This window comes from Dipodomys ordii, unplaced genomic scaffold (genome assembly GCF_000151885.1).
Source record: "Dipodomys ordii isolate 6190 unplaced genomic scaffold, Dord_2.0 Scaffold25, whole genome shotgun sequence".
NCBI lineage: Eukaryota > Metazoa > Chordata > Mammalia > Rodentia > Heteromyidae > Dipodomys > Dipodomys ordii.
In genome coordinates, this window is record NW_012267241.1 from 14,687,377 (window position 1) to 14,759,465 (window position 72,089).

The following is a 72,089-nucleotide window of genomic DNA, read 5'->3' on the forward strand; positions in this document are numbered from 1 at the left end:
CTTCCCCATTGACTCCTAACCCAACCCTCTCAACTGTTTGGGGTGAGCACAATATCTCCGTTTTACAGTTAATAGAAAAGTCAAGGGTAATGTCACCATCCAGGATGCTTCAGATGGAACTTGGTAGAGCCAGGGATCAATGATCCTAGTAATTTAGCTTGACTAAAGTTTTGATTTTTGTAGCACTTTAGTAGCAATGCTGTAGTTACTAATCACCTGTGGCTAGTGAGCACTTGAAATGAGACTAGATCAAACTGAGTTGAGCTATAAAAATCTATATTATAAATATATGCATTCATATACAGGGTCATGTGTACATATTCACAAATGTATTAACTAAAATGTGTTATAGGAAGGGGAGGATTACAATGGTGTAACTACCTTCAAAGAATAACCTAAAAATCTAACAAAATGAATACCAGAAACTTGGAGGGTGTATTGATGGTAAGGAGGGTGAAGTCAAGTGATACTTTTATATACATATATATATATATTTGCTATTGTAAAGATTTTGTACAGAGGGGTTACAGTTACATGAGTAAGGAACTGAGTACATTTCCTATCAAGCATTGTTACCTCCTCCTTTGTTTCTCCCCTATTATCCTTTCTCTCCACACCTCCCCTATCCCCCACCACAAAGTTGTAAAGTTTGTTTTCAGCATAGTGTCTTCTACATCTTATTGTTACAATGGGTCAACCTGTATCTTTGTTTCAGCATTTTGTTATTTTCTTCCCCTCCCCAAATTAGAAAAATGTATATACATGATGCAGGGCACTGGAATAAAATACAATGAAAACAGGGGTTATACCATGGGGGAAGAACATACAAAAGAAACAAAAAAAATCACATAGTACATTATAATTACATTAAAAAACAACAGCAAGAAAGATAAAACACTTTGTGTTCCTATCTTGGGGATCATTTTGCTTAGCATCATCTTATATGGTCATATGTAAATAGCTTTTGACTTTTTCTGCTCGTCCTAGACATATACTAATTATTGTAAATAAGGGAAAAAATGAGACCCATGTTTCTTTGGGCCTGGCTTACTTCACTTAATATAATTTTTTAACAAGTCTTTCCATTTCCTAACAAATGGAATGGTGTCATTCTTTCTGACAGAGACATATGTATATACATAGGTGAATGGAAATATAGATTGATAACTATTGATCAATCATCCATCTATCCATTTATCTATATTTTTTTCTTGATCCATTCATCTACTGAGGGGCATCTGGGTTGGTTCCACATCTCAGCTATGGTGAATAATGCTGTGCTTAACATAGTTGTGCTGGTAGCTTTAGTATGGCCTTGTTTGTGGTCATTTGGGTAAATGTCCAAAAGTGGGATTGCTGGGTCATAGGGGAGCTCTATGTGGAGTCATTTGAGGAAACTCCATACTGTTTCCAGAAGTGGTTGAACAAGTTTACACTCCCACCAACAATGCAGTAAGGTTCCATTTTGGCCATATCCCCTCCAGCATCTGTTGTTATTAGTTTTCTTGATTATAGCCATTCTAACTGGGGTGAGGTGGAATCTCAATGTTGTTTTGATTTGCATTTCTTTTATGGCTAGAGAAGTTGAGCATTTCTTCATGTGTCCCTTGGTCATTGTTATTTCCTCTTCAGAGAAGTCTATCTTTTAAGTCTTTAGCCAACTTATTAATGCGGTGGTTTCTTTGAGGATTTGTTTTTGAGGGATTTAATTTTTTGAATTCCAGGTATATTTTAGCTATGAGGCCCTTGTCTGTTGTCTAACTAGTGAAGATTGTTTCCCAATCCATGGCTTTCTACTGATCTTGATAACTATGTCCTTTGCCATGCAGAAGCTCTGCAGTTTCATGCAATCCCATTTGTCCAACCTTTCTTTGATTTGTTGTGTTTCTGGGTCTTTATTAAGAAAATTTTGGCCTGTGCCAAGGAGCCCCAGAGTTTCTCCTATTCCATCCTGTAATGTTTTCAGGGTGCCTGCTTTGGCATCGAGGTTTTAGAATCATTTGGAGTTGATTCTGGTGCAGAGTGATATATAAGGATCTAGCTGTAGTTATCTACAGGCGTTTAACTAATTTTGCCAGCACCAGTTACTGAAGAGGCTGTCTTTCTTCTGTTCTATTTTTTTAAGCTCCCTCATCTAAGAGTGGGTGGCTATAGGTCTGTGGGTTCATTTCTGGGTGTTCAGTTCTATTTCATTGGTCCTCAGGTCTGTTCTTGTGAATAGATGAATGGAGAAAGGAAGAGTGGGAGCATGCAGTCAAAATATTCAATGTGTGTATGTGATAATGGAACTGGGTAAATAGAGGAGATAGATAGGGATGGGAAAGATGGGGGAGAATACTGAAAGCTGGGACATTGATCAAGATGCACTGTGTTCACAATCTTGCATGTTGAATCAAAGCACTTCTGTACAATTTCTCTAAGATAATCATAATTTTTAAAAATTTCAGCAAAAAAGCTCAAGGACAGTGCTCAGGCCATGAGTTCAAGACTGAGGAATGGAAAAAAGTATAGAGGGTCCTCAAAAGACTACATAGAACTCCTCTATGACCCAGCAATCCTACTTTTAGCTATTTACCCAAACGATCACAAACAAGGCCATACCAAAGCTACCAGCATAACTATGTTTATGGCAGAATTATTTACAATAGCTAAGATATGGAACTAACTCAGATGCCCCTCAGTAGATGTCTGTATATATGTAGGGCATATATATATATATATATATATATATGTATATATATATATATATATATATATATATATATGTAGGGCACATGGACAGCAAAGATGGCGCTGAGAGGAAGTTGAGTGGGCAGAGCCGAGTTGTTTATGTTAAAATCTGACTGGATACCACAATCAGGTGAAGTGATGTCAGTGTGTGAACAGCTCGTGGACAGCAGGGAAAGAATAGAAAGCTTAGGCATATCATAGGGTGACCTCTACAGTAATTGGTTGGTTCCTTTTCCTCCCTTTCCATGCCACGCGGTTTTTTGCTTTTAAAATGCTTGCTGTGTGATAATAAACAAGTTCCTGCTTGACTTGATGCCCCGCTGTGTCTGACTGTCTCCTAGGCAAAGGGATGCTGGGGAACTGGCCAGCAGTGTACTTACCTTTCCTCCGACCCTGTCCTCCATCTTCCGTGGAATGGTTGAAGACCCAATATGTGTGTGTGTGTGTGTGTGTGTGTGTGTGTATACATATATATGTATATATATATATATATACGTACATATACATGTACACATACATACATATATAAATATTTTCTTGCTCCATATATAATATGTATATATATAATTGAAATCTATGCCTCCATCAGAAAGAATGATATGTCCCATTTGTTAGGAAATGGAAAGACTTGTTAAAAATTATGTTAAGTGAAGTAAGCGAGGCCCAAAGAAACATCAGTCCCATGGTTTCTCTTATTTTCAATAACTAGTTTATGTCTAGGACAAGCAGAAAAGGTCAAAAGCTATGTACATATGACCATATAAGTAGATGCTAAGTGAAATGATCCCCAAGATAGGGACAAAAGATGGTATATCTTTCTTTTTTTTGGGGGGGGTCTGGTCATGGGGCCTGAAATCTGGGCCTGGGCACTGTCCTTTAGCTCTTCAGCTCAAAGCTAGCACTCTACCACTTGAGCCACAGCACCACTTCCGGCTTTTTTTTTCTTTTTGTTTATGTGGTGCTGGAGAATGGAACCCAGGGCCTCATGCATGGAAGGCAAGCACTCTACCACTGAGCCACCTTCCCAGCCCCAAAAGATGGTATATCTTTCTCGTTGTTGTTTTTAATGTAGTATGTGATTTTTTTGTTTCTTTTGCATGTTCTTCCACCATGGTATAACCCCTGTTTTCACTGTATTTTATTCCAGTGCCCTGCATCTTATATATACATTTTTCTAATTTGGGGAGGGGAAGAGAAATAACAAAATGCTGAAATAAGGTTACAGCTTGACCCATTGTAACAATAACATGTACAAGACACTGTTGAAAATAAGCTTTTCAAGTTGAAGTGTAAGGGAGTAGTTGGGGAGGTGAGGAAGAAAAGGAAGGTAGAGGAAAAACAAAGGAGGGGTAGCAATGCTCGATAGGAAATGTATTCAGTTCCTTACTCATGTAACTGTAACCCCTCTGTAAAGTACCTTTACAATAAAAATATATAGAAAAGAATCAAAAGCAAACAGAATTTAAAAGAATTAAGTAAGAAAAACAAAGGAGGATCTTCTTAGGAGAGGATCAAAAAGGCTCAATCACTAATGGGCTTATGATCATATAAAATGCAATATATTGAAATGGACTCCAAGGAATAGAAACAAGACATTTTCTTTCCCGTAAGTTTTGTCTTGTATGTGAGTTTATCTGTTTTGTGGAGGGTTAAGGGGAGCACGGAAATGGTGGGATGAAGGGTGAACAAATGTTGCAGTCCTACTCACTAGACACTATGTTAAAAATGAACTATACAACTTTGGTGGGGATATTGCGAGGGAAAACCTCTGAGAAAATGCAAGGCAAGTGCTCTACCATTGAGCCAACTTCCCAGCCTCCTCTGAGAAAATGAAGGAAGGGAGTGACATTGTTCAAAAAACAAATGTATACATTACCTGAATTATGTAGTTGTGCGCACTGTGTACATCACCTTTACAGTTACAATACAAATGAAAAAGAAAAAGAAAATGGCTGGATGCTGGTGGCTCATGCCTGTAATCCTAGCTACTCAGGATGCTGAGATCTGAGATCATGGTTCAAAACAAGCCCAGGCAGAAAAGACTGTGCAACTCTTATCTCCAATAAACTACCAGAAAGCCAGAAGTGGCACAGTGGCTCAAATGGTAGAGTGCTAGCATTGAGTTGAGGAGCTGAGGGACAGTGCCCAGGCCCAGAGTTCAAGCCCCATGACCAACAAAAGAAAAAGAAAAGAAAAGGAAAGGAAAGAAAAAAATAAACCTGAATGATAAATTTCATAGATTGCAAATAGATATTCCTCAAAATGATACATTTAGTAAGTTACTCTTAATTTGAATATTAAGTTCATGAGTGTCTTTTAGTATTAAAGCTATCAAACTTATTTTAATTTCTGCATATTAAATTATATAAAATGAGATGTTTCATTTTGACATTTCCACACTTGTACTTTGATTAATCATATGGCCATTTTTGTTGCTTTCTCTTATTCTCCATTTTTATAAATCTCCCTGATTTTTTTACTCTTTTGCAAATGTTTGTTTCATTATGAAGCATGAAAGTTCCATTGTGACCATATTAATACTTACATTTTTTAATTTGATTATTAGAAAATCAAACATGTCACTTTGAAGAGACACTTGTGACCCTTTTTGGCCCTTAGGCAAAATCTTAAGCCATTTGTGTTTCCTCATCTAAGATGTATAGATAATAACTTGTACTTGACATTAGGGCTAGAGACAACATATGTAAGACATTTTCCAAGTATCTAGAACACTTGGGTCCTTGGGGATAAGGTAATTGTATTAATCTATATGACACTTTAAATACTGTATGTTGAAGCCTATTGATTATTGAAATATCTATACCTTTTCTAATACCTCATGCAATTCTAAATAAACAGTCAATAATACCATCAGCATCAGGACATCTCAAGAAGAAGAGAACAGAGGAGAATATTAAGACTCAAATACGTATATTATTGTATAACATAAACACTCAAAAATGAAAAATAACACTGTATTTGCTCTCAATATGTTGTTATAGTTTCCTTAAAGCATTAATAATTGCTTGCCATAGAACATCTGTGGCTAGGTAATCATTATTTACCATACTTCTATAGTTCTGCTTATCTATTTGATCATATGCAAAGCCATTCAAATATTTAGCTTTTAATTGCTATGGAAAGTCATACACCCTTTTAGAGTCCAATCAATAAGGAGAACTCCACAAACTACTTGGTTGTAACTATCAATTTTATCTATAGGGGTCCTTGAAGATTCTGATTTGTTGTAGAAATTTGAACCTTCATTTATGTATGTGGTATATACCATTACAGTAAATGATTTATAAAGACTATACTGTGGATTCTGATAAAAATATATTTCCACGAAGAAGTTTGTGATAACATTAAATTAATACAGCTGATCCACTTTTGCGATCGCTTGTTTTTATCTTAGTGTACAGAAATCTTACTTTGAATCCTTCAATTGCCTGCAGGCTAACTGTATATGAGGTGACAATCATTAAGTAAAAAGCAACAGTTGATTGCTGCCATAGAAGGCTTTGCTTCCTACAAACTCCACTGCACCTCATTTCTTGATTTTCTTATTATCCAAAACACTGCATGGATTTCCAAGACATCTTTTCTAGCCTAGCCATTTGTATCTTATGCTTTCTGGGAACAAGTCAGTATAGAATGTATTACTATGGTCATGGGGAGTCATTTTCTGGATCTAAGTCTAAATTGAGATACACCATTGCACAAATGGGACCCTGGAATGTTTGTTGTTCTGCCACAGTAAGTATATGTTCTATAACTGCTCAGAGATATGTGCTTCTAGTTACTTCTTGACCACATCTGTGATGATTACATTTGCAAAGTTATGTTGTTAATTTTATTATCGAGTAGCTGAACAAAGAGGTTAAAATTCCATGTGTCAGGATATGTACACAATGCATCTTGATTAATGTCACCTCTGCCACCATAAATAGCTTCCAACAACTATTTTTACTGATAGAAATTTGCAATGCACATAATCATCTGTACATGCTTTATTTTCTACAGGCTTATTATAGGAGAGTCATCTTCCAGATCTTGATCAATTTGGTGTATACAAAAATGAAAAATAAAATTGTTAAAGAAACTAGCAATGAACTGATGTTGTCCCTTGGTTAGATTTTTTCTCATTAAAAATGGACAAGTTATATGCATGCATGTATTTAATATACACAACACAGGTATATGAAAATATATATATAAACATATAAATTGACAGGTGTGTGTTTATAATACATATATCCTGAAAAAATGTTCAATTCTTCAAGAAACTCTCATGACAACAGATGCTTCAGCCTTTCTTACCTCTCTTTCCTCCCTTAAAGATGATTCTCTGATTTGGCATGAAATCCTAAGACTAATACTACTCTGCTTCCTGTCTGTGAATGCAATGTTCCATTGCAGAGCACCAAGAGTGTAACAATGGTTTATAGCTTAAAAGAAGCAGGTGGTCATTTGCCACTAGGACTCCTATTATTGTCTGACTTTTCCTCCCTGTCTCTGACAGTTGTGTGCCTGTCAGATTTGGCAAAAGCCCAGAGTTTGACTGACTTTACTGTAACCCTCTTGTGATTCTTGTTATTGCCCATCTTTTTTTTCCTTGTTGGTTTTTGTTGTAAGAATCCAGAAAAACCCTTGAATGTCAGTTCCGTTTTGAAAAGCATATATCTTATGGCTTTTTTCACTAGAGCAATTCAGTGCTCAAATTTCCCATCTCTCACATGCAATTAAAAATACTAGCATGAAAGGAAAGACAAGATAGCAACACTCCCAGATTTGCATTTATCCACTTACTAATGTGGGTTTATCCACATGGAAAATCAATCTACACAATGACCATGCCATGCAAAATCTACCATTTTTTATTTTCATTTAAGATGAAAATTATTGTGAAGAGAAAGTATACTTATTCAATTTTAATGTTTAAGGAATTGTATTTTTGTGTGATTTCTTTTCAAACCATGCATATTCTCAAAGTATCTAAATTTGATGCAACCAATATGCCTTGATGATTTTTAAAATATAGACAAATTGTCATTTATTCTGCCTTCTGCTTCAAGTCCTAGTTGTAAACTTAACTTGAAAACCTACCACCATTATCTATAGTTTTCTTGCAGAGACTGTTAGAGCCACAAGAAAATTCTCTACAAGGAGAATACTCTATAAGAAACAAACCTCCTTTTTCATCAATTCTAGAAGTATCTACCCAAGATCTATCAGAATTTGATTCAGTCCTTTAAGAATAAGTAGAAATTAAATGGATCATCTCATACCCATTTATATTTGGAAGATATATAAATGTCAATTCACTGATCAGATTTTTTAAGTCAAAGCAATTGTAATTTTATAAACTAAAACAATACTAATATTAGACTATGATATAACTACTACCTTGTGTCAACGTCCATGTGATCCAACTGAGGCATGATGACATTGAACCATTATGTAAAATTAGGTCCCTAAAGTGTTTTACTGCTTTATTCATTTTTAACATAAAAATATATAGCCTTACAGTTTTTTTTGTTGTTGTTGTGAAAATACAGTACAGAGGCGTTACAATTACATGAGCAAGGTAATGAGTACATTTCTTATCAAGCATTGATGCCTCCTCCCCTTTGTTTCCCCTTACCATCCCTTCCCATCTCCCCCCTCTCCCACCCCGGCCCTCCCTACCTCCCACCCCCCCAACCCCCATGCGCCAAAGTTGTAAAGTTCATTTTTCAATATAACGTCTTGTACATCTCATTGGTGCAATGGGTCTATCTGTATCCCTATTTAAACGATTTGTTTTTGCCCTTCCCCTCCACAAATTATACCGACATCAAATACAGTGAAAACAGGGGTTATACCGTGGGGGAGGGACATACAAAGCAACAAAGAAATCATCTTATAAATATGTTAGATGCAATCGCAAGAAAGAAAAACCATTTGAGTCCTTATCTTGGGGTTCATTTCGCCTAACATCAACTTATCTGGCTGTTTCTGCTTGGCTCAGACATATACTAGTTAAGCCTTACAGTTTTGAACTAAAAAAGAGCCACTGGTGATTTCAAAAAGTCAACTCTTTCATTTGTATAATGAAGGTCAGCTGGCAATCCAATATCTAGCATAACTCAGGCACAGCAGGGGCAGAGAGGCAGATGTTCATGGTAAAGAATAAGTGATTCTGCATATGTCTTTTATCCCTCCCATTTGTGAGTGTAGTCACCAATATCTAAATTTATTTAAGTAAAGCATTTTTAAATGCACAAATAATTTACACTAGAACCTGTGTCCTCCTGCTAAACAAAAGGAAATAAAAGGGGAAGGCTTATCATGATGAATTTAAAAGGAGGTAATTGATTCTTCGGTCTGAATTTTCTTCTCGCTTAATAAATTTCTGCTTTCGCAACAAGAAGGCAAAATAATCAGGAAGCAGACAAGATAAGTTAGGCACAGCCAGCCCTGGTGTGCCCGTCGCTAAAAGCTTATCTAGCATTTCCAGCACTCTTCACCAGTGCTCTTTCTGCTGTGTTTAGAATACAACATCCTCATAGCGCCACAAATGTTAAACTTTGTCTTCCAGGAAAAATAAATAAATGAATGTAATTTTGCCATAATGCAGGACTCTCTGTTTGGCTTCTTCTCATTTGTGAGAATTGTTGTAAGTGCAGACATTCTGAACCAGGATACTTTCTCCTAAGTTGTGAGAATATTCATATCAAATGAAATACCTTGTCTATAATGAGTTTTAAAATATACATCATATAATTGTGATGATTTCACCAACCTTGACATTAATGTCAAAGTGCTTAGACATTCTCAAAAATGCTCCAAGATGACATCACAATATTTTATGGGTAAATGTATTGCATATTTTGGAAGTTATTTTTACTATCCCAAGGCTGTAGATAAATGAACATGTATATGAATATATTGACATCCTAACAAAAGTCTGAATGTAACTGAATTCAAATATAAGATAAGTCCATCAGACAAAACAACATGCACCGGCCCCCCTCTATTTGCAACCTCGTACATAAATGTCATTCATCTTGTCACATCAGCAATGAATCAGGATAGAAATCCAGGCCCACTGTATTACTGGTATGAAAATTAGTCAACACAAGATGAATTTCCAACTTACTTTCATTTTCTTAAATATTTCAGTGACAATTGTTTCCTGCTTCTCCATCGTTTTTATAAAAATACAATGATTATTTAACTTACCAAATATCTGTATCTCTATTCACACTCATTTGTGCACCTAATAGATTTAAAATAGAAGAATGATAACCTCAAACAAGTGATAGATTTCATTACATAATATTAATACAAATGGTATACTCATATATTAAAGGTATGTGACGGAACCCTGAATTAATGAATACACATACACATTTACAAAATAAGTATATGTATATTCACTATATTGGAGTTTTAGAAATGTGTATCTTTTTAGTATATGTATATTAGTTATACTGGAATTTTAGCAAATTCAAAGAATCTATCAAACCATCAACAGGATATCTTGCCAAATGCCCTGGGTACTGAGACCTTAGAAAAGCCACACTTTTAGAAAAACTAAACCAAGTGTTGTAATCACTCGTGCCTATAATCCTAGATACTCAAGAGACTAAGACCTATAGGATTAAAGTTCAGAGCAAGCATGACAGAAAAGTCTGAAAAACTCCACCTCTAGTTATTCACCAAAATACTAGACTGGAGTCATGTCCCTAGTGGTAGACCCAACTATGATCAACCAACCTGAGCAAGAACACAAGGCCCTGAGTTCAAGCCCAACTACCAATACACACATATACATTAAATACATGCATAAATACATACTGATTATTCTAGCCTGCAAAAAAACATTAATGTTGACTTCCCCACCACTCCATGGAATTTTTAAACATCTTCAAAACTTTAAAAAAGAGAAGAATGTCTAGAAAAACACAGTTCAAAAGTGTCTAAATAAAGTAAGACCTGACAACAAAACATGATAAAACCCATCATACTTACAAGAATCACAAGATATGTACATAGCTTCCAGGAAATCCCTAGGGATCTCCCCGTTCTGGTATTCATACACATAAGTGTTGTCTGAATTTAGGCATTTGCCTTTAGCAAATACAACATGACAAATTACAAATGGTATGTCACAGCTAAAAATGTTATTTTAAAAAACTGCAGTTTCTACCTTGGACATGTACGTACACACACACACACACACACACACACACACACACACTTTCTCCCAAGTCACTGAGTCATGGGTCATCAGCACTCATGTAAAATTAGAAAATATAAAGTGGCTTATTGTTAGCAATTGGAACCTCCTGTTAACAACCAAGCAAGGGAGCTTGGAAGTGGCTCTCTTACCAGGTGAGATGACTGCCACCTTTTCTGACAACTTAACTAAACCCATATGAAACACATTGAGCCTCAATCACCCAGATGAACCACAGTCAGGTTCCTGACCCTCAGAAATTACATGAGCTCATAACTATTCACAGTTTGAAGATACTAAGTTTTGAAGTGAATGTTTATAGAATGAAGACTATTAAGGTGACACATATGAAAGCAATAATATATAGTCAATAACTGAAAGTCAATTAGCAGAGATTTAAGGGCAACACAGATTTTGGAATTAGTAAACAAGTTTCATGAGTGTGCAAACTTTTTCCATTTCCAGTTTCTTTTTTATTTCTTCAGATTTTCATAGTTTCCTCTGAACAACTAAAGTACTATGTGTCAAAATGAATACCAAGAAATGGAAACGTGTTTGGGGATCTGGGCTAAGGGGAAGACACAGAAATGGGGGGAAAGAGGTGAGCCAATGAAGTCATTATATTCAATGTACATTATGTACAAATTGAACTACGTAAATAGTGGGTAGGGAGCGAGGAATGGGACCATCAAAGGAAGTAGTGACATCGACTGCTCTGATTGGCTGACTCAGGTTCACAATATGCACACAGCCAGTTTGATGAGGTAGAATGGCTTCATTATCCATACCCTCTGCTACTTTCTGGGATAACCTAAGCTGTGTCTTAATTCCTCTCATCCTGTGTTACTATTTTTATTTGCTGATACTGTCTTAGCAGAATAACCAGCACGAGTCAAGCCACCAAGCCAAAGCAGTAACTTGTAAACAACCCACTTTATAGAAAAGATAATTCTTCTCCCAACAAGAAGCATTGTACTCACAGCCTGTCTTATGGAACTGCAATCCCTTTGTACAATTCCTTAATATCAATTTAAAACAAAAACCAAGTTAGCAAATTTCTGAAGTGGCCATTGTGAATGCCTGGAGCATTTAAAATAATTTAATGGATATACTTAATTATTGAGAGGATAGAAATGGATCTTATACCATGACATAATAAAAGAATTTTAGCAGAAAATGGACATTATAAATATAATACAGAGTTGTTTATAAATCAACTTTTTAGATTGCTATTCCTGTGTATGTCCATGTATATATAGAGAGAGGACTATTCACATTAGTTATGCTCTTTATGGATAGCAAAATATTGGTGATATCTTTTTCTTTGGACTTTTTTGTAACTGATAGTACTATGTAGTAATTTGATGTAGAATTTTATTTGAACAGTTCCTTGATGCATGAAAGTAAGATGGTAGTTTCTGAGTAGTACGTGAATATGAGTGGGTGAAGTCAAAAGCATTTCTCTTGCAAGGTGCTGGTGGCTCATGCCTGTAACCCTAGCTACTCAGGAGGCTGAGACCTGAGGATCTTGGTTCAAAGCCAACCCCAGGTAGGAAAGTCCAGGAGACTCTTATCTCCAAAAAAAAAACACTAGAAAACCAGAAGTGGTGCTGGGGCTCAAGGGGTAGAGTGCTCGCCTTGAGCTGAAGAGCTGAGGGACAGCGCCCAGGCCCAGAGTTCAAGCCCCATGACCAAATAAATAAATAAAATTCCCTTTATGACAGAGATCATAGAACTTGCTTAGTTAAGTACCAAGTATGGTCAAGTATCAAGAACTATAGCATGTGTTCAAGTAGGTAAAGAAGAGCAATTGCTATTATAGAAAAAATAGGAGTGTTCTAGTCATTTACTGCTATAATATTTTATATAACTCCAAGTTACACCTTGTAAGACATACATCTACACCAAACGTCTATGTCACATTCACTTGAAATTCATCTGTGACATATTCAGGGATACATTTTTTTAATGATTTATATTCTATGTTTCTTGGCAGGCAGAGCAAGCTCAGAAATGTGGAGGAGTCATTTGATCTCTGCTGAGCACAGCCTGCCTGTACTCATTCACTTGCACTTCCTCCCACGCCTTCATAGACTCCCCTACTGAATGACTAAGACGTTCATCTGTTGTGCATCACCCCCAAATATGTATTCACAATGTGATCAACGAAGACGGCATTATGACATGTTGTAGAATAATAAATGGAATCTTCATGTCTTTACAAATATTTTCACAATGTTAGACTGATGAATGTAATTTCTTTACCACAAGTGAAAATTACACAATATTCTAGTGAATTACCTTAGGAGAAAACCAATGACTGATAACTCACTGGCAGAACTCTCGGATTAAAGGTTACAGAAGAATAGAAAACACAAGGCCTATTCCCTCTCCCCCCTCCCCCCTTCCCCACTCATTTCCATAAACTGTTTTACTAAGAAATCTGGCAAGCTTCTTCCTTCCAACTACATAAGACTTGGGGAGAGGTCATGTTCTTTTCAAAAATCAGGACAAACATTATGTCTACTCAACATTTCTCTAAAGTCACATTTTTGTGCCATTTTAATTTCTCCACGGTAATTAACAAAAACAAAAAATGCGTTTTGTTTTTAAATGAAAATTGTCACAGTTGTAATCTCTGTACTATTAGCAGTAGGAGAAAATTTTAAGGGAGGCATGTCAAATGGTAAAGCAAATCTATTTAGTGGCATCTATTTCATAATTACACAATTTGAAATTCAGAATTAGCGCTAATACATTTTTATAAATGCAACTACTTTAGAAATTTTGAATAGTAAAAGTCAATAAGTCATATGATACATCCAGATAAACAAAATGTTCTGAAATATTTCATCTTAGTAGCCCAGTATACCTGATAAAACAATGTTAGAATGAGAATGAGGGGGATACATAGGTAAGGGGGAATGGATGTGCAGTTCAGTACTAGGGTATGAGTTTATCCTGTGTAAGATCTTAGTTTCCAATTTCAGGATAATAAATAAATAAGTAAATGAATAGGAAGAAGAGATACTATATCTTTTTTGAAAGCCGTGCTAAGAGGTATTCACACATGTTGGTAAGTGAGAAATTTCCTCATTCCTTGCTTCATTCATGGTTGGAATTTTTGTTTCTATTTTTTAAATTTTATTTCATTGTAAAGATGCTGTACAGAGGGGTTACTCATGTAGGTAAGGTAATGAGTACCAGTACATTTCTTGTGGAGCATCGTTACCCCTCCTTTGTTGTTTTCCCACTATTCCTTCCTTCTCCTTACACACCTTACACACTCCTCCTCCCTGCCGGAAGTTGTATAAGTTTACTTTCAATATAGTGTCTTGTGGGTATCATTGTTTCAATGGGTCATCCTGTGTCCTTGTTCGACAGAGTACCAAAATCATGTACAGTGATAACAGGGGATACACCATAAGGTGAAGAGCATACAAAGGAAACAAAAAGTCACATTGTACATTAGAAAAAACTACAACAGACCAAGACCTCTGGTGTCCATATCTTGGGGTTCTTTTCACTTAACATCATCTTATATGATCATATGTGCATAGCTTTTGGCCTTTTCTGCTCATCTGATAAAATTATCCTCTACGTATATTAATTATTGCAAATGAGGGAAACCATGGGACCTATATTGCTTTGGGTCTGGCTGACTTCCCTTAATTATGAGATTTTTCCAACTCTTTCCATTTCCTCTCAAACAGGGCAGTGTCATCCTTCTGATGGAAGCACACAATTTCATTGTATATGTGTTTGTGTGTGTGTGTGTGTGTGTGTGTGTATATATATATATATATATATATATATATATATCGCATTTTCTTGATCCATTCATCTACTGAGAGGCATGCTTGGAAATTTGAACAGTCAAAACTCTGTAGTTCCCTTGACTTTGTAAGTGTACTTGCCAAATAATACATACTCAATCAACTTCATTATTGAATGGTATAGAATTTTAGAAAGGCCATTGGCTTCAAAGTCAGACAGCTTACTTTGTACTATACATCTTTAAAGTTAGTATATTACAATTTTCTCTCCATAACACAAATTCCCCAGATGTTTGCTTTAAAATAATATTTATAAACTACATAATTCTGTGCTTAATACAAGGAAAGCTCTCAAGTAAGGATCTCTATCACTGCTGACTTTACAGAGTATATATCTGATTCTCCTTATTAATGGTATATATATGTATATATACATACATATATATGTATATATACACATGTATACACATATATATGTATATATGCATATGTATGTATATATGTATATGTATACATATACATATATGTATACATATGCATATATACATATATATGTGTATACATGTATATATATATATATATACACATATATATGGTAAACACTGAAATAATGATTACTTTTTGTTCCAAGAGGAAATAACAGGTTCCTATAAGACTGTGGTCATAACATGTTTTGTTAACCAAAACATCATTTTCATATGACTCGATTATTTTATAATATGATGTGTTATTATCATTGTGATAGTCCTGCTTTTCTATATTATCCCTTTCCCATATAACAGTTCACAGAATGTTTGTAGCCTCACTATTTAAAGATTACATATTTGTAAATTCAACTACTTATTAGAATTTATCATAACCCCATTATACCACATATTAGGACTGAAAATTTGAATTGAAAGCTTGGCTTTAAGCTTCATCCCTACAACAGATTTATGAGTTTATCTTATCTCTGTATTTCGTGCTATTTTTCTGTGCTGTAAACATAGTATTCACAAACTTCCACACATTAGTAAAAGAAAATTGAGATGATGCTGATGTACTTTGTAAATTTAAAATGATATGAAAATATAAGGTGTTATCTTATATATTCTGATCTTTCAAATTACTGGTTATTCTAAGATAAAACCATAATCAGCTAAAGCAAACTGTCTGATTTTATCCTCCACTGGGTTCACACATTAGTCAATTACTGTTCTTGAGTAATTCTAACTTTGAAGAAGCAGAGGACTCTATAATTTAATGAAGCTTAAAAGCATATGGGCACAGTCTTATTTTTGCAAAATAAATTTGCACTATATGGATTATCTTTGTAATTTATCTAAAAGATGAATATCTTTGTTTTAGTAAATAACAAATTTGAAGGATATCATATACAACTTATGTTTAGTTTTCAGCATACCTTAATAAAGGAAAGTATTTTTTTTTCCAGTCCTGGGGCTTGAACTCAGGGCCTGGACACTGTCCCTGAGCTTCTTTTTGCTCAAGGCTAGCACTCTACCACCTGAGCCACAGTGTCATTCTGACTTTTCTTTTTATATGATACTGAGGAATCAAACCCAGGGCTTCATGCATGCTAGACAAGCACTCCACCACTAAGCCACACATTTGTTGAATGAAATAACTAAGAAGAGCATGTTGCCTTACATTACATTTTCTTTTTCTTTCTTTCTTTTTGTTGGTTGTGGGGCTTGAACTCTGGGCCTGAGCACTGTCCCTCAGCTCTTAAGCTCAAGGCTAGTGCTCTACCACTTGAGCTACAGTGCCACTTCCGATTTTCTGGTGGTTTATTGGAGATAAGAGTTTCACAGACGTTCCTGCCCGGGTTGGCTTTAAACCATGATCCTCAGATCTCAGCCTCCTGAGTAGGATTAGCCACTGGCACCCGGCTTACATTTTCATAAATTAAAATATGAGTATAATCAAAACTCTTTTGCAATGTTATTCACAATGTCTCTAATAATGAATTGTTGGAAAGAATAAGAGTGTTGACAAGTGCCAGTGGCTCATGTCTGTAATCCTAGCTACTCAGGAAGATGAGAACTGAGAACCATGGGTTGAAGCCAGCCTAGGGAGATGGGTGGGAAGAAGTCCCCAAAAGACTCTTATTTCCAATTAACCATTCAAAAACCAGAGTGCATTGTGGCTCAAATGGTAGAGCATTAGCCTTCAGCGCAGAGAGGCTCAGAGACAGTGTTCCAGGCTCTGAGTTCAAACCCTACATTCAAATGTGTGTGTGTGTGTGTTGGATAAATTATATTACATCAGTAATATAATTGTATACATATATTTGTATAGCCATCCATAAGACAAAAAGAATGTTGTCATTACAGTACATTATATTACATTAATTACATTAGGCACATTATGTATATATATATATATATATATATATATATATATATGGAATAATCATGCACATGGGTTTAATGATCACTGTGATCATCTCTAGAGAAAAAATATAAATACAAATGAGAGAGTTTTAAAAGGCTACAAAAATGAATATTTCTGCTTTTTCTTCTTTCATTTTTCCATTACATAGTACTACTGAGGCAAGAGCCTTATATCTATCAGTTTGCAAATTAGATTGTTTTTCAGAAGTGTCTATTCTTAGCTCTCTTTACATTTTAATACATAAGCAATCTAACTGTTCCACCTGGAGTTTGCGTTTAGAGAAACCATCCTTTGCAGAAGAACCCTTATAACAAATATTTCTTCTTCAAGATAGTACAGCTCCTCACAGACTGACCTTCAGTTAATCCTCAGAGAAAAATGTATATAGAAAGATATTATTAGAGAAGAAATCCTCTTTATGGTTAATCAAGTTGTTTCAATAGCTGAGCCCAATCCATAGTTCACTGAAGCAATTTAAAATCTTGGGTTTAAACATCTATCAATGGATCTTTAGATCTTTATTTTCTTTGGGAAAGGTATTCTCTTAACAACCAGATACAGTGCAGAGTATGTCTAATTAACACCCATCTCTTGTTGGCTCCTTTGTCATCCTGAGTGAGTTTTTCCCCACCTGGAACTTTATTGTCGTACACAGAGCTGATAACCTGAACATTGGCTTGATGAATGCAATGAATCTCTAGATGACAAAAAGTCTTTTGAGTAAGTGGAGAAAATTTCTCGCTGCATGGCATATGTGAGAAGTTCATGTCATCATAGTTCATTGGCTTTTAAAACATCTAACTTGGGATAAGGATGAGCCAAAACTAGGAAAGAAACAGCGCAGATAGCTTCATAAGCCTTTGAAATAGATACTAGATTATTTGCTGCTCAAGACATAAGAGATAGTGCAGAACAGTCTGTTTTTTTTAATTAAAATTTAAAAAGATAAAGCCAGTCATTTTTAAAACTTCTGAATATGAACTGTTCACCCAATTAAAAAAGTGCATTCACTTTCAGTTGCTGATGGAGAAAAGGACAGATAATTGCAGCTGTCTATGTTAGCCTTGCAACGAGCCATCCAGAATCATTAAGCATTTGGAAATTTTATTCAGCCTGCAACATTTTCCTGAGCTGCACTCACACTTATTAATACCACTCCCTGGCCATTTTCACCTACTCTTACAGCCCTCCATATCATTAAGTTAACTCCTGGTAACCATTTCCCTGCCACAGATAATATTTTTTTTCTCACCAACATAAATTTTCATCAGTATCAAAATGAATGACACTAGAAAGTTGTCCTAGAGAATGGCAAATTTCCCTCAGGATGGTACCAAGATGATATTAAAATCTCCACCCTTTTCATTTTTCTTCTTATTCAGTACACATAGCACATAACTGATTTTATATAAGTTTTCACATAAATGATTTGCTTTGATGTCATATGGACACACAAGACATTTAATACCATGTTTTTAAAATTTCTTACTCCTCATTGACATTACTTTCACATGTAGTCGACAGCTTTTTTCCCATGGTTAAGCTGTATGAGAACATACTGGACAGAAATCATAAATAAATAGAGAAAGAAATAGCATTCTCTGTTGCCTGACATATTCTTGTCTCTCCACCTGGATATCTCATCCTACCTGGAGGGCTTCTGTAGGGGTAGACTTTGTCACCAGGGACCATTTTTGTTTATTCCATGTTAGTTATACTGAGCCAAGGGCATGGGGCATTTTCATCATGAGAGTTTCATGGATTTGCTCCTTCTGGCAATGATTCTATACTGGAGCTAACAAAACATCTATTGATAAAATCTGGAGTTGCAAAGCTCCACTCAATACCAGTTGTTATTTTGAAAGATACTTCTCTCCTAATACTAGTATCCTGATTTGTATTCTCACATTGATTTGGTAATTAAACGGAACTAGCACACAGCCAAATTCTCTTACTGAGAAGTCATGAAGTGTATAAACAACTAGGACACCTCCCGGTGGCCTCCAAACCGCCCTGGGTTCAGTTGTCATTTTAAGCTTTATCCTCTGGCACTCATTTTCCAAGCTGAATCTGACTGGAACCTGGCTGAGTCCTTTGGGTGAGTAGCAGTATTTAAAATTCACAATATGTACTACTTCGAATTGGGTCTTGTTGGAGATTCTGTTTTCAGATCAGACAAGCAGCACACTAGAATAATGGAACTGTATCTTCTCTCTCAGAATTCGATTTGGAATCTGAAAGAAACTGATTTGTCATTTTCCAATGAGTTTTTAAGCGCAGGCATTTCTGAAGACTTTTTAGAAATGCATTTAATTAAAAGAAAGTCAAACTCCTGGCAGGTGCTACACAGAGAAGGACATGAAGACCATTGCAGTGAAGCATCTTGGATAATTTCTGAGATGATGTGATTTTGATGTTCATTATTAAAGTTTAAAATTTTTGCCAATGTGATGATTAAGTAAAGAGAGTAGGTCTATTTAGCAAAGGCCTGACACATATGATTCCTGGAAGAATCAAAATATCATATCATTTTCTCTGTTATAAAATAAATTTATCATTTATCACATTCCATGGTTATCTGTGTGCCACCGTGAAGAATTCAGAATGCCTTTAGACATGATACCACATGGTAAATCTGAAACAATGAAAACAAAAAGTGACAATTGCATTTTAAAATTGATTCAGCCAAGAACTTTCAGTATTTTTGTAGGGAATCTCCATTATACAAATCACCATTTCAAATTCAGTTCAAAACAGCAGACCTATAAAGTTATGTTCGAACAAGATAACAGTAAAGAGTCAAATGATTTATGTAAACAAAAATCACCTCTACAATTGAAATGAAAGCATTCACTTTGAAGATGCTCTGTGAACTTATCTGGAGAACAGCAAAAGTTTTAATCCATACTTCATTTCATCTTCATTGCAGCCCATGGCAATATTTATAGGTCAGTTATGTTTTCTGTTTATCAATAAAACCAAGGGTTAAGAAGGATTCAGATGATATTTTTAAAGTGTTTTGAAGGCTTGTCTCAGTTGTTTGGGCTTGGGACCAAGTGTAGGGTTGTACTATAACCTAGCCTGCTTCTGTACATCCAAGTGCTGCCAGAATGATATCTCCTACCTGCAGGACAGATGTCACATTGCAAGATCAGCAGCCGCCTTGTTCCTTAGAGAGCAGCTGTTAAGTGGGCTATTTTGGGTACCAGCATGGAGCATGAGGCAGGCAGTGTCAGAGATGAGTAAAGAAAGAAAGTGCCAAGAGAAGCAGTATACAACAGCTGGAGAGTGTGGGAGAGATTTTTAGTCATGGTATACAAGTTTTTAGAGGAGGTGTCTCAATACAAACACATAGCTGAGCTTTCAACCTTGAAAGACCTGAAGGAATAAAGGATTAAGAAACAGAAGATCTTGGAAGAGAAGATTGGGATTAGGAATGCTTTTATTGTTGCCTGGGAATTTTTTTCCCATTTTCAAGTTTTCCTACACTATAAAGATTAGTGTTTTCACACTATTTCAGAGAATGGAGATGTCTTCCTTCAACAAGAGAGAAGCCTGCAGAGTTTAGAACATCAGAGCAGCAGGCAGCCTCGAACCTCAGAGAAAGGGGCTGACAATGGACCATCTGGTGAACAGTTGGGGAATGCAGTGTGGGCTAATGTTCATAGCCTCCAAGCCATCAGAATCCAACACACCTTTTGACCTCAGCCTGGGATTTGCATGACTACAAAGACATGCGAGACACACTCATGCATACATACACACACAGGAAATTTAAGTACTTCAATATAATTCCTGTTCATATTTTACATTCATTCACTCACTCATTAATCTATCCACCATCCAACCATCCCTCCATCCATCTCTTTGTAGGTTATCATCACCATGTTCCAGATGTGAGATGTTTTTACAGTTTTTGCTGTCATTGTTTCCCTGACTGTGGTTATTTTGTTGCTAGACCAACCGATCTTAACAGTCAACTCCGCCCACCAACTGTAATCAAAGGGAAACAACTTAGAAAAGGTAGGTTTCACAGCAGGTCTGAGTGTCATCTGAATTTTCCAATTTATAGACACAAACAGAAGTTGGTGGGCAAAAACAAAAACCCACCCAATTAAATAGTTTGAGCCCCTGTTGTATCAATGTCTTGTGGATATTTCTCTCTGTCCTGTGAGAAAAAGAACTTTCAGGTCTGAGACTCCCTTGATGGAGATTGTGATAAATCTTTGTCACTTATCACACCTAGCTGGCTGACAGCCCATTTGGAGCCCACAGTACTTGTTAGCTGAGGTGTGACTAAGGCCTAACACAACTCTTTTATTCTTCTTTAAACAACAGTTCATTTTCCCATACTCAAGAGCCTTGAAGTTAAAGATCAATGTGTCAGCCAGGTCATGTTCCCTTTAAAGACTCTAAGGATGGATTCTTCTCATTTCTTCCAAGTTCTGGAATCCTGGGCCTTCTTGGGTTTGTAGCTTCATCACTCCAATATCTATTTTTGCTTTGAACTAGCTTTCTTTACTGTATGTGTTTGTGTTTTCTAAGTTTCATTCTCTTTTAATGATACCAGTCATTAGACATAGTGCCCCAGTAACCCAACACCACCTTCTCTTAACTGCACTACAACTGCAATGCTCTAATTTCCAAATAAGGTCATGTTAACAAGTTGGCGACTGACCTGTACAGTAGTTTTTTTGCAGAGGTGTCAGAGCCAGGATGAAACGCATCTATCTTCAACCAGAAAACATGTAATTAGTCAAGAGAAGAAAACCCAGGGCTAAGTTCTTGGACATTCTCTGGGCAACATATACCACATCATGTTTGCAATGTAATCATAGCAGCAGATTTCTTTTCACAGCAAACCAAGTTTCTATCAATTCCAGGGCTCAGGTCTTTCACTTGTATATCAGAAGTCATCCTTCCTCAATTTCCCTCATAAGCAAAATACTTGGGGAAGTCATATATTCTAGAAGAGCTCTAGAAGAATGTTATTTTAGTCTCCTTTGTTTTGTGCATACTCATATTTTTTTTCATTTTTTCATTAAAGGAGAGCACTTATCCTAAGGAAACCTTTATAGACATCAGCTTTTTGCTACATTGTTTCTTATAGCAGGTAATTTTCAATTCCTGGAAACAAACGGACAATACAAGCCAGCAATAAACTGAGGGACAAATAGATAGGCATAAGATAACACTGCACTGGTTCTTTCTTTTTAATAAGAAAACTGGTAAAGGCAGATGTGCCAGGTTGGTGTCTAAAAAATTGACCTGTGAAAATGATATACAGGAATGAATACAAAGTCCTACTCTTAGTCTCTTATGTACACCTGAGTAATACTAGGCAATAAAAGATTATTTGAAATGATATCTCAACTTCAGTTGTTACATCTAATACAATTGCTGCTACTCTTTGGAGAAAAGATCAGGACATCTTGTGATGGAACTATGTGGAGATTTCACTCATTACTTCAAATCACCCAAATTCAAAGTTCCAAGGGTCTCAATCTGTCAATACATGTTATATTTATGCATGTTTCTCAAATATCATAAAACTGAGCATCCTGGAGTTTAAAAATTGAATTTTAAGTTTGAGTATACAATATCCTCTTAGTTCCTAAGTTAGTTTGAAACAGGAAAACCACTTCCAAATTCTTGTTGATGGAAATAGAGAAATACTAGCCTCCATAGAATAGAAAGTGGTAACTGTGACAATTTTAGTTTTGGAGAGAAGAGAAAACATTTAACCTGTGAGGATTCAAGAACCACCAAGTTTAAAAATTCTTGCAGCACAACTGCAGCTTATATCTTCTGAGACACTGCTTATGAGGTTAGTCAGATCTTTCCGTAAAAAATGTTGTGTTCTTTCTCAGAAGGGTTTTCAGAAGACTTCAGTAAGCTTGATCAAGAGCATTAAATATTAAAATAAGAGAAAAAATTGACATTGCTGAAAAGTAATTAAAAATATATTTCACCATATGTTCCTCTGTCATTAGTATACTTCAGCAAAACAAATTCCTAAAGCATTTATTATCCCCTATCACTTTGTAAAGGGAACTAAATGTTCACTAAAGCAGTACAGAGAAAGTGAACTTTGAAAAGAATGATGGGAAATTCATTTGTCTGGGTTCAACAAATTATAGGAAATGAGTCAATGTGACTGTCCTTTCTCTTTTTGTAAGAAAATTTGGAAGGGCTCTTTTCCACTCATGATTACTCATACTGTACTGTCATTGTAATAGACTAAATATTTTGCCCCAGCTTTCAAAAGCCTTAATGCTTAGTGTCTAATGTGAGCTTTGGGTAGGTAATTAAGGTTAATGAGGTCGTGAAGGTAGTATCATCATGGTGACATGAACACTCTTATAAGGAGAAAAGGAGACCAAAATGCATTTCCTCTGGGTCATCTAAGCAAACAATGAGGGACCACCAGTCTGCAATCCAGAAGAGCCTTCTACTGCCCAGAGCTATGAGAAAATAAATGTTTATTTTATAAGCCACCATGCCTATTGTAATTTCTTAAAGGCAGTCACTTTAGAAGGTAGTACAGTCTGTATTACTCCTTTAATGATGTGAAACGTGAGAGTTTTCTGCTTAATTAAAAGTGGTAAATCAAACACATAGTTTTTTTTTCTTAAAATACTGTGTTGTGCCTGTAAGAGATGTTCATTTTAGAAATTTATTCAGCATGATTTATGAACTCATGGAGAATATTCCAAAGAAGCATTTTTCTTTAGGTGAAAATAAAAGCATTCAAACTTGCTGTATAGTGGGCTTGTAAAATTCAACAATAAGAGAAAATACGAAGAGGGATTTATTGCTTTGTGAAGCAACATAATATACAAAACTTTTTAAAATGGTAATAACATTCCCTATGGTATCAGAACTAATACTCAAAGACAGAGCCTGTTCCATGCTGTGAACCTGGCCCCTTTGTTTTTCAGATTTATGTAAGTATAATGGACTCTTGTTCAACTTGTCTTCACAAGAGTGGTTACAGGACTTAGAAGGTAATTTCCAAATGCTGATACTACATGTAATTTGATCATATATAAACCAGACAGGTCAAAAAAAACTTGACACAAATTAGGCTATGTTCTTGTAGAAGTGTGAAAGGAACACTATACCCTCAGAGTTCTCACAAATAATGAATTAAAGCTTTTAATATCATTAGTAAAATCCCCACAAAGATTAATGCTATTTTGGACTTCACATACTAAAGTGTATAATCATTTTTTTAATTTAATTTTATTTGTGAACATACTGTACAGAGGGGTTACAATTACATGGGCAGGATAATGTGTACATTTCTTACCAAGCATTGCAGCCTCCAAGTGTATAATCATTTTAATAGTAACTTGTAGAACTAAATTATTGACAGTTACTTATTTCTTTAAGAGGTTCTTTTTTTCCTCTAGAGCCTTTTATTTCTAAGGCCTTTACACAGATGATGCCATCAGGCAAAGAGAACAGATTCTCTTCCTGCTGTTCTGTCCCATGGGTTAAGGAAGAATTGAACATGGGTTTTGGCATTCCTTACTCTGTCACACCAAATAGCTTTGTGTCATTGTTATAGGGTGTTTTTGTTGTTATGGTTATGGTTGTTTTGCTTTGTTTTAAAGGACTAGGTCTTGTTATACACTTCAAACTAGCTCTGAAACCATGGACTTCTTTTCTCAGCATCCCACATGCAAAGATTATGCCATAAAGACACCCAATCCCTGGATTGAGTTTTGCAAATGCTTTTACTAGATAGATAGATAGATAGATAGATAGATAGATAGATAGATAGATAGATAGATAGATAAATAGATAGATAGATAGATAGATAGATTGATAGATTGATAGATAGATAGAGAGATAGATAGAGAGATAGATAGATAGATAGATAAATAGATAGATAGATAGATAGATTGATAGATTGATAGATAGAGAGATAGAGAGATAGAGAGATAGAGAGATAGAGAGATAGATAGATAGATAGATAGATAGATAGATAGATAGATAGATAGATAGATAGATAGATAGATAGATAGATAGATAGATAGATAGAGAGATAGAGAGATAGAGAGATAGATAGATAGATAGATAGATAGATAGATAGATAGATAGATAGATAGATAGATAGATAGATAGATAGATAGATAGATAGATAGATAGATAGATAGATAGATAGATAGATAGATAGATAGCTGTGTGTATGTGTTATGGTGCTATAAGGCAATATTGGACAAACCGGTAGCTACGTGTATAGATGATAGACAGAGAGATGGGTGGATACACAATTATGTATATCTTAATCTACAGGTTTTTAGGAAATAGATGTTAAAAGGAAGAAAAGTCTTATTATATAATTTTGCACAATAATACAATGGCAAGTTGCAATGTCCTTCCTGGATGTCAAGCTATCAGTAATAAACTATAATTATCTATAAAAATTGTCAGTGCCACAATTCATCTGGTTGTTTTTATTTATAACTTTTTTTTCTCTCCCAAACTCACCATCAGCAAGTTGAAAGCTGAAAAGATGGAGAAAAGATTTATTGGCTCAACTTCCAAAATATATGCAAAACCGGTTCTCTTAAATTCCATCACTGTCCACATATTATTACAAAATAATCTCCAACAGAGAAAGAAAATTCTGAGATATTTTCTACTTGCCTAGAGATGGTTCAGGAATTTAATCATGCTCTCTTAACAGAGAAAACGGTACCTTAATCAGTGTGAAAATACCTTGCGTGAGCCAAGTTGACCACCCTATGATTTCCCTTCTACTCCATTTCTTCCTTCAGAGAGAATCTGTAACTTCATCTTTTTTTAAATTGTTGTTTTAGAGGTGAAATACAGCAAGATTAACTTTACATGTGTTGGGTGATACGTATATTTCCTTCCTTTTGCTTAGCGTCAGCTGTTCCCTCTTACTCTCTCATTCCCTCCCACCAATTACTGTCCTTGAGTTGTTTAGTTCACTTTCATCAATGTCCAGTGCAGTCGATGGGCCCCTCTGCTGTACTTTTCACCTGCTTCCAACTGATTCTGTGCCCTCCTCCCACTTTCCCTCAGACGTGCACGTGTATACTCCATTCATGAGGTAAAGAATACAGTCATGTAAGTGGTGCTATAGCTCAAAGAGGTAGGGTGCTCACCTTGAGCAAAAGAGCACAGGGATAGTGCCCAAGCCCAGAGTTCAAGCCCTATGACTGACAAAAAAAGAAAAAGAGAGGAATACAAAGTCATGTAAAATCAATAAGACACATTAAGAAGTGGTCCTTGGTTTCCTTGTCATTGGGGTTCATTTCAGGTTGTTATTATTTTATATACATATGAAGAGATGTTTGGGTATTATAATTTGGTGCTTTTCTCCCAAGACTATCCTTTTTTGGTCTCACTGTGTATGGGTGTCTTGTGTCCTTTTAACTTTGTCCTATCTCATATAACATCCACATATTATCAGGGAGAACATCTGCTGTTTGTCTTTACGATCTCAGCTTACCTCACTCAACATGATTTGTTCTAGTTCCATCCATTTCTCTACAACTGCCATTATTTTATCCTTTCTAATGGCTGTGCAAAATTCCATTGTATATAGATATCACCTTTTTGGATCCATTCCTCTGTAGTGGAGCATCTGGTTTGTTTCTATCTGGTTTGTTTCTATTGGCTATTGTGAACAGTGCAGGAATGAACATGGAAGTGCATGTGTCCTTGGATCCTGGTTCCTGTTGCTTGAAGTAGGTGCCTAGGAATGGTATGGCTGGGTTGTATGTTTAGTTTTTTGAAGAACCTCCAGACTGCTTTCCAGAGTGGTTATGTTGGTTTACAGTCCCACCGGCAGTGCAGTAGAGTTCCTCTTTCTCCACATCCCTGCCAGCATTTGTTCTTGTCTGAATTTAGAATGTTGGCCATTCTGACTGGGGTATCTCAGGGCTGTTTTTATTTGCATTTTCTTTAGTACCAGGGATGATGAACATTTCTTCATATGTTTCTTTGCCATTTTTGCCTATTCTTCTGAGAAGTCTCTCTCTTTAACTCCCTTGCCAATTTAGTAATTAGTTCATTAGATTTGGGAGGGATTAGTTTCTTGAGTTCTCCATGTATAATGGGTATTAGGACTTTGTCTGATGTATTGCTAGTAAATATTTTTTCCAAATTGGTTGGCTGTCTTTACTGTTTTTCTTTTTTTTTTTTTTTGGTCGGTTGTGGGCTTGAACTCTGGGCTTGAGCGCTGTCTTTCAACCCTTCAGCTCAAGGTTTTCAACTCCAGTTTTCTAGTGGTTTATTGGAGATAAAGTCTCACAGACTTTCCTTCCAGGGCTGGCTTTGAACTGTGATCCTCAGATCCTAACCTCCTGCGTAGCTAGGATTTCAGGTGTGAGCCACCGGTGCCCAGCTTCCAGTTTGTCTTTGGTTGTGCAGAAACTTTTATTTTAATGAACTCCCTTTTGTCGAGTCTCACTCCAATCTTAGTTGGAACCCTGGGACTCGGTTCAGGAAGTTCCTGCCTGGGCCTAAAGGTTCTGTCTTGCAGTAGTTTCAGAATTTCAGATCTGATGTTGAGGTCTTTAATCCATTTTGAAGTGATGTTAGTGCATGGTGATAGGCTGGGGTCCACTTTTACCTTTCTGCATGTGGTCACCCAGTTTTCCCAGCACCAATAGATGAAAAGGCCATGTTTTTTTTCCACAGTATGTCTTTGCTCCTTTGTCAAATATCAGCTGACTGAAAGTATGTGATTTTATTTCTGGGACTTCTACTCTGCTCCATTGATCTTATGGTCTATTTTTGTGCCAATACCAAGCTGTTTTTGTTATTACAGCATTACAGCTCTACAGCTTGAAATCTGGTATTGTGATACTGCCTGCCTGCATTGTTTTGTTTGTTTTTTTTTTTTTTTGCCTAGAACTGCTTTCGCTATTCTAGGTCTTTTGTTGTTCCATATGAATTTTTGGATTTTTTCTTAATTTCAGTAAAGATTTTGATGGGTATTGCATTGAATTTGTACATCATTTTTGGCTGTGTGGCCATTTTCACAATATTGAGTCTACCTATCCATGAACATTTCCTGGCATCTTCTTTGATTTCTTTCTTTAGATTTTTTATAGTTTTCACTAAATAGATCCTTTACATCTTTGATTAGGTTAATTCTTAGACATTTTATTCTTTTTGAACTATTGCAAATGGGATTGTAACTTCATCTTTGAAAACAGAGAGTTGTGAAGCAGACCAGTCAGAATATCCTGACATTCGCAAGAGTGCTTCCCTTTTTATTTTTTTATACTGACTAATAGGATCAGAACAACATAGTCTTTGTCATCTTCAAACATCTCATCCTTGAGTAGAGTTACATGGAATCTTCTAATATGAACAATTATTTCACTAAAACTTGAAACAGTACTGTTCCCTCTTTTGAAATTAGTGGGGTTTACTCTGACTTCCACCAAGCCTATATAATGAATTTCAGTGTGTACTCAGAATTGTCTGAGTTCTTTTCTTAAAAACAGGGGCTGTAACCATCAGTAGACAACGTTAGGCTGATGAGACTTGTGTAACTGATATGAGACAAATACTTGCAATACAGTGTTCATTAGAAAAATTACACTGGAAAGGCTCAGTTATTTCATTAACCAGAGTGAAATTTATTTGGATTGAGAAGTTAGCAAAACCAGTACGCTTATATTTATACTACTCAATACAATTTTAATATGAAGGTAAAAGTTGCTGAGAAGAAACTAAAGTTTCAATCTGCAGCAGTTACAAAAGAATATAAAGTATTTCCTAGAACTGTAGTCAGTTTGTTGTTTTACATTGTTTCACATTCCTTAGGCATGTCCTCAGCTGTTGTTTTACATTGTTTCATATTCCTTAGGTATGTCCTCAGTTGTAATCAATTAAAGATAGTGGCCCCTGAAGTATTTCATTCCTTGACTAGACTTCCTAACTCACTTCCTAATACCAACCTTCTGAGATGTCAGGTACCAGATGCTAATAGAGAGACAATCCTCTTATCAAGAACTGTCTTTTGGGGACTGGGAATGTGGCCTTATTGTAGAATGCTTGCCTAACATGTTTGAAGCCCTGCCTTCAGTTCACAAATCAGAAAAGCCAGAAGTGGCACTGTGGCTCAAGTGGTAGAGTGCTAGCCTTGAGCAAAAGAAGCTCATGGACAGTGTGTAAGCCCTGAGTTCAAGCCTGAGGACTGGCAAAAAAAAAAAAAAACTGTCATTTTTATTTTTATATTTCAGATTGTATACATAAAGGATCCTACAAATTTCACCTCAAAACTCCTAGATTTGATCAAAAAAAAAAATTGGGCAATGTAGTATGATACATGGTGAACACAAAAAAAATCATCAAACAGACTGAGAAATAAAAAACTAGAATACTTCCATTCACAAAGCCCTTAAAAAACAAAATAAAATATAAAATGAAATAGAATAAAGTAACTAAATACTCAGTAGCGGTATAAATAAATAAAGTGCCTATAAGAGGTACATCAAGGAGGTGAATAATTTCTACAATTGGAACAATAAAATTTTACAGAAGGAAATTGAAGAGGGCACAAGAAGATGGAAAGATCTCTTCACTCATGGATTGGCAGAATCATTATCTAAAAATGCCATACTCAAAAAGTAATATACAAAAGCAATATATAATTCTCATCAGAATCCCAGTGACATTCCACACAAAAATAAAATCCTAAATGTCAAGTTTATATTGAAATATAAAATATACTCAAAACACTATTCAACAAAAATAATTACATAATAGCAATTAATACCATATTATTACCACAAAACAGACATAAAGCTCAATGGAATACAATAAAGCCTAAGAAATAAATCTACACAGCTACAGCCATTTAATATTTTTCAGAGGATCCCAAAACACATACTGCTTAAAAGATAACCTCTTCAGTAGATGGTTCTAAAAACTGTATATGCATGTGTTGAAGACTAAAACTAGATCTCTATCTCTTACTCCGCATTAATAACAATTCAAAATGGATAACTGATCTTCACATAAGGCCTGAAAGTTTAAAACTACTGCAGCAAATAATAGGAATACAAAAGAACATACTGACACAGGCACTAACTTCCTAAACAGAACAACAGTAGCTCAGCAAATAATAGCAAGGATTGACACATGAAATCACATTACACTAAACAGCTTCTGCAGAGAAAAGGAAATAGTCACTAGAGGAAGTGACAGTCTACAAAATGTGGAAAAAATAAAACATCTCTGCCAGCTATACATCTGACAAGATGACTGTATGGGAAGATCAAGAAAAACCTAAACTCACAAAGAATCAACAATTGATTTAATAAACAGACGAATGAAATATACAAACTAATTTTGAAAAAAGAAATATCAGTGGCCAATAAATATAAGGAGAGGGCTGAAAAAGTCGAGTTAGTGGTAGAGTGCTTACCTAACATGCTTTATAATTGAACCCTGGGTTCAATTCTTCAGTACCACATAAACAGAAAAAGCCAGAAGTGATGCTGTGGCTCAAGTGGTAGGGTGCTATCTTTGAAGAAAAGAAGCTCAGGGACAGTGCCCAGGCCCTGACTTCAAGCCCCAGAACTGGCAAAAAGAAATAAAAATAAATGAACATATGGAGAAATCCTCAACATCTCTAGTCATAAAGGAAATGCAAGTCATAACGACACTGAGATTTTTTTTTCACTCCAGTCAGAATTACCATTAGGAAGAACCCCAAGTAAAAACAAGGATACAAACAAATACTGTTGCTGAATGTCACATAAAGGCAGTGCTAGGAACAGGTCAATGACAGTTTGAAGAGCAAAGGTATGTTTATATCATTTAACTAATGTATTTATTTTGTTCTCATACTTAGAGTTTGGGCTGGTCTTTCCAGGCAAAGACTCTACCCTTTGACCACATCCTAGGCACTTTGAATTTAGTTTGTTTTTTTACCTAATTTCTACAACTTACTTTTCCCAAGGCATCTTAGAGCCACACTACTCCTGCTATGTTTCCTAAGTGTCTATGATTATAGGCATGGATCACTTTGCCTGGTTTCAAAAATTTCTTCATTAAGATAAAATTTTAGACCAGGTGCTGGTGGCTCATGCCAGTAATCTTACTCAAGAGACTGAAATCTGATGATTGTGGTTCAAAGGCAGCCTGGGAAGGAAAGTCTGTGAGACTATTATCTGCAATTAACCACCAGAAAACCGGAATTGGCACTGTGGCTCAAGTAGTAGAGCACTAGCCTTGAGCTGAAGAGCCTAAGGACAGTGTCCAGACCCAGAGTTCAAGCGCCATGACCTACCAAAAACAAAACAAAACAAAAAAAGCATGCTCACAAATATCTGTATTTTCCTTGGAATATAAAGTATCTGAAAACATTGTCACTTTCTTGCTTGTGATAAACCACCATACACTTCTATTCCTTCATGAGTTCAAGCTAAGAATAAGATGGTAGGCAAGGTTTTCCAAAGAACAAAACTTGTTGTATCCTGCAAAATATTTTATTAAAAGGAGGAGGAGTTTGGGTTAGTTGCAGTGATTCATGCCTATAGTCCCAGAATTTGGGAGACAGAGATAGGAGGTTAGCAGTTCAGAACCGGTGTTAGTGATATCCAACCTTAGTTAAACAAGGTTAAGCCCAACGTGGACACACAGGATTCCAATTCCAGATACACAGGAAATGTGAGCATAAAGATTTGTCTGAGGTTGATTCTAGAAAAAAAAAAAAACATGAGACATTGAAAATTAACTGAAGGCACAAAGACTGAATATGGCTCAAATGGTGGGGCATCTGCCAGCAATCCTGAGGCTCTAAGTTCAAATTCCAGTACTGCCAAATAAAAATAAATAAATAAATGGAAAAGGATTATGTGTCTTCATGAATGGCCAATACCATGAAATAAATGACACCAATAAAAATATCTGGACCTAGGTGCCAGTGGCTTACACCTGTAGTACTAGCTACTCGGGAGGCTAAGATCTGAGGATTACAGTTCAAAGCCAGCCGGGGAAGGAAAGTCCCTGAGACTCTTATCTCCAATAAACCACTAGAAAACCAGAAGTGATGCTGTGGCTCAAGTGGTAGAGCACTTGCCTTGAGCTGAAGGAGGGACAGCACCCAAGCCCAGAGTTCAAGCCCCACGACTGACAAAAAAAAAATTGTAATGCTCAACTTATGTGGTAATTAACATAGTACCCCATTTGTTCAGTAACATTTGAGTACTTCATTTAAGTAAAGCTAAAACTGGACCATGAAAAGTGTTTCTTCATAAGAACCCATACAAAATTACATTAAACAAGTATGCCAAACCCAAAGAAATATAGGTTTTGTGGTTTCCCTCATTTGTGCCTATATACCTACATGTAAAAACTAGATGGTAAAAAATTAAATAATACACTGGGATCTGATAAATTTTATAGGTTTTTATTTTATTTTTTTAATAAACCATGTTTATTTTATTTTATTTTATTTTATTGGGGTCTGGTTGTGGGGCCTGAACTCTGAGCCTGGGCGCTGTCCCTCAGCTCTTCAGCTCAAGGCTAGCGCTCTACCACTTGAGCCACAGCGCCACTTCCGGCTTTTTTCTTTTTGCTTATGTGGTGCTGAGGAATCGAACCCAGGGCCTCAGGCATGCAAGGCAAGCGCTCTACCACTGAGCCATCTTCCCAGCCCCTATAGATTTTTAGACATTCACACTGTGAGACCAAAAGAGGATATTCTTAGGAGGGGATCACAAAGGCTAATAGTTATGTGCATATGATCATATATGCATATCATCATATTTTACAAAATGATCTTCAGAAAATGAAAGCAAGAGATTTTTGTTGTTCTTTTTTTGTTGTCTTTTCCCTTTTGTGTTGTTTGTTAGGGCAAAGGAGGGACACAGAAAAGGTGGGACAAAGGATTATCAAATGCAATGATGATATGAGACACTGTTTAATATGAACTCTACAGTATGTGGGTAGGAACAAGAGGGAAAAACTGGGAGAGTGACATGGGGTGACATGGTTCAAAAAGAAATATACTCATTACCTGACTTATCTAACTGTATGCCCTCTGTACATCAACTTTACAATAAGTATAAAATATTTTATTTTAAAAAGGATCCATAATCATTCCAGAATCTTTGAGTTTTATATTCTATCTTCCTTCAGGGATGTTTTTGGAGATACTATATTGCCTTAGAGAAATTCCTAAGTTCCTTAGTGAATCATGAATTCTGGCTTCTCTTCTGTTTCCCCATTGGTCAGAGCCAGAGAGCTGGGCAGTCGGGAGACAGTTGATACAGTTTTCAGATCCACTGCAATTCCAGAAATGTTTCTTTTCCTTTTAATGCAAATTACCTACAGTATATTCACAGTGGCCTTCCTCCTCTTCCAGGGTGGGACCCTTCCTTTACAGCAGATATTGGCCAGACATTTACAGTCTCATTATGTGTGCATCCCACAGGGATGTTTCTTGTGCACAAAAAAGCACATTTGAAATGTTGGGTTTTTCTTTTCTTTTTTTTTTTTAATGATAGCCCTTTATATTTCCTCACACCATCATTTAGGACTCTGATAAAACAGCAGCAGTCTGGGCTTCTGATGGTAATTCCTTGTCTACCAATTAGTAATGGAGGTGTTGAGCTTTAAAAAGCTTTTAAAACTGTGTTATGAAAGGTCTTCCTACAATGGGCTGCATTATGCAGACAGAGTCCCTATACTCCTCCCATTTCTAGAGCTCACCTACCAAACCTTTTTCTTAAGGTGTCTCTTACAGAGATTGACACCTACAGATTTGCCAGATACATGATTTTCAATATAGCTGTGAAAGGATACCCAATTTCATATGGAAATTGACTTTTTTTTTCTTTTTTTCTTTGAATAGACCAAGGAGCAAACTTCAAAAGTTCCTTAGATTTGATTTGTACTTATCTGAAGTATATCCAAGGGCATCTATGGACTTTGAAGCGAAAGAAGAAAAAAAAAGACTTTCTTTTTTTTTTCTTTTTTTTTCTGTAGTAATAGGCTCAACCGTCTGGAAACTACAGTCCTGGTCCAAGTTATCACCAGCCTTGAAGCCACTGGGACATTTACCTCCATCCTGAGAATTATTTGGATAAAATGTGGGGACATGAAAACACCCTCTAGAGCAGAAGAAGCAAGGAAAGGGTCAAATAATTCCCAGAAAAACTAAGTTATGGGCCGGGCGCCGGTGACTCACACCTGTAATCCTAGCTAGTGAGGAGGATGAGATCCGAGGATCACAGTTCAAAGCCAGCCCAGGCAGGAAAGTCTGTGAGACTCTTATCTCCAATTAACCATTAGAAAACCAGAAGTGGTACTGTGGCTCAAGTGGTAGAGCACTCGCCTTGAGCTGAAGAACACAAGAATAGCGCCTAAGCCCAGAGTTCAAGCCCCTAGACTGACAAAAACAAAAAAACAAAACAAAAAACACTAAGTTATGTTCATCAAGGGTCACAGATTTACAGATGCCCAGACACAAAGGAGTGGATCCAGTGAATGATAGAAAAATATCAATTTATCAAGACTCCTTTGCCTCAGGACTGTAATATGAGACACCAGGAGACTGAGATCTGATGGCAATTCAAAGCCAGTCTGGACAGGAAAGTTAAAGAAACTCTTATCAGCAATTTTAACCACCCGAAAGCCAGAAGTGGAGCTGTGGCTCAGTGGTTGAGCAAAAGCAAAGGAGCAGCACCTAGCCCCCACTTGCTCCTCTCTCTTTCTCTCACTCTTCTGCTGTGCTAGCTATTTGGAATAATAAGTAAACAATGTTCTGAGTAATTGAAATATGAAAATAGATGTGAAAACTGCCTTAACAGTCTAAATGCAATACTTATAATTCTCTTAAATTTGTTAATGGCTGTGAATTTTGTTGGGAAGAAAAATACAACTCATCCAGACTGACAATCTGCTGAGCACCAAACACTCATTGAAGGCTTCATGCTGTCATGATAAAGGAATTTTTTTTAAATCTTTTCATTCAAAAGGTTGAATTACAGAATCTAATGTCTTCCTTTGGCAGCTGATTATTTTTCCTATGGTGCTGGAGATAGAACCAGGGGCTCTCTGGCTAAGTAAATATCATATGACTGCAGCGATTCTCCCATTCCTTTTTAATTTCCCTATTCTTCTAATGGGATTTCCTGTTATTTTTACTTGATGCTGGCTTTGGATTTGCTTTCTGCATACCTGGGATCTCCTGAGAATGCCAGCCATACCCAGATGGGGCCACGGGCCTTTAAAATGAAATTAATGGTGATCATTTCCCTTCACTCAAAATACCTTCTATTCCTTGAGATAATACAAGTCCAGTTCCCCATCAGCCATTCACTTCCCACACACAAGCATTATTTCTTTTCTGATTGCTTTAGTTCAGAAAAATTTTCCAGGCCAGTCAAATTTTCTTGGCCTACCTAAAAAATTCTGAGTATCATTTGCTTTACTAGATTGCTATTCAAGCCCCAGTTGAGATGTTTCATTCACATTTCAGGAAATAAAGGTTTCTGTCACAGATGCCCCTCAGTAGATGAATGGATCAAGAAAATGTGGCATATATATACAGAAAGAATGACATGGCCCCGTTTGAAAGGAATTGAGATGACTTGGGAAAAAATCATAGTAAGTGAAGTAAGCCAGATCTAAAGAAACATAGGCCCCATGGTTTCCCTCGTTTGTAATAATTAGTTTTGTTGTAATGTGAACTATCCCAGAAGCCCCATTTTGGAAGACGGAATAGTGGAATCTTCATTATACAGTTAGGAGGCTGCAGGCAGCCAGTTACAAAGGTCTGCAGCTCACAAATACACATAACATGGTTAGGAAACAGGCTAGAGAGGAAAGAAAGAACAAAAACAATACCAACAAAACAATTCGGCTCCAATGGAGAGCTGAATTGGGATACCATGATGACCGGAGACAAACCAAGGGAAAGGACACAGTATACGATGGGCTGGTCCGAGCCTAAATAGGGTTGGAACAGGGGGCAGGTCCGAACAAGGGGCAGGTCTAGAGGAAATTCCCAGTCCCAGGCACTAAACTGACAGATTCAGTAACCTACCAGCAAAGTGCCTGCCACGGTCTCCAGATAGCTGGGCATGCCCATCACCTGAGAGGCAGGTGATGGGTGGGGCCATTTCCTTCCCAAAGCATGAAGACAAGATGCCAAACCCTACCATCCACCATGTGGCCGTTATGAAACCAGCCAGACCTGATTTCCTTACCTCTGCTTATGTCTAGGAAAATCCTAGCAGATGAGCAGAATAGCTCAATAGCTACGTACATATGACCATATAAGATAATGCTAAGCAAAATGAACCCCAAGACATGGACACAAAAGGTTTGTTTTTGTTGTAGTTGTTTTTAAAATGCTATATTTCTTTTGTTTCTTCTGTATTTTTCCCCTATGGTTTATCCCCTGTTGTCACTATATTTGATTTCGGTACCCTGATTAGTTGTATATATGTTATTCTGAATTAGGGAAGGGAAGGGGAACAACAAAATGGTGAGACAAAAGACAAAAGGGAACCAATGCAATAGCTTTACTTACAGGAAAATATGTTGGAAATGATCTGTACAATTGCAGGGCTGTGAGAAGGGAAAGTGGGAGGAAAATGAGGGAGGGGATAACAAGTTCAACAAGAAACATACTCACTACCTTACATATGTAACTGTAACCCCTTGTACATTACCTCGACAATAAAATTTAAAAATAAAAATATAAAAAGCATAGATGCAAAAAATGATTTCTTGCACAAATTCTGATGGTTTTATTTCTTGTACGGGTTCGTTAGTGATTGATGTGATTAATTTGTTTTCTACAGTGCTGTAAGCTTCCATTTGCTCATATGGCTGCTTACTTCAGAATCATCGCTGCCCCTTGACTTACATATATGATTTTTGGAAACAGGACTTTAATAATGGGTCAATTGCTTAAACATCTTATAGAAAAGAAATACATTATCATTTAATAAGATACCAAAGAGTTGGAAATCCTACAACATGAAATCTATTCCTCTTCTTTTTGTCCTTCCCTGTCAAACACATGCTCACAGAACATTTACACTCTTTGAACTGCCTTTCAGCAATTTTCTCAGCTAAAAAAAAAAAGAAAATGAAAAAAAAGCACCTTTTTGATAATTTGAACAGAGAAGTGAAAAAGTTATTCCCAGGGGAATTTTGCTTAATTGCTACTCTAAATGGCTTGGATTTCAGAGTCTTAGAATAGATTTGGCATGGCATGAATGGAAGATAGGGAGGACTCAGTCAGATCCTCTCAGAAGATTCAGACACTGAAGGCAACACCTACAAATGCGCATGAAAATTTTGTTCTACTTTCCTTTTCTCATGATGGAAATAAAACAGGACTATAAGACTTAAACCTTGTAGTGGGGTTTGTGTTTAAGACCCACATTCTTGATAGAAAGCAGGCTATTAAATAGGGAATAAAAACCAAGAGCATCGGTTTCTGGTTCCAAAATGGACACCAGTATCAAGTGCATGTGACTTAAGTCACTTGAACTGTCTAGCATCAGTTCCCCCATTTAAGACATTGACATCATGATTTATTCCAAATTGCTCACAAGGTGGCTTGCCAAGGTATATTTTTACATTGTTTTAAAAATATAATATATAAACTCTTATTATATACAGATAGGAATGACATAGAAGCAGGTGAAAGCTAAAAAATTCCATTTGTATGGTGAACTAACAAAGGACTAAATTTATTCTATTGATACCATTTTGTCAATATTGATCAAATGTTTATTAAAGTAAGATTATGTACTGTGTATATATACAGTATGTATATATGTATACATACATATATATATTTGTATATACTCACATAGTGAAAATGGATTCCTGATTTTGTAGGCTGTGGTAGCTGGTTGTTTTTCCATATATTTATTTGACAGTAATGGGATTTGAGCTTAGGGCATTTTCAGGACTCTCCCTCATAAGTCATGTCCTCTGTTGTAGGTTCCTGCTTTTAAATTTTAAAAATCATACTTCAAATAGTCTTTCCGAAATTGAAGACCTTTCTCTGGATTCTTTAAGGCTATGTAGTCACTAAATAAACGAGTATACTTGGATTATAGCATTAAACTAGAACTACCAATATTATTGTCTTGAATGCAGTCATTTTACCTTCTCAGTCAATAGCAGTTAACTTACTCACAAAATATCACCCTAGGACATGACCTAAACATACTCACTGAGACTCTGCTCTGTATTCCTCATATTCCTTTTATTTCTCTAAAGAGATAGATACTTACTGGAAATTAACTGGTAGTTTTAAGATAATTCCAGGATACTGTTTTAAAATGTTCATAATATTAAAGATCACATGGGAAGATGATAGATGCTGGGGTTCATTTAAACACACACAGATAGAAAAGGTGACATTATAATGTAACTATATAATAAAAGAAATACCATTTTAAGATAGAATTCCTAATTCACATACCTCCGTTTATGTCTCACAAACCTTTTGTGATCTAACTTGCATTTGTCCTCCCAGGTAAGATGACAGTCCTTCTTCAGCTCGTCTCTTTTGGGAGATGTCACATTGAGAACTCCAAAAACAGTTGTTTTTTGGCAGATGTTGCATCGGAAGGGGCTCAGTCACCATCGTGGGAGCCCAGTCCTGAAGTACGATGACAGCAAAGGTGATGCCCACAGAGAAGAATTATAACAGCTACTTCATTTCTTCAGACATAAGGCAGCAGTGAAAATTGGAGGCAGGTGTTTACAAGGAGCACAGAAATTTTCTTTCAAAGACCAAGCAGTTTGACCAGTTCTTTGTTAAATTTTATAACTATCACTTTATGTCCACACTGATATAATAAATCAAAGGCTAATAAAATTCCACTATGAACCCTACTGCATCTGGAAAACATAGAGAATATTGTGTCTATGTATCTCTAGCCTAAAAGCATACACCCTTCTTGAAGAAAATGTTATTATTTGCAAGTTACAACGGACAATAATTACTATCCTCTGAATAAGTACAGTAGTTACTGGATTACACCACAAATTTCATGGAGAACATGCACAGGGCTGCAGAGGGCATAGTCTGTATTCACTGAGCCAAACACATTTTACTTGTCAGTCAGGCGCTATGCCATGGAGCCACACTCCCAATTCTGCATTTGGAAAACGCAATATAAAGAGTGACATGCTTCTTATGTCTTCATTTACTATATTTCCTTTTTATCTTTCCTATATATTCTTCCAGGAATCTTGCAGATTGCACAAGCTGATTCTTAAAGCGAGGTAGCTGGAGTTGTGGGAAGAACACTGTTACAATAGCACTGAAGAAAAAAAAATCACAACTACAGCCACCACATGAGGGTCTGTCCTGTCCAGGGGTTGGGGGGAGGTGGGGAGCTAGCAACAGTCCTCTTCTCCAAGCAAGGTTCCAAAAATGTTGAAAGAGCCAGCATATACTCATGGTATGACCACAGGTTGCTTTCTGAGACGGATTACTTTTTGACAGATACAGTGGAGTAGGATCCAGGATTTGTTCCAGATGTGGCAATGGGATACAACCTTTAGGGACAACCTTTGCTTTGTGAGCATCTCAGAAACATCATGAAATAAGAATACTATTTGAATCCCAACAAAGTTGGCCTAGGCAGTTCTATCATTGACGTGGACCGATCCTTAAAAGGCTAGAGTAGAAAACTCACCACTTCCTCAGACTTCAGCAGATGTGTTAACCTAAATCTTCCATAATCTGTCCAACAGACTTTGATATGTTCATGAAAAGAAAAGAAAGCAAGAAAGAAAAGCAAGAAAGCAAGGAAGGAAGGAAGGAAGGAAGGAAGAAAGAAAGAAAGAAAGAAAGAAAGAAAGAAAGAAAGAAAGAAAGAAAGAAAGAAAGAAAGAAAGAAAGAAAGAAAGGAAGGAAGATAGAAAGAAAGAAAGAAAGAAAGAAGGAAAGAAGGAAGGAAGGAAAGAAGGAAAGAGAAAGAAAGAAAGGGAAGGAAAGAAAGAAAGAAAGAAATAGAAATCACAGTGCAGTTATTGTAAATAAAGCATTCATGAGAATTTGGTACAATACTTTCTTTATCTATTGACTGTGGCTGCTTCCTTAGCTACAACAATAGAGCTAAAATAATACTTGGAATTTTCTAGAACATGTTTACTAATCTAGGCAAATTCCCAAGGAAAATTCAGTATCAAGTATGAGAAGGCTCAACTGAACTTAGTACTAGAATGATCAGCTATCCCAAAGGATGGCTTAAATACCTGCAAAACCTCCCTGCTGAGAAATTCATAAAAGTCAAAGGCAAGAAGATTACCACTTGCTGGGCACCAGTGGCTCACACCTATAATTCTAGCTACTCAGGAGGCTGAGATCTGAGGATCGTGATTCAAACCCAGCCTGGGGAAATGAAAGTACATAAGACTTTTACCTCCAATTAACCATCAGCAAATAGGAAGTGGCTCAGTGGCTAAAAGTGGTGGAGTCCTAGCTTTGAGCCACAAAACTCAGAGAGAGTTCCCAGGCCCCAAGTTCAAGCCCCACGACCAACAAAAAAGAAACAATAAAACCATTCCTGCCTACTGCCATATTAGATCACTCTAAAAAAGCTTCTGTACTTCAAACTGTTTCATGTTATGCTACATCTTTCCACAACCATTTATTTAAAAACTTCTACCTGTTAGTCCTATAACCACAGCAACAGTGTTGCATAGATGCTCAATGAATTTAACAGTACATACAAAGTCCCAGGGACTATGTTGAATAACGAAGGAAGTGTAGAGTTTGTAGAGCAGAGGAAGCAGTGATGGAAAGAGAGAACTGGTCCTATGAAATATACTAAATGGCCTGAGATTTTCAGGCCAAACTAGCATTTATCATTTGGACTTAGTGGTAGGTGATTCCTACCAAAGGGAACAGTATATAGAAAGCCCCCCACTGTGATTTGGGCAAAACGTAATGCCTGGGGTAATGAGTAATATAGAATGGCAACAATGCTACTGGGAAGGCAGAGTGGGATCAAATAAAAAGTGTTTTATATGAAGTCAGGAGTGGTAGTTCATGCACATAATCACAGCTACTCAGGAGGGCAGAGACAGAAGGATCACAGTTTGAGGTCAGCCACTGTAAAGTTATTAGGACCCCATCTCAGTCATAAAATAAGCATGATAGACCTTCTTATAGGAGAGGACATAAATAGAAGGATCTAGGTCTGAGACAAGCTGTGGACAAAATCACGACACACCACATGAAAAGCTAATTAAAGCAAAAGGCTCTGCAAGTGTGGCCGCTGGCAGAGTATTTGACTAGCACTGCAAGGCCCTGAATTCAAACTCCAATAAAGAAAACAAAAAATCAAAACAAAACAAAAAGCTATGTGTTTGAACTATATTCTTAAGGAATATTCATGATATTCAAAGTTTTCTTTTTTTTAAAAAAATGTTCTTATTACAAACTGCCTGCAATACTAGCTACTCAGGAAACAGATCTGAGGTACGAAGCCAACCCCAGCAGGATATTCTGGAAGCCTCTTATCTCTAATTGACTACCAAAAAAGCTTGAAGTAGAGCTGTAGTTCAAGTGATAGAGTACTAAACCTGAGCAAAATAAATAAATAAATTAGAGACGGTGCCCAGGCCTTGAGTTTAAGCCCCAAGACCAGCACATACAAAGATATTCTTATTAGCATGAGTTAGTTATATTAATTATATGTATTTATACTCATATTTCCATGCACATCTATAATGTATTTGGGCCAAAATTTACTCCATCTATATTGCTCAGACTCAGACTCTCCTCACTCTCATCCTTTTTAACAGCTTTTAGTGAGTATCATGATGCCACTTTCACACATATTATGCTTTTTTATTTGAAAGAAAGGGGCTGTCATTCTGTCGGTGTTGCATAAAGAAGATGCTAGGGGCTGTTTGAATAATGTAAATGGCAAGGATATTTGAAGACATGAAGATCAGCTTGCTAATGTCTGGAAAGGGAAAAGAAACAAAAGACAAGCCGGAGACTAGGGCAAAAGACCACAGAGAAACATGCCATAGTATATTAAGCTTGAGGTATATCTCTCTCATACACTAGCAAAGTAAAAGAAGAGTAAAAATGGCAAAGAGGAGTCACAGTACTCATGGAAATGGATGTGTAAATTGTGAAGGTAATTTCTCACTCCAGAAGGAGTAACTAGATCCTAATTGTATAAACTTTCTCATGATGGCAAATGCGAGATGACTTGTTCCAATGAAGAATTGCCACTGGGACAAAGAAGGAGTGAAATCTGAGAAGCCAATATGGATACTCAGTGCCTGTGGATAGGCTTCAACATGAAACAGAGCTTAGAATGGTGCTATAGATCTCCTTCTAGTTTATCTATACCTCTGTTTCAGAGTTGACCAAAGGAGATTCTGGGAGAAACAGAATGCTAAACACTTCCTCATCTTCTCTGAAAATTCTGAAGAGTTTTCCTATTCTTTAGGACTATCAGTTTTTACTTCTGGTACATTTTCTTTTATTTTTACAATGTATTGATGTGTACTAATTTTTCATTGTAAGAAGTATCAATCAGTGAATGTTTGATGCTCTTTTTGCATTTTATCACTTTGGGGAAGATCTCTTTTTCATGCTCTATTGCTTGGAACAATCTCTTAGAAATTCATTCACTCTTTACAAGCTTAAGACTATGTCTACATATGCTTTACTGGAGATCTAACTCAGCAGTAGACAGTATTATAGTTTGGGGCAGGATAAAAGATGTGAGTTTAAATGTTAGATATAGTTTTCCTTGAAATCTCTAAGTTGTTTTATTAGCCTAAAATCCTACTCTTCCCCAGTAGAATTCTACTTACTCTTAAAACAATACTCCTACTGCTTACATAAAGATAAGTACACCATATTTCCTCTATTAAAGAGCATTTATACCCTGTATGTAGACATCAAGAGCTCAGTTATACCTAATCTAAAACGTCTGATCATTGAGGTTTCTGGCAGTTTGTGGAGGTATCTTGTCATATAGAAAGTACAGGCAGGTAAGACAACACTGGCTAACAAACTAGGATGTAGACAAAGTGAATGCGCTTCAGGAGAACAATGGAAGAACACTTAGTTCCATCTCTATGGGGAGGAGGACCAAGAGATGATCTCCTCACACCAGATCTCAGTGAGGTGAATAGGATTTATTCAGATGAGTAAATAAAGAGGAAGGAGGGCCAGTCTAGTATGAAGAGCATTTTTAAGGAACGTTATGCTTTCGTGGAGAGGTATGAGGGACAAGAGACAGGAGGCCAGGCCATAACTGTCTATGATATTATTTGAAGCTATCAGTGCATTTTGTTGAGAATGAACAACTAGCAACAGAATTTTAAGAAGAAAGAGGCATACTTGCATTTCAGGTACATTTTTACACATGGTAATATGGAAACGTATGTAAGTATGTGAAGGAATCAGCATGGAAGAGTGACCACGCACTAAGCAAGGACTCTTTCACACAAAGGATGCTTATATCATGAACTGGAGAAGCACTAGCATGAAGAATGAAAAATAAAATTTGAAAAAAACTAGAGAGGTAAAATTGGCAATGTTTGGTAAATGAATGGATATTCAGAAAGAGTATGTATAGATGGATTGCAAAAATAATGCTAATGAAAGTGTAGTGAATTCTTTCTTAATTGGTAGATTGGGAAAGCTGGCCTAGAAGAGACTTTCTTCTTGGAGGATACTGAGATCACTTCTGGTTGTGTATAACCCCTTAACATTCTGATGCCTTTTTCAACTATTTTTAAAGTTGTTCCTTACTTAATATTCAATCTTTAAAAGAATGAAAGAAAAACTTTCTAAAGTTCATATGATTGGGGTAAGTATAGAAAGGGTAGACTTTTTTCCTGAGACTTTCATACTTAATTTTTTCTATTTCGATGATACCTCACATCATTCTTGCTGCTAGGCAACCTAAGGGTGACCCAACATAGTTAAAATACTTTCATTCTCTCCTGGCTTTTATCACCTCTAATGGGACCCTAACTTACATATTCCCTTTCATTCTTCTTTATTTTTTTTTCCAGGAGAAGATATGCCTGAAGCACTTTCTGGGTTTATACAATCTCTTCTTTCAACTTTCTCTGAGAAAGAACTTTTATAAAGTAGGCTATATACGAATATCTCAGATGTAAATGTCGATAGAGAAAAGAAACGTTGCAACTGGAGAAAACAACCTTAAAAATGCCCAATGTGACTCAGTTGGAAGCATTCAGTGGATATCAGATTCCACAGCAGTTAATCCACAACTGTTTTTCTCAGAAATGAAATTCCCTGCAACTAACTACTGCACCGAGAAGACTCAAAGTCTGTAAATATTCAAGAAAGTGCATATTAAGACGAGCTAGTCTTTCAATCAGTTCTAACACAGTCCTGGGACATTACAGGGAAATGGAAAAAGCTAATTGTGCATGTTGAGGGTTTGTAGAGGTACTATATCCTACAGGAAGTATGGGCAGGTGAAACCACACAGGATAACAAGCTAGAATGTAGTCTAAATGAATCCACACCGGTTCCCTAACCCAGCCTTCTTAGAGAATGTGTAATCTCTGAAATGAGAGCAAAAGCCACCCCAGCCATTCAGCTAGCACTAATTATTCTGAAAAATAGTCTTGAGTAACCTGGATGTCGAAAACTGTAAGTAGATAACTAACATGCAGCTGTACTATGCTGCAATGAGAAAACAACAAGATATACATGAACTGTGCAGATGAGTCCTAAGGATACAGTATTTTAATTTTTTAAAAAAATCATAAAAAGGGGCTGGGAAGGTGGCTCAGTGGTAGAGCTCTTGCCTTGTATGCCTGAGGCCCTGGGTTCAATTCCTCAGCACCACATAAGAAAAAAGAAAAAAGCCGGAAGTGGTGCTGTGGTTCAAGTGGTAGAGTGCTAGCCTTGAGCCGAAGAGCTGAGGAACATCGCTCAGGCCCAGAGTTCAGGCCCCACGACCGGACCCCCCCCAAAAAAAAGATAAATTACACTAAATGGTTATGTAGAGGAGATAGTGAAATGTGAAATGGGGCAAATAAAAGAATCAACACATTTTGTGTCAAACTGTCATTTATTGGCTCTGTACATTTTTCTCTTTAATTCCTGACTTTTCTACAGTTTTTTACACCTCTGTACTGTATTCTACCAGTGACTTATCACAAATTGAGCAATTAAACTTTGAAAACAATAGGTGTTCATATTGCAGAAATAAGAAAAAATTCAATCTCACAAGCAGTGGTCATGGCTACTTGTTTTATAGAAATTATAGACTTCTATCTGTGATGTAATTTAATGCTAAAAGTTTTATATATATAGGTCACTTATTCCCAAGCCATTTTGATTATAAAAACACCCAAGATGACTATTAAATACATACTTGATACCCTCTCTCAATTTCTCAAGTAATCAGATTACGAGGTTTGGGATTTAGCCAGATATCTGTACTTTCATTGAACATCACACAGAGTCATAGGATAAGCATGTTAGTGAAGCTAATAGGGAAAAAATTATTATTGCAAGTAATAATAGTTACTGTGATCATATTAACATTATTTATTGGGTGCTGATCTTGCAACAGAGCATGCCTGTTCTCACTCTCATATTCTGAAAACTTTGTGGGGTCAGCAGTATTATTGTCCTCAATTTAGAAAGGAGTATATATAACTTACAAGCAGAGGTAGGACTTGTCTAGTTGCTTGAGGTAACTAGTGCCAGAAATCAGTTTAAAGTCTGAATTTACAAGATGCCTATATGCATGTTTGCTGTTATATGTATAGACACACATGACAGCTCAAGTTGCCCACTAATTTAGATTTCGAGTGTATGGTAGATATGTTCTATTATTTGTTTCTTTCCTGTTTCTTTCAACCAGCAATAAGACTCTAGTTTCCATCAAATAAATAGTTAACTTGGGAGTCAAGTTAACATGCATGGGTCAAAAATATAACCCACATGCATGGCTTCTTATTTTGTTGCAAAAACTCATGTTGTGGTGGGGATTGCCCAGTTGTTCCAATGTGTATCATATAGCATTTGATTTGCTCTAGGATATAATTATCTCTAGATGATTCAATTCAAAGGTGGTAGAGTGACTGTCCTTTAGGAGACAAAAAAGAATGTCATTGTTATAACGTGGTGGCTGAAAATTATGCTAAGTGAAGATCTTATGGTCACAATGGGGCTCTCTATTCTTAAACAATTATCTTAAGATTTCTCTTCTCAGAGTGGCTTTCTCTGAAGTTTCTTAAAGTGGTGACCTGTAATAAATGCACAATTCTACATGCTGAAGATAAATTAGCTCCATCACCTATATGCATACAAGAAGAAAACTGTGTTTAGAGCTGGTGTTTAATGAGTGTTGTAATACATACGTATGTATGTATATATATATATATATATATATTGTTTTCACTAAGAATTATATGTATATTACATATATATTTCATAATTTCTAATAAGCACTGTCTGATAGTTGGTTGTCCCTTCTGATATTCACATGGTCCAGCTTAACCTAATAAGGGCAGCTTTGAGCAGTACTGAAATTTATGTTTGTATATTTCATGTTTCAGGGTTATTTGCTCATTGTTCCAGATTCTATAGAAGCAGATTAAAAAATCTGAAGCTCATCAATAAAGAAAAGCTTCCATGTTATAATGTAACACATTTCATTCATTTTTGTAACATTTGTTTTTCAACGTTTTCCTGAATTATCTTATTATGAGTTGTATGGTAGCTTTTTACAAGGGGTACAAAGACTATCCCATGTTCCTCTATAATGGCTAAATCAAATGTGCTTACTCTTATTGAGGATGTTGTCAAAATAGGAGGAAGTTATCAAATTTTATTTTTGTTTCACTTTATATTTATTGTTATTGTAAAGGTGATGTACAGAGAAGTTACAGATACATAAGTCAGGTAATTAGTACATTTCTTTTTGAACAGTGTCACCTCTTCCCTCTTTTTCTCCCCATATTTCCCCCATCTGAATCTCGTCCCCCACAAGTTATATAGTTCATTTGCAATGAAGTGTCTAGTGAGTTTCACTGCTCCATTAGTTCATCCTTTGTCCTTCCATTTCTATGTCCAACCTTACCCAACCAAATCAGATAAACTTACATACAAGATAGAAGGTACAGTATTTTTAATATGCTATGTGTTTTTTATTGTTTCTTTTCTATGTTCTTCCCCCATGTTTTCTTTTCTATGATCTTCCCTGGTTTTCACTGGATTTTATTCCAGTGCCCTACATCTTGTATAAACAATTTTCTAACTTGGGGAGGGGAAAGGAAATAACAAAATGCTGAAATCAGGAATCAGCTTAACCCATTGTACCTATGAGATGTATAAGACACTATGTAGAAAACGAATTATACAAATTTAGGGGTAGGGGAGGGAAGAGTTGGGAAGGTGAGGACAGAAGGGATGGTAGGGGAAAAACAAAGGAGGAGGTAACAAAGCTGGATAGGAAATGTACTCATTACCTTACTCAGGTAACTGTAACCCCTCTGTACAGTATTTTTACAATAAAAATATATACAAAAAAGTAAAAAAGAACAGTGACAAAAGGGGAAAGCAAATGAAAACAAACTAAGTAATACTTAAAAAGTACTCATGTTTCCATTTCTTTGAGTTCATTTCAATAAGCATCACTTTATATGCTCATATGCACTTATCGGTTGAGCCTTTGTGATCCTCTCCTAAGAATATCCTCCTTTGGTCTCACTGTAATGTTTAGAATCCCATAATTTTGTGTAATATTTGGAAGAATTTCTACAATTTAGTTTCTGACTCTAGGTATCTCAAATTTTTAACATTTTTGTGGTAGTACAGGAACTGGAACATGTTCACACCCTGCTATGACTTCAGTCCTATATTTTCTTCATAGTGGCCTTGGTGTTGACTGGAAATTTAGCTGTGCATCATATGTCAGAACACTTCATAGCAATGGTACTGTACATAAAAGGGACAGCTACATAAGGACAAACGGATGAATCTACCTCCTCAAATTCCCTTCTTTCAATATCCAAAATGCCCATAGCTAACATCAAACCACCCAACCAAAGAATTACACCAAAGAGAAAAGTAATTGTGGAGGTAAGAGGGAAGGAATGGTAGGGAAAAACAAAGGAGGAGGCAACAAAGCTTGATAGGAATTGTAGTCATTACCTTGCTCATATAACTGTAACCCCTCTGTACAGCATTTTTACAATAAAAAAAAACATACCAAAAAAAGAGGAGTACAGTTCAAGCCAATATGTTAGCAAGCAATATGTTAGCAAGACCCTATCTCAATTAAGTAGTTGTGCATAATGGTTCACAACTATACCACTACCTATATATAGAATCATGATCTATATATAGAATCATGATCTGGAAAAAAGAGCTTGAGATTCTATCTGAAAAATCACTAAAGCCCAAAGGGTCAGAAGTACAGTGCTGGAACAGCAAGATCAAGCCCTGAGACTAAACATATTATCAACAATAAATTATTATATACTTAACTAGGTATAAAAAGAGTAAATAGAATCAAGCAAGTTAAAATCCAGAAGCCAAGTGGAAATCCTAGAAAATGAACAACTTGTATGAAATCTAGGGTTCAATGGAACCACAATAAATGATAGAATTGTGAGAAAATATACGATACCAAAAATAAACCTCGCAGACTACTGAGTTAAGCAGCTTTTATATTATTTTGAAGCTCTTAACAGCAAATACGTGTTTTGATCAGAAGAAGAGAATGATCCAACTCTTTTTTCTTTCTTTTTTTTAAAGCTAAAATGGGAGAGAACGGGGATGAGCAGGAAACCTGCATGGTGTGAAGAATACAATAGAGGAACAGCCTGAGTGCTGGGGAAAATTGGAAAGCAACCCAGTCACTGTGAATGATTCCTCATACTCACTGTAATGACGATCAAGTAGACAGTAAGAAGCAGCTGGCAGAAAAATAGCTGGATTTATTCAGATACTTCAGTTATTATTGAAAATTATCAGAAATGAGCAATGCGAGCAACACAGCATTTCTTGTTGCTTCTCACTCTCATTAGTCAATAAATATTTATTGAGCTTCTTTGAAAGATGCCAGAAATGGAGGAAATGTAGCATTGAGAAAGACACACATTGTCCTTGCATTTTGAGGCATACATTCTTGTAAGAAAAATGATTTAAAAAAAACAAAATTGATGAGATTCTGAAAGAAATTAGAAATAAGTTGGGTAATTTTTATGTTGTGTGATTGCTGTGTATGTGTGATTGCTGTGTGAGTGTGTGTGTGATTGTTGTGTGTATGTGTGTCTGTGTGTGTGATTGCTGTGTGTGTGTGTGTGTGTGTGTGTGTGTGTGTGTGTTAGATGGCACTGTGGCTTGAGATCAGGGTCTCACAGTTGCCAGGTAGAGTCTCTAACATTTGAACCACACAACCAATCCAGCTCTATATTGCATGTATCCTAGGCAAAATAGTAAAAATGCTTGTTACCATCTATCCCTTTTTTGTTTCTGAATGTGAACTCACCTTTCAAAATCATACATATATTCACTCTCCATATTGTTCTTAGAGTCAGCTTGAGAAATGGTGAAAATGATAGCTTAACCACTCTCCTTGCCTTTCTTCCTCAAATAAAGAAAATATAGCCGGAAGTATAACTGTGGCTCAATGTTAGTGCAGTAGCCTTAAGCTATAATGTCCAGGAACAGAATCCAGGCCCAGAGTTCAAGCCCCAAGCTGAGTATAAAAGAAAGAGAAGGAGAAGAGGGAGAAGGAGAAGAGAGAGAGAAAGAGGAGAAGGAAGAAAAAGCAGGATAACTGAAGAATTCATTTTTTATATGTTGTCTCTTTTTTTAATATGTTGCCATTTTGGTGGGGGCGGGGGCTTGAACTCTGGTCGTGGGCTCTGTTCCTCAGATCTTCATCTCAAGGTGAGAGCTCTGCCACTTGAGCCACAGAGCCACTTTCAGTTTTTCTGGTAGTTAATTGGAGATAAAAGTCTATGGACATTTCCTGCCCAGGCTGGCTTTGAACCATGATCCTCAGATTTCAGCCTCCTGAGTAGCTAAGATTCCAAACATGAGCCACCGGCGCCCAGAATAAGAATGCGTTTTTTTAATGATTTTTTTTTTTTGGTCAGTTGTAGTCTTGAATTCACTATTGTCCCTGAGCTCTTTTTGCTCAAGGCTAGTGAGCACTCTACCACTTTGAGCCATAACTTCACTTCTGATTTCTGGTGGGTAATTTGAGAGAAGAGTCTCACAGACTTCCCTGCCTGGCTTTGAATCATGATCCTCAGAGCTCCGTCTCTTGAGTGGCTAGAATTACAAGCATGAGCCATCAGAGCCCAGTTTATAATTATGTTTTGAAATGATCTTCTAATGAAAATTACTCCAACCCTGTGATCTAATCCCTTAGCATGATAAACTCTCATACCATACAATAGAAGAGGAATCATTTTTACTAAAGTAGTATTTGTTTTTCCTTGTGCTGGTACTGGTGCTTAAACTCCGGGCCTGAGAAAACTGTCCCTGTTAACTCAAGGCTGGCACTTTACAATTTGAACCACAGATATGCTTACAGCTTTTTGGTAGTTAGTTCATATAAATAGCCTCATGGACTTTCCTGTTAGGCTAGCTTCGAACTCAGATTTCAGTCTCCTAAGTAGCTAGGAACAGAAACATGAGCTACCGGCTCCATATCAGGTTTTTATTAGTCCTCAAAACTCCACAGCATAAGAGGCCATTCTGTATATGAAGTGTGGGGCTATCCTCAAAGTATTATAAAGTGAATTTAAGAATATTTCTTTGAATCTTTTGTAGATATTCTGAAGTCTAATCTTTAAAAGTTATTCTTCATGTCAGCTATAATTTTATTTATGTACCTAAATTAAAACTGCTACTTTTGCCTTGTAATAGCAAATATGTATATAAAAACTTGAGTCCTGAGGTGATGGAAGATCATTCCTTAAGCTCTCTTTCTTGACATACCTTAAGGTCAAAAACAGAATAAATAAGGAAATTCATATGACATAGCATAGTCTTCTCTGTAAAAACAGGAAATTAGTCCTCTATATAAATTTAGCAGCTCCAAATAGAATGTGTGAATCACCTGATCAAGAACCTGAGAGGAACCTGAGACACAGAGATAGTGGCAAATAATTAACTATAGTGAATAGATAAGATTAATTATCTTGAGGTCAAATGGGAAGAAAGAGGAAGGAAAAGATTCAGTTTTGAAATTAGAGCATTTACTAAGTATGCAATTTGTGTGAAGCTGGATCTAAGGGCTTAACATAAAACTCAGAGCAAGTCAATGTGGTTGGTAGGAAGGGTAATGACCTTATCTAGGGCCACACAGTATTTCAGTGGCATCTTGGACTCAAATTTGGCTCTTTACTTTCTCACTATGTCACAGTAACACCCACTCTCCTGTTCTGTTCTCTCCTATGAGTCTTAGTACAGCAGGCTATTATTAGAAGATGCTAGTCCAGGGGCTGGGGGTTTAGCCCAGCGGAAGGGCCCACACCCAGCGCATGCAAGGCCCTGGGTTCAGTCCTCAGCCCTGGGGAAAAAAAAAAAAAAAGAAGATGCTAGTCCAAAGAAGGAAAGAGAAACGGAAGTATATGACTTTTGGAAACATTTGAATGAAAAATATATTGATATGCATGTTTGCCAAACAGCTTTCTCTTCTTAAAAATGGCTGTCCCTAGCAAATGGGAGCCCTAATTTCATACCACAGTACTACCACAACCAAATAAGTAAGAATAAAAAAATAAAAAATAAAACAAGCCAGCCATTACAAAGTAATGCCTAGTCTATTTTAATAATTTCAGTGAAATCTCTTCCCCATTTAGAAAGCTCCCTAGTTCTTTCACGTACTTCCTTCAGGTGGGCTTGGTTGACTATTTTCTACATTCATCTAATTCCGTCCAAATGTTGAAGCTTCTAAGTGGTATGATTGTTGTACTTTCTGCATGACTATTCTCCTTGGAATACAAGGCCTCTGATACTAACATTCATGTAGGCCAAGCATGAAATTCACAGTCAAAACTCTTAAATAGATAACTAAATGAAGCAATGAGTGTTGATGGAGTTAAGGCTTTTGATGGCATTGTACAAAATACATAATAATACTATGCTAGAATTTGAATACAGTTAATAACAACTGACATGCTTTCTTACTCAATGTGATGAGATAAATGTTAATAAATAAACAAGTAAAACAGGCTCTTGCAGAAAAATAAGAGAATGAGCTCACCATTTTCTATAATTACAGTGGAATGTTTCACAATTAATTAGAGATCGAATAAATAAATAAATGGTTGAAGTGAGATAATGATGGGTGGACAGAGAGTAAGACAGATAGATAGATAGATAGATAGATAGATAGATAGATAGATAGATAGATAGATAGATAGATAGATAGATAGATAGCACTTGCCTAGATACTTAAGAGGCTGAGGTCAGTCTGGGCAGAAAGACTATCTGTAATTAACCAGCAAAAATCCCTACAGGCCTGGAGGTTTGACTCAACTGTAAATCACCAGTAGGACAAGAAAGTAGGAAGCCTTCAGTTCAAGTCTTCATACTGGAAAAATATGTATAAACAGACTTTTTTGTGTGTCAGTTGTAGGGCTTGAACTCAGGGCCTAGGTGCTGTCCTTGAGCCTTTTTGTGCTCAAGGCTAGTGATCTACCACTTGATCCAGAGTGCTACTTCCAGGTTTTCAGTGGTTAATTGGAGATCAGAGTCTCATGGGGACTTTTCTGCCTGGACTAGCTTTGAACTGTGATCCTCACATCTCAGCTTCCTGTAATCCTAGATAGTATTACAGGCATGAGCCACTAATGCCAGCTGCAAACAGGCCTTTTCATTTTTGAACTACTCTTAAAATATAAAACATTCCAAGATGGATTTGGTCATCATCTTCAAATGCATATTACATTTGAAAATATTTACAAATACTCCCTTTTAATTTTACACTTCAAATAACTTGACATGTAGAAATACATTCAGTGAAGAAATTTTCTTTTTTCTAATAAGTTTTTTTATTGTAAAAATACTGTACAGAAGAGTTACAGTTACATGAGCAAGGTAATGAGTACACTTCCTATCAAGCATTGTTCCCTCACCCTTTGTTTTTCCCCTACCATCCCTTCCCACCCACCTCCACAACTACACTCCCCCCCCCCACCGGCCTAAACTGTAAAGTTTGTTTTTTCAACATAGTGTCTGTACATCTCATTGTTGCAATGGGTCAACTTGTATCCCTTTTTAAAAATTTCATTTTTTTCCTTCCCCTCCCCAAATTAGAAAAGTGTAGAAATTTTCTATTTATGTAAGGGAAATAATTTTAAATGTAACTTGATAATAAACTAAACTTTAAGTCATTCACAACTTCATCTACAATTAACCATTTAGATTCATAGCAAATTATTAAGTTGTCTGTATCTCATTAGTTACTTACATGGTAAAGGTATACACATATCAGGTAAGAGTAATCTTGTAAATATGCACCCATTTATGAACTGTAGCTTTCACTAAGATATACCTGTAAATCAATGGAGACCTGTCTTCTTGGTTTATAGTACAAATATCCTCAAAGTTTGAAAACTCTGAAAATTCCACAATGTTTTGTGGGCACCTCAGGTACCCACAAAATTTGTTTACCTGGTTGATAACATTGATAAAAGAAAGTCAGTTGCCCATGCCTTTACTTTTCTGTTAGCTATATATTATAGTTCAGTTTTGCAAGGGAAATGATGAGGGAGGTTCTGACAACTGTTATTAAAGAGGGAATAGAAATTAGACAGAAATCAGATCATGGAAGCCAATACTTGTTGAAATATAAGAAGTGTTTAAGGTACATGACAAACCAAACAACACAATTTTCCTAAAAATTAAATGAGCAAAACTCTTGGGCCCATTCTAGATTTACTAACAGATGCAGAAGATATTGAAGTCTACATTCAAAAAAGAAAAAAGCAGTTGATTCCTGTGCATGTTCAGTCTTTAGGAATCACTGAGCCAAAAGAACAAGCATTTTCTGTTTGCCTTTGACTTAGGAAGGCAAGAGTTAGATAGGTTAGCTGTATTGAAGATGAGATGGATGGATGATGGATAGATAGATAGATAGATAGATAGATAGATAGATAGATAGATAGATAGATAGATAGATAGATAGATAGATGCGTACATACATATGTACATACATAGATACATACATTCATTAATTGATTACATATGTTGAATTTCAGACTTATGTTGGAAATCTAAATTCAGTTCCTGTTTATATTTGGAAATATGTCCTTGTAGCTTTGGTTCTGGAATCAAAGTACCGTATTTGTCATATTAGTAACAACTGAAACCTCAGACAAACATACTCATTATGGAGAATGTGCAGACTGAAGGGAAAGGAGAACCTGGCCCCAAATCAGAGATGAGGAGGAAAACATAACAAGACAAGGAAACAGCAATGTTCTGAGCACCAAGCAAGCTTCCAGAGTCCTTCAAGACAGCTGTCAACTTAACTATATCTGCACTTGTGAGTGTAGAGCAAAGTAGGATTTGAAGAACTGTAGACAGAAGGCAAGACCAATAGAAAGAAGTTGCTTGATTTTTGAGAATTCTCATTGGTTTTCACCAAAGAGGGCTAAATGAAAATAAAACAGAATGCACACTTGAATTTGATTACTAAATGAATTATTATTATTGTGGGATTAACTATTATGGTTTATCTGAAATTCATGTTTATCCTACACTTTAAAGGATTCCCTTGATTATATTTGGTTGCCCTACTTCTCAGTCCTCTTCACTTTTGGACCTTTGCCTGGATAACTGTAGATTAGGTAATTGTTCTTTAGATCAAATTTGAATATAATTTGAAGGAGGAGCCACTTGATAAATTGGTGATAATTTTCCTTAGACTGGGCCATGACTTTGAGAACACTAAAAATATACATTTTTATGTCCAACATTTGAAAACAATTAAAACATTTCACTGGTATAAATAAATTTTAATTAAATGAATAGCTATTCAATATGGTTTTAATTGTTTAACAGCAAAATCACAGAAAGATGACCAAAAATATCTGTTCTTTCTGAAAAGTCATTGAGGAAATAGTTTCTAGGCAGTGACACAGCACAGAGATTCACAGAAATTCAACCGACTAAGGTCAGAAGTTACTGTAGCAGAGAATGGGTCTTTTGTTAAAGAACTGACGAAAATTACAACAGATTGAATCTCATTTTCTTTTATATAGGAATTGTTACAGAATGTGTGGCTGTGATTTACACTGAATCCCTTTCTTCAACTCTACAACCTTGGAGAAGAATGAGCAGAAATTGACAGTAGATGAGAACTGCTAAGTATCCAACCCTAACGTTAACAATAGTTGTTAGAAATCAATGAATGTGGTGGCTTCTGCACCATTCAGAAACAGAGACCTTCTCCCCAGAGGCTTGGATTGCTTCCAGAGGCCTTCTCCAGCTGTCAATCCCCTCTGGGAACTGCCTCAGCTGAAGAAAACAGCTGGAATGAAGCTAGCATCTGGCTCTAGGTGCGTCTCCCTTGGCCATCAATCATCACACTTTTTAGCATCAAATCAAAACCACCCTCAATCCCATCTTAGCTTCTTGATTTTTCTGCAGGATTCATGAGACCTTTGTAGAGACTGAATCACAGCTCAACCTGTCTCTCAAATGACTTCTGCTTATTTTCCTCCATATGAGTCAGTGGTGGTATTGATCCTGAATGAACAACCTCCATTTCAACTTCTATCTGAGTCTGTAATCAGAAAGCTCAGCTTGAGACAATGTAGCCTTGGAAATAGAATAATTTGTGAATATTTTGTACACCCATGAGGACCATTAAAAGACTATGTGTGTAACTCAAACTAAATTATCTCCCTATGTATCTTCACCAATATTCAAGAGAACATATCCTGGCATTCATACCTGCTATAGGTTGGAATTTACCCTGAAGTCCATGTGTTGAAGGACTTGTTTGTCTCCCTGTAGTATTAAAGAAGATGGTGGAATTATTAGTAGTTGAGAGTCTACATGAAAAAATGTTGACCATTGGAGGTATGCTGTTAAAGGGACGTGCAAATCCTGGCCCTTCTTCTCTGAGTTTTTGCTTCCTAGATGCCCTGAGATGGACAGACCTCCTCTATCATGTGTCCTTCCTTTGATGTGAAGGGCTCAAAGCAGCAGTACCAAGTGAACATATATTGAAACGCCTTGATGATCTGAGCCAAACAACACAGCTTACATTACTAATGTTGGTCCTCTTAGATACTTTGTCATCATAGTGGAAAAGGGTTTAATAATATCAGAGCACATTCTAATGTAACTGTACATTGAGATTTTCATTACACATAAGGATATTTAAATAATTTACAGTTACATATAAGGATATTTAAATCAGGACTGATGCGATTTAATTGAGAAATTGCTTTAAAGTGAGCACATGTAGAATTGCTATTTCTTTAAATTCTTATAATTTCTTACAATAACTACCTAGTCTTATAGTCTGTTACAGTACCTTACTGTTGATACTAAGATATAAATATATAATTATTTAGCCTTCTCATTTGAAGTAGTAATAATATAACCATATTGCATGGGGCAATAAATAAAAAGATTTGGAAGATTCTAATCCCAAATTCATACTTCAGAAGCCAGAAGTAACTTAAGGAAAAACTTCACTCATCTCTATATAAATATGGAGCAGAACCATGTGGTCCAACCAGCCCAGTCTTAGGTATTTGTTCAAAGCACATTAAGCCTACCTATAAAAAAATCTGCATGTTTATATTTACCTTGGTAGTATTCCTAACAGCCAAGATCCTAGGTCCCTGTCAACAAATGAATAGGTTAGGAAAATTAGTAATATACAAATCTATCCTCAAACAAGTATGAAATCCTATTATTTGAAAAAATAAAGAAATGGGTGGAACTTGGGAATCAACATGTTAAGCAAAGTAATCCAGAAACAGAAAAACAAGTATGCATTTACATTCTTAAGTGGAAATGATAGAAACAGATTAGGGGAGAGGAAAGAGACAGGGAGAAGGGAGGGGAGAGGTGGAAAGAGAAAGAAAAGGAACATTTGAAAGTAATGGACTTAGAAGGGAATCTGAGGTTGATGGCAGGAGAAAGCAGATTAGAAGGTGGGAAGTGGTTCCCTGGGCATCAATAATGCACAGTATATGCCTGAATGACAACGTTGTAGAAAACTCACAAATGTCTACAATTCACATCTGTTATTAATTATATTGAATAAAAATAAATATTCAATAGAGAATTTATAATATTAAAGATGCTCAAATAGTTCTTTACTGGTGTTTGTCAGAAAAAAATGTTTTCTAGAAATATTAGAACTTCACCTCTACTCTTACAATAAAAATGCAACACTGTGTAACATCAAATAACCCATCAAATAACTCCTCTGCCTATTATAGAAAGCAAGAAGCTTTTGTAAGTACCTCAAAGCGTAGTTGTAGTATCTACCATGCCAATTCTCCACCCTATCCTTCTTCTTTAAAACTTAGTTGGATTTCCCTAGATAATTTTTGCATGTCATATATTTTTCCATTTATACTGGAATATTTTAGCTGTGCAAAGGGATTTAATTGTGTTGTTTCTATATGTGGACATAATATAACCTGATCAACGGCCAGGTTGATGAAACTATTTCAACAGATTTCCTCATTCTGTTTGCCATAAACAGCACAGAACTGGCACAGTATGGAAAGACAAACCAGCATATCTAGAGATAAGCCTACACAGATATAGACATCCGATTTTTGCCAAATGGGTTGAAAACCTACATTGGATAAAAGATAGTTATTCACTTGTGAATGTTATAATCATTGTATTGAATGCGCTCCCAATGGAATTCCACATATGTATGTATATGTGGTATGTGCACCTGCGTATCACACACTCATATATTATGCCTATATAAATATTTGGAATTGATATTATGATATTGTCATACCATTCCAGACACATCATATACTGAGAATTGACTTTCTCAGTACATATTCCAGACGCATCTTCTGGAATAACACTACAGAGGTAGTGATATTTAGTGGCTGTATATGAATTGTGTCAGCAGACAATGGATTCAATAACAACTCCTGACACATGTTTCCCTATCAGAACATTATGTTCCCTTTTGAATTTTTGTTTCCTCTACATTATAATCATATCCTCTGCCTCAAAGGGATTTATGTGGATAAGATAATAATTGTAAATATTGGCCCATGATAAGTATGTAAGCATTTGTTATGAGTATTTTATTTTATGTGTTTATATCATGCAAGTTTATATGACACAAAGTTCTCAAGTTTATATTGAGAGATAACTTTCATAGCTGTGATTGAATTTCCCCATTTCTATCATCAGTACTGATTACAAATACAAAGTTTCTGAGTACTTTATGTAGATTCTCTCCATCCTTTTTCCAAAAGCAATTTGATAATTTTTGTGTGCAAATAATATTATTTTAAAAAGAGAAGGAGAGTAAGGGGGAGGAAAGAGGAAAAAGGAAAATTATTTGAATGCTTTTTATTCATCATTTCTAATATCCAAAGCACGCTGAATATTAATGAATTCACACCTGTTTTCTGGCACAAGTGATAATTTCTACAGAAATGTTGGCAGACAGTACATATTTTAAAAGTTTATGTTCCTTAAGATCTTTTATGAAGATAGTTGCTGATTGCTATTAAATGGCTTTTCAGCCAGGCATGGTGGACTCTTGCCTGTAATCTCAGCTGTAAGAAAGGCAGAAATCAGAGGGATTACTACTGAAAATCCACCTAGAAAAAAGTTATTAGACACCATCTCAAAAATAAACCTGATATGGTAGTTCTTTTCTGTAACCTGAAATCCATGGAAGGCCATAGGTAGGAGGATTACTGCCCTACCCCAGGCAATTCCTGGGCAAAGAACATTTGACCACAGCAAGAAAAAAGTTTTTCTCAAGACTAAAAGAAATAGGTAAATTCAATAGCTTCTTACCACAATGGATAGTTTCACATTATGAATCATTTGGACATTTTTAGATGTTACAAGTAATAGAAGGTTTTCTGCTTACAACAAAGTAGACTTTATTCCCAGTGAGACATTGAGGAGACATTAATTGCATGTTGTAGAATTCTTTATGCTCGTGAAATAACTACTCACCATATTCCCAAAAGGATCTTGAACTATGCCACTCAGTTCACAAGAATTCCCATGTGTGTTCTAGATCAGTGGACCATACAGAAGATTCAGTTCTGCAAGACTGAATATCACATAGTGACTAAACGTAAACACATAAGCCCTCTTATCTGCCAACACATAACAAAAACACCTATCACAAAATTATGCAAGGAATTATGTATCTGATATGCTAGTTATACTTTTTAAAAATGAATGTATAACTATTAAATTAAAATTTTATGCCAGTTAATAATTGATACTGTGGTTAACATACCACCTCGAGAAATTATTTTATGATGGTTATATAAACAATCATCTCTGTGCTAAAACTCCCAGTGGATATATATTTTTTCTAAACCACAGACTCATCTATCTAACTTAACAGTGAGCTATCCTACATGTAAGACTCTTTGGGAGCATAAAACTTAATATGTCCAAAAACCACACACAGCTGCATCTCCATCTTTCTGCAACTTTTTACAGCCAGAAACCGGAGGCACATTCTTCTCCTTCATCTCTCAGAACCAATTTCCTAAGTCTTTTCGATTTTACTTTGTAATTCCTAACTTTATTTATCCACATTTATCTATACTTGTCTCCTCAATCCAGACTTCTGTAATCTTTTATGTAAAACAGTAATTGTCCCTGTCTCACCTATTCTGCATAGATCACATCCGTAAACAACTGTTTCATTCTGTGAATAAATTACATCTATTTTAGGACAAAGATCAAAGGCTTTGGTGTGGCCTAAACTTATTCACACTTAACAATCCTTGGGACATCTATGACACCATCTCTGTCATTAAACACTTGGTCTGGTCACTCTAAACACTATCAGTGATCTTATCTCAGTCGCTTGAATATACTAACATCCCCAAAGGTGAAGCAGTCCTAGGACTCCTATCTACTTGCTGCCTTCCCACAATTGACAAAAAATAAAAATATAAAAATAAATAAATTTAGTTAGTTTTATTTGGTGCCAGTCCTACCGTTTAGTCTCAGAGCTTAGACACAGACTCAGAGTTTCTATTGCTCAAAACTAGAACTCTACCATTTAAGCCATGGCTCCACGTCTGGCTTTTTGGGGTTAGTTTATAGGAGATAAGGCTCACAGACTTTTTTTTTCCCCTTGCCAGTCATGGGGCCTGAGTGCTGTCCCTCAACTCTTCAGCACTCTACCACTTGAGCCACAGCGCCACTTCTGGCTTTTTCTGCTTATGTGGTGCTGAGGAATTGAACCCAGGACCTCATGTATGCAAGGAGAACACTCTACCACTGAGCCACCTTCCCAGCCCATCTCACTGACTTTTCTGTCTTGGCAGGTTTCAAACCTTGATCCTCAGACCTTAGCTACCTGAGTAGCTAGAATTATGGATGTGAGCCACTGCTGCCCAACAAAAGGTTTTAATGGACCTCATTCACCTTGCATGAGACCTACAGAGGCTAAAAAAAAAAAAAAAGCGGTCGCAGGTTTAAATTTCAAATATAACTGAGTATGTGTTATTTAGCAACTCTGTCCATATCCAAGTCTGTACTTATTCATTAAATATATATCGAGGAAATAAATTTGAACTATTGTTTATAAGCTTCCTTTTATTATATTTAGGAAGTACCAAATAAAGAAGTGGGTCACATATAGTTAAGATAGACAATGGAATTGGCAGAAATTTTAGCAATTGTCCAAAGGGAGGAAGACCTGTCATGAATGATCTGACTGCCACCATGACATAGGTTGAGGGATCATGTGGAATAAATGCAGGAGAAAGAGAATGTCAGCTAATGCAAGAATTCCTTTTCTTCCATACCCTGCCCCCTTTTTCTTTCTTTCCTTCCTGGTTATCATGAAGTATACTGCTTGAACTTGCTATCCACAAAATGGAAATAAATCCACTGAAACCACCAGACAAAATACCACCTCTTTACCTTCTTTTCATTTATTTCCCTCCGGGACTTATAACAGCGAATGGTCTGAATAATGCACAAAATTTGCATGAAAGAAGTCGATTCACACTAGAACTACCTGTTAATGGAAGGAACTTGAGAATACCTAGAGATGCAAACCAGAGAATCTAAAGAATTCTGTAGGCAGAGCTTGATGGATGTTTTTTTTTTGGCGGGAGGTGGAGGGGGGTGGAGGGTGGAGGAGTTGCTCAGAGAACTAAAATGCCAATAGAAATATAGGGGTAAAGCCTGAGTCTGTGTTTAGAGGGAACAAAGATTACACTGGTGAAGGGCTTAGGCCACTTGTGCTTCATTCTTGCAAAGAACTCTTATGGTTTTTATCTGTGTGCTGAGACTTTGTGTGAGGATGAATTTATTTATTTATTTATTTTATTGTGAAAGTACTGTACAGAGGGGTTGCAATTACATGGGCAAGATAATGAGTACATTTCTTATCAAGCATTGTAGCCTCCTCCTTTGTTTCTCCTTCCCATCCCTTCCCATCCTCCCCCCACCCCCCCCCCCCCAATCCTCACCGCTCCCCCCTCTCCCGCCCCCCCCCCACCAAAGTTGTAAAGTTCGTTTTCGACATAACAACTTGTACTTCTCATTGTTGCAATGGGTCCACCTGTATCCCTATTTAAATGATTTGTTTTTTCCCTTCCCCTCCACAAATTATACCGACATCAAATGCAGTGAAAGCAGGGTTATACTGTGGGGGAGGGACATACAAAGCAACAAAGAAATAATCTTATAAATGTGTTAGAAACAATCGCATAAAAGAAAAAAAATTTTGAATACATATCTCAGTGGTAGAGGGCTTGCCTTGTGAGGATGAATTTAAAGGTGATAGATTAATTAATCTGGTGCTGAAAATTTCAAAACAAAATAGAATTCATTCAGAGGGAACATTATTACTAGTTGTTTTTAGCCATGTTTTCAGTGAAATTTTGAATCAAAAGAAGAGTAGAAACATTTGAGCAAATGCAGTTTGGACGGAAAAAGCTACCTTAAAGTTATCTAGCAAACTGTTTGTCCAATCCCCTAGGTCACAGGGGTGAGGTTTCTCAAGCTCTTTAGAGTCAAACACCAGGTAGTTTTGATAAAAGCAGTAAGTTACAGGATATGATGTTCACCTTGCTAGGGAGGTCTTGCTTTCCACTGATTCTTCCATTCTTTCTTTTACAAAAGGAGCCATTTACTCCGTACTACAGTAAATGGGAAGTATTTTTCTTATCTTACAGAAGTTTACAGATAAGAGTTTTCCTTGAGTCTCAGAGGTGACTTTAGCCTTGGACTTTTTAATCAAGTTAGAATTGCTAAGGCCTTGGGGACTCCTGGAAATAAAGTCAATGTATTTTGCATTTTGAAGTAGACATACATTCTGGGGGGGGGGGCAGGGATAGAATGTTGTATATGGGTATTAAGTTGACAAAAAATGCATCTACAATGGCTAATCTTGATTGTCAACTTAATTAGATTGAGAAGAATCTAGAAAACTAATAAAGTACCTCAGTTGTATCTGAGAGTGGTTCACTAAAGTGGACTTAAATAACAGGGAGAGACATATCACAAATTTGGGTGCCAGTACACTTTGGTATATGATAAATCATATAGGACTCAGGTCACTCACAAAGTGAGGCCAAGGAGGATATGCATAGGAGTGGTTGGCAAAGGCTTTAATAGCTATGTGCATAGGAACATGTAAAATAATATTTTATGAAATGAACTCCAAAAAAAGGAAAAGAAACATTTTTAGTTGCCATTGTTGTTCATATTTCCTTTTCCTTTTGCGTTGTTTGTTTGTATTTGGGAGGGTACAGGGACACAGAAAATGTGGAACAAGGGTGAACAAAGACAACAATGGTACTCACTAGACACTATGTGGAAAATGAACGGCATATCTTGTGGGTGGAGACAGGAGGAAAAAAACAGGAGAGAACAAGGGAAGGAGATTCATGGTTCTAAGAGTTGTACTCCTTGTTCATTACCTGATTTGTGTAACTGTAACCACTCTGTATATCAACTCTATGATAACAATAAAAATAAAATTGAGTGTCAGTATCCCATAACCAGATAGAATAAAATGGGGAAGAGGAGACCCACTAGAGGAGGCTTGCTTTCCTGCTTTCCCTCCTTCCTTCCTTCCTTCCTTCCCTCCTTCCTTCCTTCATTTCTTTTTTCTTTCTTTCTTTCTTTCTTTCTTTCTTTCTTTCTTTCTTTCTTTCTTTCTTTCTTTCTTTCTTTCTCTTCCTTTCCTTCTTTCTTTCCTTATTTGCCACTAAGATGCAGAGCTACCTTGCTCTACACTGCATCCTTCCTGTCCAGATGCACTTAAATACCTGAAACCAAGGGCTCAAATAGATAAGTCCTCCTTTTAAGTTGCTTTTCTTTAGAATTTGTCAGAGTGATAAAAAGTCTGAGTAGCCCAGATAATAAATCTGGCACATTATTATTCAAATGCAGAATTGTCTTATCAGAAATGGTCTTTATCATTGTATTAAAACTTCTGAAACAATTTATCATTTTTTATTCTTTAATGAACTGAACAATTTAGATGCACTCTACCTATATCCAAAAATGATAATAAGGCAATGTAGAATTAAAACTGGAGCACAATAACCCAAAGAATTAATGCAGATTAAAATAATGGGGCTATGCTAATTATTTCTAGTTTGTTCTCAGTCCAGCCGTTGTCCTTCAATAGTCTGCTCCATCAGAGGGCAGTCAGTTAATGCTGAGAACATATGTCAGACAATTGCTCTCTAGCCTTTGCTGTGTGCTAGAAGGTTCCATCTAGTTATAAAGATAAAAGAATGCTATATTTTCACCCTTTCCTATCTATGACAGTATGGCTTTCACGGAACTATATTCCTTCTTTTAAAAACAAAACAAAGCAAAATTACAAGAAGACCTCCTTTTAAAAGCAGCTGTTCCATAATATCAACTCCAGTGCTCTGTCTCATTCGGACTAGACTGGGAATTAGCTGCCTCTCCTTAATTATCATTGGGTTTTTCCACATTCCCCCTTGTTGATCGCCAAAATAACAATAACAAGAGTAAAAACAAATATTTATGTAAGGATAGACTTCATTAGGAAAGACTATTGCAGTCAGAAGAAGCAGAATATTAAAAAAAAAGTATACTCCTGTTAAGAGCTGCAAGAATATCAAAGGTCAAGGAAAGGAAATTTCTTAATAGTGACAGGAAAAAACAAAGCTGGAGAGAACCTATAAAGATGGAATGGGGTGAACTAGCTGTGTGGTTACACATTTTGGGGAGAAATATCTTTCCCTGGGCTATTTACTAGGAATTCTTTTCACATCTCATTCTGGAAATGAGAATAAAAATTTAAACCTGGGTTAAATAAGAAGCTCGATTAAATACGATTATCAGTTAGCAGGTATTTTGTTGAGGTAGGATAGTAAGTTCTAATTGTGCTAATTATGGGGAAAATATCTATCCCTAATGGGGAAAAGATGTTTAGTTCCAAACATCTACTAAAAGTTGTCACTTAATTAATCAGTTAGAAGTAGCAATATCAGTTAGAAGTAGCACTCACTTTTGTTCTCTTATTCATTGCTGTCAGAAATTTTGCTTAAGTGGATTCTAAAATGGCTTTCCTGGTTTGATTTCTTTGTTGTTGTTCAAAAAGAAATTACTGGATGTTTTTGAATGCCCTTGGCAGTAAAGAATGCACTCAGTTTTATATCTCAAGAACTAAGATTGAAGAAAATCTACAGATAGAAATGACCTTATCATGCTTAGGGAAAGGAGAACACCATTATATATTAGAAGGAAAGACTAGATTTATACTCATTCCTGCCTGGAAAAATTCTTCTGTGTGAGGAAGAGAACAGAAAGGAAGGCAGTTAACATTCTGAAGAATCATCATGCAGAAAGAACTTCTTCAAAAACAAAACCTAAGTCCCATTCCAGTACCTGCTAACCATTTAAACACTCTGTCTTGTTTAATTTCTTGACCAAAAGCCAAAAATTAAAATAATAATACACACCCTGCCCATTAGTTGAGATCCTTGTAAATATAAAAATATATTAGAATTGAAAATGTCTTGTAACCTGCAAAATTGAAATACTAATGCAATGATACTACAGTTGCTGACTATTCTACCAAGATGTAACATGAGTTGTCTGAGAACTCACAACCCTGGGCAATTCTGGTTAGATTGAACGACATTTGCTTTCACCTGTGTTCTAAATTTTACAAAAATTTAGAACTAAACTGTGTTATGAATTCACAACCAAGATGAGCGCAGTGGTGCAATCCTGGCACAGTTCATTTCCAGCAATTTAAGGATTTCCAACCCTGCAAGGTCTTTCTGTAGCCACACCTGTTCCAGTTTTAACCATTTGGCACTTTAAATAGTTTTTCTAAATGCCTGTAGAATTATGATGTCTGATCTTGATACTATCCTTATTAAGCCACCAAATGATGATGCAGAAAATAAAGAGAAGCAATATCTACCATATGGACTTATGTTTCATTTATCATTCTTTTACTTAAGAAATCTTACTCGTGTTGTGTGCCTGTGGCTCACACCTATAGTCCTAGCTACTCAGGAGATTGAGATCTGAGGACCACAGTTAAAAGCCAACCTGAGCAAGAAAGTCTGTATGACTCTTATCTCCAATTAACCATCAGAAAACTGGAAGTGATGCTGTGGCTCAAAGTGGTAGAGTGCTAACCCTGAGTGAAAAGGCTCAGGGACAGTGCTCGGGCCCTAAATTCAAGACCTACAGCCAACAATACAAAACAAAAAAAATTTCTACTCTAAAATAGAATATACTAAGAACTAAATATTTTTAAATGAGGAGGAACTGACCAGAGTAGCCCAATTTTGTCTTTATCTCTCTTTTGACAGAAATTCCTCCTGTAATTCTTGAACACGGAGATCTCAGTGACTCAACAAAATAAAAGCCACAGAATATCATGCTTTTTTGAGTCCTGGCTCAGTGGAATCCAGTGCCTATGCAGATTCCCTGAGCCTTAGGAATCCAATGGATAGAACTCTGACCATGTTGTAATATAATTTTCTCAAATTATTACACTGTAATAATCTGCCTGTTCTTTTCTTTGTCTTTTTTACTTTCTTATTTTATTTTTATTGTTATTATAAAGGTGATGTACAGACAGGTCACAGTGACACAACTCAGGTAATAAGTAAATTTCTTTTCCTACAGTGTCATCCCTTTCCTGGCTCTCTCCCAGTTTTTCTCCTGTTCACACTTGTAAGTTGTATAATTCATTATTAACAGTGCTATTGAGTAACACTGCTACTCATTCTTTTTCCCTCTATTTTTGTGTATTCTTTACCCTCCCAAAGACAGATAAACAATCAAACAAGTCAGAAATAAAATTAAATAAAGACAACAAAAAAGCCTATTGTTTAAATCTCTTGGGAGTTCTTCCCTAAGAGAGAATGTTTCTCCCCTTAGAGTACTCTCTTTTGGTCTCACGGTATGTGTTTAAGGTCCTACATAATTTATCATGCCCCAGAGAATTTTAGATCTATAAGCTCCCTATTTTCAGTTGTTTTAAAATCCATTAAATATGACAATGCTTGCTTACATATACACACACACACATATATATATACATTCAATATACATATATATAAACAATTCTTTTTTTTTTTTTGTCTTTTCTTTTTTGGTACTGGGGATCGAACCCAGGACGTTGCGCTTGCTAGGCAAGCGCTTTGCCACTGAGCTACATCCCAGCCCAATATAAAGAATTCTTAATTTAACTGAGAAGACAATAAAACATGCTTGAGAGAGGCGACAAAGATTAGAGACTCCTTTCCAGCAGAGGAGATAGCTCCCAATGGAGTCTTGTTTTGTACCCACAGACTGAGAAGTTCTGAACACTAACCTCTGCATTTATCCAGAATGAAAGGATTGCATAACAATTGTAAGAAAAATGCAATGTAAATAAATTGATTTTTCTTTCTTTTTTTTTTTTTTGTCGGTCATGGGGCTTGAACTCTGGGCCTGGGTGCTGTCCCTGCACTCTTCATCTCAAGGCAAGTGCTCTATCGCTTGAGCCACAGTGCCACTTCCAGTTTTCTGGTAGTTTATTGGAAATAAAAGTCTCACAGACTTTCTTGCCTGGGCTGGCTTTGAACTGTGACCCTCAGATCTCAGCCTCCAGAATAGCTAGGATTACAGGTGTGAGCCACTGGCACCCAACTGATTTTTTTTTCTAAGTAGTATTTTACCACATTTCCTAATAACTAAATGTTGCACTTAAGTTTAGCAATATTTTGTATTTTTTACATGATGAAAAAGTGATTGGAGGATTCATTTTGAACTTTAGATTATAAAACAATGTTTATATTAAAAACACAAATGAATAGTCATCAGGAAAAGTCCAACTTCAAAATTGAATATTTAAATTAACATGATTCATTATCATTATTGGTTTATGAGACTTTCTTTTTCTCTTAACCTGGGAAATCCATCTGGGAAATATTCTTGTTGTGTTTCCTGTCACTGAGAACACTATCTGGCACATAAACACTCAAGAAACACTTGCTAAATTAATTTTTTAATTGTCTTGCAATTTGCATGGAAGTAGAGAGTCTCCAGTGAGTGCATATGAAATGTGTGTCTCTTCGCTGTAGAACTTGTTTGTTTTCTAAGCTACTATTTTATTCTGTTTATTTATGTATTTATTTAGTATTCTCACATTGATGCTGTCAGATATGGTGGCCATCTGGAATTTATAGAAGATGATGGTCTAGTATTTATCTAATAACCACATTAAAAAATGTATCAAGTCTGACATTCCAGAACCCCCAATATAAACAGGGCTTAAAACCATGTATGTATAATACATCTATATATGTGTATATGTGTGAACGTGTGTGTGTGTGTTTGCGTGTGTGTGTGTGTGTGTGTGTATGGGGGTATGTTAAAATTTAGAGCAAAACATGGTGAACATGATCCTCTCCACATAACCCACCTCACTGTGATTGCAATTTTTTTATATTCTTTTTTCTGAATTTTTGAGATAGCAAACTACATTTCTCTAAATAATAATCTTTTTATCTCTTTTACTTATTTGTATTAATATTCAATCACATAAACTTAAACAAGTTTCATTCCTTTTAAGGTATTCATTCTTAAAGTTTTAATTTTCAAAGTTAAAGTTCACTAGAATTTTTTAATTTGTTCTTTTGAACTTGAACTTGAGCTTTAGCAACTTAATTTCCTGTTGGGAGAAGTCCTTCAACTATATTGTTGAGTCTATCAAAGAAGCAAGGCTTTAGCTACTCTTTACAAAGTTGTACTCTCAGGCAGCCACCCTGAGGTATGAAGTAGTTTCTCCCCTCTGGGTCAAGGAGTCACCTTGCTTAATACCTCCTATAAATAATATGGATTTACCAAGTGCACATTGCTTATTGATGACACAAATCTGTTCTGTTTGTGGTATCCTGTTAGACCCCTTGTGGTGTGGAGTATCAAGTTGACTGGACTGAGGGAATCTCAAAAGGCTAGTAAAGCAACATTTTTCTAAGTTACTTACTAGGCACTGGGCTTGTACCTCACTGAAAGGGAGTCCTATATTGATTTTTTTGGGGGGGTCCGGTCGTGGGGCCTGAACTCTGGGTCTTGGCGCTGTCCCTCTGCTCTTCAGCTCAAGACTAGCACTCTACCACTTGAGCCACAGCACCACTTCCGGCTTTTTTCTTTTTGCTTATGTGGTGCTGAGCAATTGAACCCAGGGCCTCAGGCATGCAAGGCAAGGGCTCCACCACTGAGCCACCTTCCCAGCCCCATGATTTGTTTTTCATTAGCATGCTTAGGCGACTGGGCTCAAGTCTAGGAGGGTGTTTCCAGAGGAGACTGGTCAAAGAGTCATGGACCGTGGAGGGAACACACATTTTCAGTCTGGTGTGAGATGGTGCCTTCCAATGGCACTGGGACCAGATGGAAGAAAAATAAGAAAGGTGAATTTTTTTCATGTGTCTTCCAGACTTGGGAAGCCCTTCTACTTAAGGATGTCAGAATTGTGATGTTCTCCCTTTTGGAGCCTTTGGACTCTAGAACTCCTCTCATTGCCTATTTCAGCTTGCTGCCTTGAAGCACTTCAGACTCGGACCCAACCATGATTCCAGATTTCCTCATACTCTAGCATGCTTGGCGCCTGTCATGGGACGTTTCCACTTCTATAATCAAGCGAGACAATTTCTTTAATGAATCTAACGCTTGAGTTCTAATTTTTCCACTACAACTCTCCCATCCTCCTTTTAATTTGGAAAAAAAAGTATGTTGAATTCTTCCATTTCCTGATTGTTCCCTTGTATTTGTTGTATTTGGTTTGTAGCTCTTTATTTTTGCTACAGTAGGCTCTAAAAATGTATTGCAAATGAATGCACACACACACACACACATACACAAAGTCTGTTATCTTCAACTAAAACTGTTTGCTCAATTTAAAAGCTGCTTTACTTAGATAAGATTTCATCTCTTTTCTATAAATTAAATGGCATTGCCAGTATATATTGGCCATAGCTTTATGGAATATCAGAGGAGTGAGTTTCAGATAATATTTCAAATAATTATCCACCTAGAATTGGGTCAATAACTTTACTGAGTTTCATTTTCCTTGAACAAACTGTTTACTGAACACAGCTATTTAAAACTGAGGGTATGTTCTTAAATAGCTGTGGTATCTCCAAATGTAGACACAAAGCAATATAGAAAAGAATAAACAAAAAAACCCCTTATGTTTTCATAATACATAAAGACAACTCTATTTTAACACCTAGATTATGAGTACCAGGTATGAATATAATTTGGATGATGTCAAGGACTATTCAAATCTAACTGCTCTGCAGTGTATACTTGAACTGGCCATGTTTTCTTCCCTCCAGCAAAAATCATTGTTATGTGTTCATCCTTTAAATCAGCACTGCAGTTTCCTCTTCTTTATATGTCTGTTAGGAGAACTACTGATAAATCCTTGAGAACTTGAATTTTTCCCTAATAGCTTCTCTGTTTTGCATCCACAAATGAGTTTCGCATTCCTGTATGATTGGTTCAAAAGAGGAGCATACCACAAATGTCATTTGCTCTAAATCTGGGCAGCTCAAAAATGTTCTGGCTAGAGTCCCTATTCCATATCAAATAAGCTTATTTTGATGAATATGCTTCATCTGTAAAAATATTGAGCATAAAAGAGGACAAATTACTTTGTAAATGAGTAAAATTAGGTCATAGGTCAGATATTAATAGATCTTTATTTTCTAGGAATACTTTCATTATTTAATAAAGTAATACTTAATTATTTAATAATTAAGGTGGGTAATATACTTTCTCTATTTTAAATGTTAATCATTTGTGTTGTGCATGGGAGGGGATATTGTAAGTGTTCTGCTCTACTGTATTCGCTACCAGTATTAAAGCTTGAAATTTCTATTGCAAATACATAGAATTTACACATAATGAGACACAATGTTATAAAATACCATCAAAGGGAGCTCATTTGTGAATTGAGAGGGAATAATAATGACCTCTAACTGAATGACGGCATTAAGCATTTTGGATTTTCAATTTTATTTCATAGAAATATCTCTAAATAGTCATTTTAATTGAGTATGATGATTATTTTTTCTACAATAGTCAAATAGGAAATGCATATGAACATTAAGTGCTTCAATTTTAAAGAATCTATAAAACACGGATAGTATTTAAATTAAATGAGATTTTCTGGTTACCTGCTTTTAGATCTTCTACCAAGAGTTTGCAATGTAGACTCAAAACTTTGCTATTACTTCATGTAGATGTGTGACAAAGGAAAAATGAAACTTTCTGAGCTAGATTTTGGAATAAGGTAGGGGGTACAGGAAGCAGGATGGACAAGATGAGTGTAATGAATGTATTTATGCATATAAATGAAACCTGTTTGTACAGCAGATTGCACTAATACACACGAAAAGAAAACTTTTCTGATACCAGTAAATTAGATCTGAACAGAATTTGTATTGCTATAATTAATTTGAAATGTTTCATTAAATTTGTGTATGGTGTGTGTGTGTGTGTGTGTCTGTGTGTGTGTGTGAGTTGTAGGGGCTTGAACTCAGGGCCTATGTTCTGTCCCTAACCACTTGTCCTCCAGACTAGCAAAAAATTCCAGGATGCTTTTGAACCATAATCCTCAGATCTCGGCCTCCTGAGTAGCTAGGATTACAGGTGTTTGTACATAAAGAACTCACAAAACTTGGGCACACATTCAGCATGCAATATATTTGCATAACATAATGTTATTTTTTGAAATAACCACATTTTTCAGTTTTAAACTTTTATTATTAAATCTTGACATTTTTTCATTTCAAAATTTAATAGTATATTATATGAAAAGTACTGATTTTCACATATTTGATCATCATAATTTTATGCCAAAGGATATTCACTTAGTGAAATTTATGAGCCAAAACTTATGTAATAAATCATGGGGAAGGTAAAAATTAACATGGAGCTTCACCTCACTGGCAATTACACAATAAATTTATATTATATAAATTATACAATTTATATAAGGCATATATAAATTATAAATAATTTATTATATTATATATAGTATATGTTAATACATACATAATATATAATACATCATATATTTTTGCATATAATATATAACTTATTCATATAGTATATATTAAATTATATATGACATATATTTTATTTATGCAAGTTATATATAAATTATAAAAGTTACATATCTTATACATGAATTACATATAAATACATGTTATATACTTACATGTATTATATATAAATTATATAACTA